General features: G+C 40.6%; 3 protein-coding genes across 5 annotated transcripts; 1 reads left to right on the forward strand and 2 right to left on the reverse strand.

Annotated features, from left to right (window-relative positions):
- Positions 1–1,932: 1,932 nt before the first annotated feature.
- npy8br (neuropeptide Y receptor Y8b) lies at positions 1,933–36,284 on the reverse strand. 2 transcript variants are annotated; one of them, XM_064347398.1, is made up of 2 exons: positions 36,146–36,284; positions 1,933–3,942 (listed from the first exon to the last, which is right to left on the reverse strand). In XM_064347398.1, the coding sequence occupies exon 2, from the start codon at positions 3,785–3,787 to the stop codon at positions 2,681–2,683; it is 1,107 nt and encodes a 368-aa protein (XP_064203468.1). In that variant the 5' UTR covers positions 3,788–3,942; positions 36,146–36,284; the 3' UTR covers positions 1,933–2,680. The 2 variants fall into 2 exon arrangements, with proteins under 2 accessions (XP_064203468.1, XP_064203469.1); XM_064347399.1 differs by lacking the exon at positions 36,146–36,284 and adding an exon at positions 13,918–14,065.
- On the forward strand, positions 35,365–38,182 carry LOC135261274 (cytochrome c oxidase subunit 5B, mitochondrial-like). Of its 2 annotated transcripts, XM_064347406.1 has the most exons (5): positions 35,763–35,786; positions 36,222–36,306; positions 37,044–37,114; positions 37,510–37,609; positions 37,884–38,182. In XM_064347406.1, exons 1-5 carry the CDS (start codon positions 35,778–35,780, stop codon positions 37,994–37,996), a joined length of 378 nt encoding a protein of 125 aa, XP_064203476.1. In that variant the 5' UTR covers positions 35,763–35,777; the 3' UTR covers positions 37,997–38,182. The 2 variants fall into 2 exon arrangements, with proteins under 2 accessions (XP_064203475.1, XP_064203476.1); XM_064347405.1 differs by lacking the exons at positions 35,763–35,786; positions 36,222–36,306 and adding an exon at positions 35,365–35,552.
- Positions 38,183–40,262: 2,080 nt separating this feature from the next.
- arid5a (AT-rich interactive domain 5A) lies at positions 40,263–55,632 on the reverse strand. Its single transcript, XM_064347407.1, is given in 8 exon segments — positions 40,263–41,140; positions 41,143–42,501; positions 42,936–43,101; positions 43,199–43,296; positions 45,058–45,110; positions 45,380–45,545; positions 52,540–52,634; positions 55,484–55,632. Coding segments are annotated over 8 exon segments (2,463 nt in total). The 5' UTR covers positions 55,488–55,632; the 3' UTR covers positions 40,263–40,618.
- Between the last annotated feature and the right edge of the window lie 12,486 nt (positions 55,633–68,118).

A 68,118-nucleotide genomic window follows, 5' to 3' on the forward strand; every position in this document is an offset into this window, starting at 1 on the left:
TTTATTAATTTCTTCTTTTACTTCATTGAATTCATTGTAAATAGTGTTATATACAGCCCTGCTTATTAGTTTTTAATGCCTTGACACCATCAAGGGGCTTTAGACTTAATCCTCCAAACAGTTATTTGTGAAGCTGTAACACAGAAGAAAATCTGATTTGAAAGTATAATTAGTATTTGAATATATTTCCCAGAATACTGGGAATGCCATTAATTTGATTAACCCTGCAGAGCAGCTGACCATCATGATGCCGTGGTTTGTGTAATAATCGGGCTATACTCATTAAATAAGCGATGGCAGTAAATAAGACAACATACAGGACACAAGCAACAGCACACATCTCCACAGAATTTGAAATGCATCACAACACAGTGACTCTCAACAAAGGACAAAACAAAAGCAAAAAAATTTCATGTTAATAGTAATAAAACACACACATACACGGTTTCTCTCTCTCTCCCTCTCTCTCTCTCTCTTGCTCTCTCTCACACACACACACACACATAGATGCACACACAAACAATTGCATACATTTACTCTTAACCACTTGGTGACATTTCATAATTGATTCATAATGGAAATTAAGGCAAGTTACTGGAGTGCAGACACTTGCTGACCATTGCATTCACAAGTCATAAGTTCACAAATTATCGCTAGAATCTATGTCAAAGTGTCTTTAGCTTCAGAGTTAAAATAAATGACATTGACTCATAACTGTTTCAACAAGGAAGAAAAACACAAATAAGAACCATACAAAGAGTATGATATAGAAATTAAAGTGGATGATAACTAAACCAAAATTAAACTGAGTGACCGTGCGGCTATACTGTATGTGCACACTGAACATGTTCATATACGTAAAAATAAGGATGGTATTCATTCTCCTCCAGTCTATATGCCACCGGGCCAAGAGGTAAAACCAAAAGGCATTTGACTTGCATGCATATTTCAATCAACGGGATGAACAGTCAATAAGGCCTCTGGGAGAAGACAGGGCCATAAGCTTCTCTGATGTATTTATACTGTGTAATCACCTCAGTCGGCTCCTTTGGATTTGTTTTCAACGTCTTTTTTTATCTGTGCCAGGTGAGATCCCTTCCGGTTTGTTAAATTCATCCGTACTTCTCTCGACCGTACAAAAGAAAAAAGTGACAAGCCTCCATGTAATGTGATTTCTGGGAAGCGCAGAACTAAAAACATGCCTTGAAGCAAATTCTAAGCGCAAAATATATAATAAACATCCAGCAGTGTTTGGAAAAAGCTGACATCTCTTTAAAAAAACTCTCTTCAGAATTTTGGATATTTGTAAATGCTTTAAAAAAAATGGCTGGCAACCTTGACAATGGGTATAATTATAATAAATATTATCATAATTCAGGTGTGAAGTCAGATTTGCAGCTTGATGGCAGGAATGATTGAACAATTAACTACTGGTAATGATAATGGTTATTTTCAGACACGGTTGAAGATGAAAGAAATATATCATTTCAGAGTCTATATTTTCTCTCTGTGTTATGGAAAATTTTAAATGACCTTCAAGTATTAGAAATAATGGGTCTTTGGCTAAAGTGCCATTTTCTAAGGTGTACAAGAATTATACCATTATCTTTGGCTGTTTGAGAGAAAAGCAAGGCTCTCATTGGAATTACAATTCCATATTCTGTACCAGACGGCAAACCTAAAAGACATGCATATTAAAAATATTTTCAATACAAAGTGGCACATTGGAGATAACATATACATGTAACACTGCAAAATGGCACATTCTCTGGTTATTGTTAACATAATTTGATTGTTAATATCTAAGGGTCATTAGTACAATGTTGCTGATAAAAATAATAAGAAAGATGGTCTGTAATGGAATCATATCAAATAACAAAACTTTGAGATTAATAATACAGATGTAGTCTGTTCACCTTGAAAGTACCAGCGTGTTTTTTAAATTTCTTTTATTGAATGCATCACACATATTATACAAGCATTTCTCGCGTACAGCAGTGCTATACAAATCAACAGTGAGTGAAGATGTTTGTCAATAAATCAAGCATTTCACCAGGGCCAAACACAAGAAATGAAACAGCAATATCTCATGGATCATGATGTAATGTAACGGAGACAATTTCCAGAGGCAGTTAATCCATCAAAGGGGTGGCGCAACAAATCAATTGTCCAACCTTCTTCCTTGCACACAGTAGTTACAAAGTCAGTTAGTTTCGACTGAACTGAGAGGCTCATCAACGTGATCAAGAATTCCCCAAAGAAACAATGTATCACAACAGTCCTCAGCTACCAGCCTAGATTTTCTTCAAATGAGCTACGGAAGATGGCCACTGATTGGGGAAATAGCAAAGACTAAGAGCGCACAGCCAAGTAGAATTCAGCACCCAGAAAGCCCTGCAGGGTGGGTGTGGTCTAATCTGCGGATGAGCACGTGACAGCTGTGGTTGTGCTGTGCCTTTTGGCGACGCTGCTTTTATTTTATGAAGGCCAGTCTCTTCATTGGTTGGTCTCTGAATCAACATTGGTGAGCGGTGGATGCATCAAGATGACACCATATCAGCGCCTAATAAGTGTCACAGCACAAAGCTGTTCAGTGCATGATGGTGCCGCATTGCCATAACGTTACCACTTTTCTCTCTCGCTCTTTCTCTTTCTCTCTCTCTATTTCTCTCTCTCTTAATTAGGTGTTGACACTGAAAGACCCATTGCTCAGTGATGACACCTTGGTGACCTCGGTGCTGACAACGGAGAGAGGGAAGCTTTCATAGCTCTCTGGCGCCCCCCAGCAGCGGCAGCGCTGCAGGGTGGCCTTCAGCTCCTTCTGGAAGTTGCTGTTGAGGAAGCCGTAGATAATGGGGTTGACGCAGGTGGAGGCCATGGCCGTGAGGTGGCAGGAGGAGAAGATGACGTCGTGCTGGCAGGTGGAGATGGCCTCGTGGTTCCAGTCGAACACCGTGTTGAAGACGTACAGCGGTAGCCAGCAGAGGGTAAAGACCACCACGATGGAGACTAGCATGGTGTTGACCCTCTGGGAGCCCTTGGCTCTCCTTCTGGCCTCTCGTGCCCGGTCCACCATGTCCCTCCGCCGGCGCAGTCGCAGGAAGATGCGCAGGTAGCAGAGGACGATGAGGATGACGGGCAGGCAGTACTGGAAGACCAGGAGGGAGGTGGTGTAGGCTAGTCGGTTTTCATTGGAGGGCCACCCCTCCATGCAGATTAAATGGTCGGTGAAGGGGTTGAAAGGAATGCTGAGGTTTTGGTAGGGGGCATTGGTGAGCACTTGGAAGGAGAGGAAGGGCAGGGAGATGAAGCAGGCCACCACCCAAATGACAGCCACCGCCAGGTAGGAGTGTCCCACCATGGGCTTCCAGCCTGTTGGGTGGAGAATGAGCTGGTGGCGCTCCAGGGCGATGAGCACCAGGGAGAAGATGGACACGGTAACGGACATGCACTGGACGAAGGGCGTGACCTTGCACAGAGCCTCGCCCAGGATCCATCGGTCCATAAGGGTGTAGATGATGGTGACGGGCAGGCACACGATGCCCATGAGGATGTCGGAACAGGAGAGGTTGGCGATGAAGATGTTGGTGACGTTCCTCATCTCCTTCTGTCGCGAGATGACGAAGACCAGGCAGGTGTTGCCGATGAGGCCCACGGCAATCACAGCGCTGTAGGCGATGATCAGGAAGGTGGTGCCACTCACGGAGGTTGGACACACGTCTAGACCCGCCCACGGCATCTCGCCCGACAAAGCACTGCTGCTGTTGTTCACGTAGGATGCATCCATGATGCCAGACTGATGTCAGAAGGTCGCTGACTTGTCTCTGAATGTAGTGAACACAGTTGTCTTGGAAAGTGTTTTTTTCTTCTTTGTTAGACGTACTAAGCAGAAAGTCTCATTGTTCCTTCGGTGCACAGACTGAAGATTTCAGGTTTTTCTTCCTATAAAAAATGAAAAACAAGAAAAGATTAGGCTACAATGAGGAAAAATGCAAACCATCCATGGATTATAGAAAATTATAGAAAAGTGAGACATTTGACGGACTTAATTTACATGTGACAAAGGAAATGTGAATCTGTCAATCAATTAATGTGACAAGACATGACAAGAATTACAATTTACTCCTCATTGGAATACAGTTCCAAATGATCCTGAGCCCATGATTGCTTTCCCTCTTTACCTACCTTTCAAAATGCACTACCAATCTCTTGAAGATCGCTCCTATCTGCTCAATTTCCATCTATTCTTAGGCCCTATTTTTAAATAATTCCCCAAAGGGAAAATCTATAAAGTAATCTTTCAACTTTTCTCAAGGACTGTGTGTCTTAAATATCTCAAATGATTCTTCCATCAGAAAGTTAAGAAATAGCCGAGAAACTAACAGTATGTGATTTTTGCTGAAATTACTGAACAAATGCCTCTTTCTGCAGATGTAGTGATGAATTGTTCGTTAAATAATTAATTTTATATTATTAGAACTTGATAGCATAACCTTGAGTGAATTCACCTTTTAAATGCTATAGGGATAAAAAGAAGTGATATAAAACAATCCTAGTAATAACAAAGACATCATATTACATAAAATTTCTTTAATGATCCCAAATAATTTTCAGATTTTTTAGTACTTTTATCATTTGTATGGTATATACATCTGGACAGTGATTGGACACATTGTCATAGAAAAGTATGCCAAGTCAATTTAGACACAGTCATTCACAGAAACCGATAAAAGCAGAAATTAATAAAACTGATACTATATTACTGATATTATGTCAACAAAGCAGCATTGATGGGAAGATATAAAATGTTAAAGCCATTGGGATTATAAATCATGATTAAATCCAATGAAATGGTAGACAGAGCGAGATTGAGAACACACTGCAAAGCTAAAAAACTTAATACAAATATATTATCACAAGCATTCCATCACATTTTCAAAGAAAGCACACTTGAATAATATTAAATAATAATGGCTTGCATTCGTGTAATGCCTTTCATGACCTCAAAGTGCTTATTGATGACTCCCCTCAGCCACCACTAATGTGCAGTATCATTTTGCCAAAAGATACTGAACACACAGCTGACTCAGAGAAGGATGTATCTGTTAACTCATTTATATGCAATGGGATCAATTAATAATGACAGTGAGTCAGGAACTCACTTTAATTATTAACAGATTTAACAGAATTAAGGAATAATTATGCATACTTTCGGGTCTTAAATCAAATTAGTTACATGTATTACAGAATCAACAAAAATGGACCATATGACCCAATAGAAAAAGGTGGTGGTGGCTCTAAAAATGCCATATAAAAGACAGCACTGCTATCTTCTTTGCCACTGTAGTAGGAAACCCCTCCGACACACCAAACAGCGGAAGTATCTGAGTGGCGAAGGAAATACGTGTAGTCTTACCCGATGCTACTGCAACGAGATTCATTTAATATTTTCTGACTCCAAAATAGCATTTTAACCTTTCCTCTGTGCTAACTGCTGTGCATAGAAGGAGACTGCAAGTGATCCACCAGTAGTGTGGCTTCATACATATCGCTATCTATCGTATTAGATGCGGATGTGTCTCTGGCGTGTGTAGGCTGCGTAGATACAATTGTGTATTTTGCTACTGCACTAGTGCATTGGCGAGTGACTACAGACTACAGATGTGCAGATATCCTGAGTATGTACTCAAAGATCAAAACAAAACACCAAGTCATCAATTGAAGACACAAACATAAAAAATAGTTCATTAATGATTCAGCCTTTGCCATCTCTGTAAGCATATCACACTGGGTTAACCTTTGTATCTGGCTGGGCGTTGACCCATAGGTATCAAGATCTTTAGTCAGCACCCCACCACCAAAGACACCAACTTGTTTCCCATGACATCGGCTTGACCTGATCACACCGTATTTTGGAGAACCCAAGTTTTACATAATGCTGATCCAGTAGGATGTTCTGCAACTAAGCACACCCTGCTGACTCCCAGTCAGCACAGTACACAGTCTGTTCTCCTTTGGGGGTCTGATAAGGAGCACACTTCTGTAAACCGCCCTACACTGTAATAAGACAGAGCGATATGTACTGTAAATATATACTGTTCAATTACAAATCGCAGTCCTGCGTTTTATAAGCATGTCTGCTTACTAGGGGACAGAGAAGGCTTATGTCGCAGGACTCTGTATCATCTCGAGATTAATCATTTATCTTGCTACATTGCATGCTTTGCATTGCAAAACTGAATAAAACAGCAATGAATGTGAGGGTAGGCATGAAAACAGCCTTCCTTCAAGCATAACTAAGCCATCATCAGCCATATTTCTCAAAGGAGAAATGAAAATTGAGCACAGATAGTGGAGAACAAAATGAGCCTGTTGGGCAATTTATAATTTAAAGACCTGAAATATTTGGTGGAATGCTGCTCTACTTTTGAACAACAAATCATGGCCAAAATATGAAAGAATTTATGAACAGTGCAGCATTTCATGATTTATAGAGCTATTGGCTATGCCTCTTTCAGGTGAGTCAAGCCTCTTTGTCACTCTTAAGCCATCATTCACTCTACTATAGATTATCTGAAATGTCACAGGAAAAGCAGTCGATATTCTCCCTCAAGCTTTGCTTGTTTTCTGTCCTCCCTGAGTATTAAAAATAATTTCCTCTGTGGTGTGAATGAGCTTCTTCATTTAAACAATGGTTAATCTACATTGCTTCTTCCTCTGCTTTTAGCGCCTGACTTTTAAAAGGCATTATCAGTCATACTTGTCAAAGTCTAATGCATGTCATCTTGTCTTTGAAAACTAATGCATTTTGCTGAAATGAGATCTTGGCTGTTGAGTGATTTGGGCAGATTTGTTTCCAAGAACAGATGCAACACTTATGCAATACCTGTGGTACAACACGCTGTGTACCTGTGGGCTGACCACAATAAGTAAAGACAATACATATTTTTTATGATATCATATGACCACAGTATAGTGCAGCTGTATAACAGCAGTACTGTGCCACTTTATTATTTTATGATTAATCATAGGGAAAGACTGAAAATGATTCGCTGAGGGGTCAATCTATGAAGTATATGCATGAATATATTGCATGAAGTTGGAACTAAAATGGGGTCAGCCTCTAAATATCCATGCTAGAAACATAAGGCAATTTAAGACAAGATGTAAAAATGTGACATACAAGATTTTTCTATTCCATTTCCCCCATAAAATTGCTGTTATTAGCCCCACAATGCAATTCTCAGATATCAGATGTCAGATAGACAGAAAGGCCAACAGGTATAACATTTGCAATCTGTATTCTGTGAGAAAATGTCTGTAGCTGCACTAATAAAAAACCAACTACTGTAATAGAGAAAGAGGCCCACATTTTTCATGGGCCCACATGTAGTAATGATTCCCCTTACAGACTCACACATGTGCACAGACACATTCTCTATCTGTCTCATATATGTGTATATATATATATATATATATATATATATATATATATACACACATTCTCTCTCTCTGCATGTGTGTGTGTGCACATGTAGCTGTCTGTATTTCTACACTGTATTAGTGCTACCTATCACTAAAAACCCTTCCTCATTTCGACATTCCTGGCAGTTGAAAAATAACCAACCATCCCTCAAAATATACTGAAGTAATTGGAAATGCAAATGCAAAGTATTGACCAAGGGTAGTCTTGTTTAACAGGATGCATTATAAAGCGATGAAGTATTTTTTTGTTTCTTTTTTGTGTGCATACAGCATGCCTATTTTACTGATGGACACATCTCTCAAGCTGTAGAATCACCAAAAGATGACATATTATTCTACTTTCGACAGCAGCATTTCCTTTTTGAAATTCAGCTAATAAAAAACTTTTTTTTAAATGTCATATTTCTCACTGCATTTGTTTTGGTTAGAAAATATATTGACGTCTGTCCTTATTTCTCTCCATGTAGAGCTGATAAAGCCAAACCATTATCCAAACCATTTCTCTTAAAAGGACTTTTTTCCCTTTTAAAATGTATGTGGAATGACCTACAGCTGCAATTAAACCTTGCTGAAACTGTACCAACTATTCATCCTAGTCTTGAGCAACCAGAGATTTATTCAAATTGAGAGCAACAGATTCAACAATAGTGAAAATAGCCTTTTCATTGCTTTGCAGGTAAAAATCTTTTTTCCCCCCGTTTGGATGGAGCTACAGCTGTCTACCATAATTATGGAAGAAAAACAAACATAAAACACAATGCACTAAGCGCCTCTAAAAGAGCAACATATGTGTATTAGCTGACTGATTCAAGGTCTGTAGGAGACAGATATTGATTAAACCATTTGAAATTTTCATTTAATGGACGAAAACGACCATAGAAAAAAAATGAAGACAATATACGGTATGAGGCCGTCTTAAAATCTTTCACCTGGAAAACATTTCTTCTCTTTCACTAGTGTTGCTTCATTAGTTTTATGATTTATTGTTGGAGTCTATGTCAGACCATTATGAAACCTGATAACATAAAGATCTTGTATTTTCTCATTAGCGTTGAGTCCACACATTCTTTTAAGAATCGGTCTCCCAGCAGGAGGCTGGCTGGTTGCTGTAGCTGATTAAAATAGACGGCTTTGTCTTTTTTAGATTTCAATTTTGAAAGCAGCAAGCTGAATTTGTACACCTTAAATGTGAAGAGATAATATCCGGCACATAGACCTCTAATGGGAAATACGACAACAGTTTTACATTGCTTGTGATGCAGAATAGCAGGATGTTAAAGAAGGTGACAATGTTAAAGAACAGAACACTAGATGACACTGAAATACACCATTTTGATAAATAGAGCAAATTAAAATTGTTTATTAAATTATCATTTGCATGGAACTTCTGGGCAATATTATGTATAACATTCTATAAAAAAGCTAATATTTATCTGAATTCTACACATTAATTCATGAATGTTGATTCTCAGACATCCACCCATGCTTTTTCATGTGGAGAGGTATTAGGTAGAGGGACTGAATGATCACAATGTTTCCCTGTTTGGAAGGCTAGACATAACCCATTACCATCTTTGATTTCCAATGCTTGTGTATCTGCAATACACAAGCATGCCTGTAAATTATACATCCCAAGATGCAATTGCACTAAATGCTTTAACTGCATAATGAGAGTTTTAGATAAAGGACATATTACATCAATACCCATTGGCTTACATTCTGATTATTGGTACACATTATTCCTTATTGCCCCTGTAAAGCATTATGGGACAAATTAAATGAAAACCAAGTTAAATTAAAATCAAGGTGTGGGGCAAGGCCATTCAAGAATGGTTTTGCATCTGAGATGCAATAAATGAACCTCCACAAGGTATTCTTTAAAGGTTTAGTGCATAGATTGCAAACCTATTACATCACAGACCCTGTCGATTTATCCTTTATTTTGAGAATTTAGCATACTCTCTTTTTCTGTGAGCTATGAAAATAAAAGCAAACAACTTTCCAATGGAAATGTAAACCCTGGTCTTCGCGAAGTCTGGAAGAGACTGCCAAGTGACTTCAGAGCTCATTCCCAGGGTCATAAGCACCAGATCAATTGGAATCTACTTTGTGGGACTGCTGTGGTTTGTGGTGTCAAAGACACTTCAATCTTCGGACCAAAAGTGGTTAACACAACTCACTGCATGTAGTTTGTATTCTGATGGAAAAGGACCTTGACCCTTCGAGAGAAGGATGTAATCACCGCATACATTTGATGATAAAAGCTGGATGCCTTCAGAAGCTGTTGGTAGCATTGTGGGAATGCAAAAACAGATGCCTTGTCCACTTCCACATGAACGTGTGACAATTCCTTTGAGCCCTTTGCGTGTACTGTAAAACATCTACAAAATATGCGTACCCTGATGGAACAGGGAGTAGTCAGTCTAAGACAATGAAACCACCAGGGAGTCGACTGGTATGTCGGCTTCATCGCATCACAAAGAATGGTACTACTGTGGGCTTAGTGAACAGGACCCGAGGGCAGGAAGCTTCTCTGATTAACCCTGATGTTTTTCCAAACCCTTGAAACCTCTGTTTTTATTGCTGTCCCATTCTGGAATGCCAGATGCCTATTTTGTAGACCCATTCCATTGCTGCAATGTCCGCCATCAATTTCTGAAAGTGCTGGCTTGCATGTTTCTCCCCTCGCAGTGCTAGTGCCATCAGGCATTGGTGTTAGGAGCTCTATGCTTTTGGGGCCAGGGAGATTATAAACACCTGATGAGCGAGGGGAGGCAGGGATAACCATAGAAACTGAAAACCTTCCCTGGGAGGAGCGGAGACCAATTGCACATCAGCCCACAGGACTTCTGGCCACAGCCAACACTAGTAGGGTCAGGATTCGAGTCCAGCTTGAGAGACACTGCCCCAAGGACTGGTTCATTTTTTTGTTTTTGCCAGTCAACTGTATAAAAAACAACAAGCCATAAAAATGTAAAAAAAAATCTCTTCAGAATTAGAATATTAAATATGTGTGCAGAATTATGTCAAAAATTGTACGGACACACTTAAAAATTACATACTATATTACATTAATTTTGCAGATGTTAAGTACATACAACAGTTATGTGAGAAACGGTGTCAAATCGGGATAAAAATACTCCCAGACTAACAAGCACAACTGCATCATCAATCAATACAGCACTACACTAAATGTAAGCTACCCTGTATACAAAAACAAAACCATAATACATGGTGGAGTGCAAAATAATCACATAACATATAAAATACACTGTTCAAATGGTGGTACTTTAGTCCTCCTTTGAGGGACTCCATGAAATAAACTTCCTTGTCTTAGTCTGACTGAGTTTCCAGAGTCTAGTCTGAGTCTTACACTATGGAATTCAAACACCCAAAGATTTCTTCAACTTGTGTAACCTACTGCTACCGATGACTCTACAATCATATAAAACTGTGACACCTTCACTCTCATGCACTCTGCTTCTACCTGCCAGCGTTCGGTATGCATATGAATTTTTGAGCAAAAAGCCTCAGGCATTCATATTTTAGTGAGGCAACACTTTGACATCTACCATATCCAGCACTGAACAGACTGAAATGTAGACAGCTGTTACATACTATCCACATAAGTCCAGAGTCAGCAGCCAGGTGGCTCATTTGGAGCCACTGCCTCAGATCGCATCCAGACCGTTCCCTGCCAGTGCCAACTGTGGCCAGAAGCTCCATAGGACGACATGCGAACGGCCACCGCATCGCCCAGGGCATGGGAAGGTTCAGCTGGTTCCGTGTTTCATCGCTCTCTAGCTACCCCTGCTGGTCCATCAAGCGCCAGTGGGCTACATTTCATAGCCAAATCTGATAGGTCCGACTCCACTCTATGCGAGCTTGGCTGTAGTCAGTGATGTGACGGGAAAGCAGCTGGTGAAACCACATGCTTCGGAGGGGACCCGCGGAGGTCTACACTCTCCTGAATTGGCAGAGGGGTTTGCACATGAACACAGGTGCCCCAAATTACTTTTTTTTTTAGTTATAAAGAAAAAAGTCCAGGGTCAGTTTGGTTTATACTTAATCATCAAGGTCCAGTAGCAGACTGGAAAAAGGCCTGTAGTCCTTTTTGGTACATACAGTCTTACAAATATTGTAGAGTTTTCCCCGTTCATTCTCAGATCTTCCAAGCTAAATTTCAGACACATTCCATCCACGTATAAGCAACTGAGCAAGCATGACATTTGACTCTCTTATTACCAGCATAATGTACCTGATGATTCGTTTAAAAAAATGTAACATTTCGGAAGTGTGAATGAGAAAATACGTACTGGTACACTTCAGGCAGTGAAAAGAGATAGATAGTCTTTCCTGGTTATCTAATACTGAAAACCTGTTTTTTAATCAAATCCTTCACACGCTCTGTAATCATCTCCAGCTAAATTTCAAGGACAGTGTGTCGAGTTCAAGTGGAAACTGAAACGCAATAAAACTTTGTTCTTCGCTCCCACAATGCAGTATTATCTAGAGTTTTCTGGTCAACAGGCACCTATTATTTTCATTTAGTGTGAAAAATTAAAGTGACAATTCTTCATATCCTTGAATTTGGTGTGAAAGTGCCGGACAACCACAATGTGTTTTCTTTTTTTTATCGATTTCCCCCGATGTGCTAAGTATATAGATTCTTTTAGGGCATATAAGGCTGGTAGCAATTATAACAAATGGTCAATAGCACAATGTGAACAACCTATACATCTCTCTACAGGCCCACTGCATGGCTCCCAGGGAAAACTGCTTAAATGGAGTGTCCTGTCTTCGGTGGATTAATGGTCTTCCTGTGAAAAATAACTTTTCCCCTTGCTATCTTATACTGCACACTGTATGGCCTGCTATTGATCAGGATCTCTGTTTCTTTCTGCCTGTCAGAGGTCTACTCTTTTATAGAAACAGCTAAAGCCCTGAAATAAGAAATCCATCACAACCCTGACCTGTTGACAGAATCAAGAATTCTCATTTTTATGAGAATTGTGGAGTTATTATGAGGTAGAATGAGCAGCAGTGCCAACCACACTTTTTAAAAAAAGGATGGACAGAAAATCAATGAGAAATGTATTTATTACTATAGTTGCTTGCTATACAGTATCTTAATAATGTGCCTCTGTATTTTTCTCCTTGGCGCTCTTGTGCAGTGCTTATTGCCAATTTTAGTTAATGGCATTCTGCCTACCATGGACAAACATGTCCCTGGGAACACATCTGCTTTACCATGGGTCCATCCTTTAAAATTTCCCACAGTACAATAACCATAGCAACAGTACCTCTGTATCCTGCTAAAATGTTGTGACAATTTTTTTGATGGACATGTCGTCTGTGATTCATAAACAGTGTTCCTTCAAAATGTTAAACAATATCTCTCACTTTTTTCATTTTAAATGATCATTTTCGACGGTTTAACCTCATCAAGGAAAGGCATTGACCATGCGCTGTGGGGGTAAGGGGTGATATAGCTTTGCAAAAGCTTGGAACCTTTTCATTAAATCAGTAGTTATCGTGCGTTAATAATGGATATATATGATGTATGCTGTAAAAATCACAACCACCATTCTTTCTGAGTATTTTAATAAATAATTATTAATTGTTGGTTAATTTTTAACAGCAAAACAGTTGCTCTAATTTATTGTCAAATAAAGTGCCACCACAGCAGATTAAAACAACCGTCAAGTCAAACGCGAATACAAACATCAGATACAATTAGAAGTGCCATTATCCCATCACTAGCTGATGTACCGCTGGATTAATATTTCATACTGACTTTAATCTTTTTCATTGTGCAATCGAGATCGATTAACATTATTAGCTTACAGTGCCGCATTTCCAATTAAACAGAGCCACAGGTTGTATATGTAACTGTATTACTTTTCAGACAGATTGTTAAAAAAAAAAAAGTTATTATACTGTACAGCTTGAAAACAAGGTGTTCGATAAGTTTATCAAACAAACCATGCTAAATATATAAACCCTACAAGAATCAGAGAAGCCAGGGGATCCGATGGAAAACTGTCAATCGCATTATTTTCTGATCATATGCCTGTAATCTGTTCAGAAATATTATTTTTTTATAGATTTGAAGTTAATATAATCTCATAAGCACCTGCTATCTTTGCGACAGACTCGAAACATCAGAACTGTATCTGAAACAGCTTTGAAGTATAAGATTGAGGAGAAACAATTTTTCTTGTTTCTACGTTGCACCCTTCATACCAAACATCAAGCTTTTTGTTTAGTTAATATAGCTACGTACTGTAATTGCAGACGTTTAGCCTGTGGGCTGCCTATGACATAAAACTAATTATTACTGGTTGCAAGCAAATAATAATAAAAACAAACATCGCCGCGCATCCCCCCCAAACACTGGGGATTTGATATAGAGTGTCAGCTGTAACTTACCTTTCACAAGATGTTTCCCCCAAAAAATGTGTCCGGGTACTGTTGAGTGCGTGTTCACACAGTCGTATCGGCAGACAGGGGCTCGTGTAACACGGCTGACAGGGGATCGTAGAATGAATGTTTTGAGCTTCGTGAATGTAAACGCGTCTTTTCAAGCAAGCCTTGCTTGAAACGCAGGTAGGTAGGGGGTGGCTTAGCGGCATGAAAAGCAGCGGTTGATTTCTCTTAAAGAGACACAGAGCCGTAACAATTCGATCATTTGTTCATTTCAGAAAGCAACAGATCCGTGCCTACCTAAAGTAACAGACGTGTTTCTTTCTTTCATCTTTCCATACTTCCTCTTAAAACCCCTTATGATTTCTCTTACAGTTGTTCCTTGCAAGCCATCAAAAACTGTAAACACTAAAAAAAAAAAAAATTCAAAGAACTTGTTTCAAAAGTGTTAATATTCCCTTGATCAACATACAAATATTTTATTGGTTTACTGTCTATTCTATGTAATCTGTTCTTAAGTGGCGTCTTTATTGTCTTTATGTAATGTTGTGTGCACTATAATACAAGCTCATCTTGTCATGCCAAATTGGAGAAAAATGATGAAGCGGCAACCCTTCCAAAACAGTTCTTTGATACAGAGGTGGCGTTTTATGGTTGCTTTTGAGACTTGGTGACCTCACAAGGCACCCAAACGCCTTGGTTCTTATGCTGTGATCCTTGGGTCCTTCTTTGCCTCCCTCACTACCTTCTTCCCTGTGTGTGGGGACAACATGTGCTTTCCAGTTCTTCCTGGCAAGTTTGCAACTGTTCCAGATGTTTGAAACATTATGTATATTATTATTGATTATCGCCTTAATACTGCTTAGTGGTATTTTTAACCATTTATGTTTTTTTTGTTACACATTACCGGATGTGTGTAGGACAACCATCTTGTCTGATTCTCATTTGATTAGACTGTTATTTGGCTTTACCTATGGTGATAGGTGACCAAGGCATTTTACATGTTACCTGGAAGGCCACAATACTTGAGAAAGAGATTGTCTTAAATAAGAAAAATTATTACAGATTTAAATTGAACAGATTTTATTTTAAAGAATCTTTTGGGGGTGGTAGTAATTTTGACTCATGTTTTTGAGATAAAATAGTATTACTCAAGAAAATTAGTTTTTAATGTAAGAATTGTATTAGAATAAAAGTATATGGTTTTTCCATATGTTTGTACCTAAAGTATAACTCATTATCTGCATTTTTTATTTTTCCTCATTTTCATCACGTGTGCCAAAAATATGGACTTGACTGTATACTCGTATGTCTAAAGTGCTAGTCAGTTATCACATAATTATATTAGCTTTCCCCACAATAAAAACAACTTCTCTTAATGATTGAAAATAATTATTTAATGCATTTGCATGTTTTTATGAACAACTCCCTCTGTTGAGCAGAACAGTTTAAACAAATATGAATACTACTACAGCAAATACTTTCACTTATTTGAAGGCATTGACATTAATGCAAGATGGTTAAGATGGTAGACCTAACTTGTGATTCAACCAAGGTCTCCAAGGTTACTGGCATTTATATAGAGATTAAAAAGACACGTAATAAGTGTAATAATTTATTGGTGTTCATTAAACATCAGGCACTAATTTTCTGATGTAGTGGCTTGACCTTTAAAAAACATCAAAGGATAAAGATTATTAATTACACAATGAAAGAGCAGACATTCTTTGAATTTGTAGTCAAGTGTCTAATTTACATTCCTTGGGCATTTTACAGTCATCCAGAATGAACATATTGGGCCCTAATGTTTACGGTGCAATAATGATGGTGCTTTTGTTTGTAGTCTTGATGTTTGTGAGGGCTGGTAATTTTAGAATTTCCAATTGTGCCTTTTAGGTTTTTAGTTATGCTACTTACACCTCAAGTGAATACGTTCTACAGTGTACAACAGGAGAGAGAATGCTGATTTGAGAAAAGGCACACCAATCACAGACGACAGTGAGTAATCTGTGGCCTCCTGGTCCTCAGGATGCCTATGACTAATACAGTTTTGAACCATAAGAACAGAATTCTATGAAAAATAAGGTGCAATATATGGGGCATGGAGTTTGTTCATTGGCTATGTAGAACTGCAATGTAGCCTCTCCACATTTCTGCAGTACACTATCCATGTGCCATCATGCCAGCACAAATGGAATCCAGTTTGGTCATTGACTAACATTGTGTTATTCTGCATTTGGTCAGTCTCTGTCATCATGCCATTTTGCTCTGGCATGTAGTTTTGGTCAGTGCTGATTACTTTGCAAATGTAGTTAATGTGCAAATTAGGTGGGACCCTTCATCTTTTAGCCAAGGTCTTACTGTATGTACTGTTTACATGCAGATATCTATGGCAGTTTGGAATAGAGACTGAAGAGGGACAACCCTCATATGGACATGCCTGGTACAGCTGCCATTTGTGGCATAAGTTGAACCCATGACCTTCGGTGTGAATCAGTGCAGGGTGTAATGTTTATATCGATGTCCTGTCCTCAGAACTCCAACAGCTTCTTCCATTCTAAGATTTGAGGTTTACCTATAAAAAGTTATGGCTTCCAGGACAGTCATATTTCTGACTGACAGTCACCAGTTCTGAAATGAGTAAAAATCAGGAAGATTACATCCACACTTATGCATCTGCAAATCAGTTAACAGTACCATCCAGGGGAATAGTGGATCCACAATCATTTCAGTATGTAATAAATATTGACTTTGCTTTTTGATTTAGATTTTTCAAAATCAAATTTTAAAAAGCGAAGGCCGTGCAGAGAATACATCTGACATCACTGTGCCTCTAAGAAGCTCTAACTGTCAACATCGTGATGGGTTATTGTACTCTTTGATGTACAAGTCTCAGCTTTGAGGTTAGGATTTAATTCTGACTGATCTGTGCTCAAGTGTTCTGTGGTACAGTGTGTTGATTATAGTGTGAAAAATAGTTATTAGCATGATGGCTAGTTTATCAGAGAAAAGGTAGCTCACTGAGTTTGATGAATGTCTGGTTTTGATATTTAAAAAACTTAAAAGCCAATAGCCAATGAACTACAATGACTATAACAGCAGGTTGCATTAAATAATGCTAAGTTATTATTCTTGGTCTTTCTTTCATTAAATTTCCTTTCAGCTAATCTCTTGGGTATAGTTGTGTAAAGATATATTACAAATTGTTTATACATTACACTTATTGAATATAAATGGACCTCTGTACCTTCTTGCCAATACCGTATTTTTGAGAGTAACCCTGATGTTCTGCACTACTGTTTGACGCTCTGGATAAGAGTGTCTGCCTGGTGACTGCAATGCAATATCATGCTGGTAAGCCACAGAAGAATTATCTGAAAGGACGAAACCTGCCAGTGTTTAACAAAGACAACAATTGCTCGCCGTTAGGCGGAGAGAATCAATTTCGGAATGCTAACTCGGTGCACCTCCATTACAGCAGATATGATGGCAGAACACACATGATGAATGAGCTTTTAATGGAGACCAGAAAAAGCAGCCCAGCTATGCTCCCTGGCTACCCTTTCTCTGTATCCTGTAATGTGATGGGAGTCATCGCTTTCCTGCCAACGAGGAGAACAGCGTCAGCGGAGGAAGAAAAGCATCTATTACGACGGCCACTTCTCATTCTCTGTCTGTGCCGCATCTGTGGCACTATTCAGAGTCTTGTGCGGCATTCCTAAAGAACTCTGTTCAATCTCACTCTCCAGAAATGTCATATCCCATCACTGGGCAATGTTCCTCCTCCCCCACCACCTCCCCCCCCCAACCCCCCCGCCCCCGCCCCCATCTGGACTTTTGATGTCGGTCTTGATGGGCTCAAAAAGTATAAAAAAATCCCCTGGTGTTCTGCCATTTGAATCTTCATCCGTCTGTGATTCTACTGTGAAAGCAGCACAGCCTATTATCTTCAGCTCCCTGTTGTTTTTTTTTTTTTGTGTGCGTTTTTTTTGTCATTTTGTCTGAGCCTATGGGGCCTGGGGTCATGCTGACATTTATGCTTCTGAGGAATAATAATTTCTTCCTGGCCATAATATCAGACAGCAGATATCATTCTTGGTACTCATTTATAATTTGTGAGAAACTGGTGGAGATGCAGAGATGAATCTTGTGCAGAGAGCAAACGGAAGCTCACCAGGGGTGACGATCTAAGGCGATTTGCTTTCAGGGCATGCCCACTGAGCAGCATATTCTGAGCAGTGCTACAGTATGCTCTCTGCGCAGGGCAGGAAGCTACCTGGCCTGGCCCACCGAACTGTCCGTTTAATCCGGGTACTTGCGAACCACATTGCTAACAACCCCTGGTGAGAAAATCTTGCCTCCACACATTAATTTGGCCAGACTGAGATGATCTATTGAAGCAGGATCTGCTTAAACTAAATGTCACAGCAGAATGCGGCTCCCATCTCATCCCACTTCTGCCCTTCTGGTGACTTCACACCATCGATGGTGAGTCCCACGTCACAGCTGATGCGGAGTCACAGGGACTGGTTTCCAAGGCAAAATAAATAAATAAAGAACTCATGATGCGAGACTGATCCCACAGCATGCGGAGGCTTTTGCCGGCTGCGTTATGAAACGCGACGAACGCGCCGCTCCGCCAGATTTGCACAAAAGCCCCGCGAGGAAACGACTTTCCGAGTGCACCCTCCGCGGGAGTCTCCCTCAGAAACGGTGAGACAGAGGCGAAGAGTGCGAAGAGGTGGAGTACAGACAAGTGGGCGCCGACCTTTGGGAAACTCCCGCGCCTCATTTAAACGCCGCGTGGCGTCTGGAGGAGCAGGAAAGTCTGCCATCTCAAGCGAGGGACTTGCATATTTTGCAATAACATTACAATGTCTTCATAACTTCTCATGAAAAGTTTATGGAAGAATATTGTCTGTTAAATGGGCCTGAATTTCAAATAGGAAATAAGAAGTCCTTCACTCTGCTGTAAAATATTGAGATGAAAATGGCAAGAATACCGATTTTACTTTCAAAAATGCAATTTTGCCAACATATTTTATTTAATACTTCCCAAAAATATCACCGTTGGCAAAGAAGCCTTTTAGAATACTTTTTTAAAAGACTGCTTTCAACACTGAATTGCATGTGGAAATGCACCCACAAATACATGTGCATGTGTATGTGCATGCACAAAGGGAGGATGATTGATTTTCAATGTCGATGACTTTGTTCAGCCATTAGGATGAAACTGTAGTACTAAAGGTGAAGAAAAAATTTAAAAAAGGGTAAAAAAACTCAATGTAGAAAAATACTTCCTGCTATCTTATGAACATTGACCATCAAAATTTACTTCAACATTGCAATAATGTTCTTAGCAAATAATGGAACTTCCAATGAAAACATGGTCAAAAATGTTTAAAGGGGTCAATAGTTAATAAATTGCTCTAAAGAACATAGAGCATGTCAAAAGACTAATGGGAAAAACATTGAGACCTGCATGCAACACTGCCTTTGCTAAACAATCTCAAAGTATAAAGAATGTCAACTAAAGCGAGCGAGGTCGAATTAGGCAATGACTGATCACTACTTATTATCTGATCATGGGAAATTACATTCTGCATTCCACCGGGAAAAGCACTGCACCCATCAATCTCATTAGACCATAAAATGGAAATGACTGGGCCAAGAATTAATGGTTCTAGGATCCCCACCACTCCACCCCTCAGGACAAGTACCGCAGAATATTTAGACTTTTTACTTGATGCAAATGAAATTACACCACCAACTGTGTCAGTGCCTCGAATGCACAGAAGAAATATGAAAGCTTTCGGGCCTGTGAAACACACTGTGATTCTCTGTTTGTGGTGAAAGACGTTAGATGAAGAAATCGTCATTAGAGAGAAAGCAAGGGTACTTTGACACACAAGGGCAGGACAGACAAACGTCAGAAGACATGCACTGCTTATCATAAGAAAACGTGTGTGTGTATGATAAATATATTTTATTCTTCTTCTGATTTGTGTACTCACAGAACCCACAGAAACAAAGGTGGACCAATCATAGTGAAGCCAGAGCGTATTTATCTTAAGATGGGACATTATCACAGACAAGCTGTTTTTGGTGTCTTTCCCCAGGCTAAATAATGTCCACCAAAAAGGAGAAAGTGGGATTTACGCCTCCCAGTAGATCTAACTGCAGAAGTCTGGAATTAGATGGAAACATTTGTCCAATTGCCAAGTACAAAATTGGCTGTTCTCTTTCATATAAATGTATCCTTGTCCCCAGATGAGGGACACTGATGAAACTAAAGGTCACAGATTTAAACTGACCACAGTGCTTTCATGATGCTTGTTCGCTTTCTGATCAAAAGGTAGTAACATTTTATTTATGTATTTATTTATTTATATATTTACGTATTTATTTATTTGGCATTAGTATTAAATGCAGTACGATAAAACATGCATGCTAGACTAGGATAAAAACAGCGGGAGGGATGGCAGAGACAGAAATGAATGCCAACCACTTCAGTCAAGATCTTCCAAAATGGACCCAGTGGGGGGTGTTTGGAATGAAGGATTTGATTCAGCGGTATAAGTGATGGGCACTTCACAGTTCAAAATCAACTACAAAAAAGAAAACATCACAAAAAAATATACTCTCAAATTTTACAACCTATATAGTTTTATGTGCTGCCATATTAGGATAGAATAAAATGAAAATATTTTCCATGTTGACATACTGTGGTCCCGTTTCAATAGTTTTTTTTCCGATAACCCTTATTGTTAGGCATCGATGAGATCATACAGATCTGCCCCAAATGTAACATGCATGGTACCTACAACACCGTCAATACCAAAACACACATGCATGCAAACACACACAAATGTGTACACACACTAGAATACACACATACAACCATGGAAAACCACCCAATTTTATTTTTATTTTTTTTAAGAAGAAGGGGTTACTCCACTAAATATTGTTTGCTGAGCCCTTCCTAAGCATCCATACGCACTCACGCACGCACGCACGCACACACATCCAAACATATGCTCAAACATGCGCAGAAGTATGTAGCAGCTGCAGTTCTCACAAGGGAGATATTTGCCTTCTGATTGCTGTGTAGCATGTGAGCATTTATAGTCAGCCTGCGTCTCGTCATGTTTCTCACAGACCACTAATCGCAGGGCAGGAGGGAGACCCTAAGCTTTTTCCCTGATGACTTATGGGGGCTGAGGATTTTCTGATAGGCATGAGCTGGTGCAAGTTAATTTTACACTGGCTGATTTTACTTCAGTGGGAGACCACCCTCAGGGACTTTAAAATGTTTCTACTGCTATTAGATCTGTTTAAACTGCTTGTCTTCATCACACGTGTACTTGTCTGCTTTTCAATTTTCAATTTCCAATTTTAATGATATGGTAACATCAACAAAATTAACCTATTGCATGTACTGTATGAGCTAAATACTTCAACAACTTTATATTTGTTGATTGCATCAACAGTTGTGATCTCTGGACCATGATAGGAATGAACTGAACCAGGCCCCATAATCAAGGTCTATAAAAAAGATAATATATTAACAAATACATCACCAGGTTATGCTTTTCTTTTGGTTTGCTGCCCTTTACTCCCTGCTATGCAAAGCATAAAGGCCAAAGTTCTGGTTCCCAGTGACATATCTTCATCACTTATCATTTACATATTTTCTAGTAAATTAATTGATGGGCAGATCCATCCCACAGGGATGCTGTTTTATTCTTGGGTTGACAGTGTGCCCTCATCAAGTGAGCAGGCCATTGCATGGTTCTTCCCACCCAAAGATCACCCGAGAGCAAACAGGCAAGTTTGAGAACCCAAAAAGGCAGTGAAAGAACAAAAAAAATATTTAAAAAAAGATTCAGATGCAAGATGGATTTTGTGTCTCTGCTGGAGACAGCAAGACTGCTGGAAATGCTTTTCACTTGGTTCTCACAAAGCAGTTGAAACCGGCTGCAATGGCCGGATCTCAGAGGGAACTCAGAAAACACCTGCTGCAGACGCGTGAAGAGCCAGAGAGATGGAGGACTCCTCAGCATGCGCTCCATCTAAGCCTCTGTAAATAAACGCAGTCAATATTTTGCTGTGAAACCCAATTGTTCCGGTGCCACAGGGCAAGGCAGGACAGCTTGTGTGTGTGTGTGTGTGAGAGAGAGAGAGAGAGATAGAGTGAGTGTGTGCGTGTGTGTGTCCTTTGAGGTGATGGGACCAGTGTGCACAGACAGTAGGAACTGTCCTTTTGGTCTCTGTGAGCAGGCAATCAATACTTCTCTAATGATGAAGTGCAGAGGCCTGGCAGTGCTCTGGCACCTCACCCCCACACCCTCTCCTCACACATCTCTCAGCCCACCCACTCTCTCACTGAACTATTTATAACCGGCCTTGCCAGGCAGGGAGAGGATGAATGAGAGTCACCTTTTCTTCTCGGAGTGAAAGATGGAATAAAGAACGAGGAAATATCCAAGCCTTTCAATTTTATGAAGGCCATTTTCTGATAGGGAGAGGGCTGTAGCCTATAATGTTTCATTCTTTCCAGGAGACAGACGCTTTGAGAAAAAAGACAAAAGACTGGCAGTGTAGCTTGCTGGTACCGTCATTGCAACACAAAGTGAAAGCAGACTGAAAAGGGGTGTGCCGTGTCTTGGTGAGGAACCGTCTTTTCAGGATGTTGGCCTTGTTCACAGATTCAGTCCTGTGATGATGTCAGGAACAGAGTGCAGCTGCAGAGTGTGCGCTCCTCGACTACCTGGACTATATTATGCTGATCAAAGTAATGAGGTCAATGGATTAAGTGATAATCCATCTTCATCAGGATCTCAATTTTGACTTGAGTTACATGACACTGACACAGTATTACACTTAAAACCAGGTGGTTTCAAGACTGAACACTCAGCTAGATCTTGACAATTGAAACATAGGGTGCATCCCAATCACTTATTTTATCTTGTTGCTTACTTTCCGTGCATCCTTTCCTTGTATGGAAGAACAAAGGGATCAAAAATACATGACTGACATCTGGGACTCATTCCAAATACTTATTTTTTATGTCCTTGTCTCCTAGGTCCTTGAAGAGTGCCCTCTGAATTACACCAGCTGAGGTTTCACAGTTAATGCCCCACAGTACTGCACCAAATGTGAAGGCAGATCATAGTCTTCCGACTGACCAGAGGAGGCACTGTTGAGTAACAAGGTGGGAACACCCTGTGGATTTGAACCCTTCCTCCCTGTGTGACGTACTGCGCCTCAGGATTCAGCATGGCTGTGTGGGTCGCAGTGGGATCACATTTCTGAGAAGAGCAGTAGAAACCTTGAGAATCTCATTTCAGGACCCGGCCTATTCTTTAAGAGCTCTCTAGCCTTGATGGGCTCAGCAGGCTACTGTAAAATTCATTTTCTCATTTTCTCACCAAAGCCTCTGATGCCATAGAGATAACTCTCTCACGATGCTTTACTCACAAGGAGCCATTACAGGCCATCACTCAGCCGAGAAGGGAGAAATGAGCTGAAGCAATTGGCAGAATTATTCCTTCACATAGCCTATCCCGAAAGAGATATGTCATACTATACGCATGCAAAAACTGCTCTTATTCCAATCAGTCAAAGTCACTTAGTCCATTTATCCACTGCTTTGAAATGCTTATTCTACGATCTATTCTCAATAACTGGCTCAGCATCTAACACAGAAGCTGTATGAAGGATTATCTTGACATGAGGGAGGCTGTTACTGTGGTAGACCTGCGATAACAGAAGTTACATTCGGTCATCTTTTCTCAGCCGTGCATTCACAGGAAATGGCAGAACGTTTGCCAATTAAAAATGCGTCATTTATTAATGGATAAAGTTCTTATGATGAAGATCAACCATCAGTTCAAGCTGTGTATAGGTCTTCTAATTCCTGTTCTTTTTGTGTCACACAAATCGCTGCGACCAGAGATTACTTTTAATGTAACATGGCAAAGGGCTGGCCTCAAAATGGGGATTAAGCAAATTGAGTATTACCCAGAAGAGGGATAGATCTTCCCAGCTTGCATCCCCAGTGATATTCCTTTTGGTATGTGGTGAAATTTGAGGGAGTTTCCCATTACATAAGCTGGTCCCTGGTCATTGCTATTCGGTGGGAAAATTGTTGGGGCTCATGAAGTGTCAGTAGCTTTGTAAATCAATACATATCATGACCCTCCGGACTGCGAATTGCTTTCTTCTTGTAGTGCAGGATGCCATGATTTACACTTCTTGGTGAGGGACCCTGTGCACGGCAGTAATTTGTGCAGCCTGCCACTTTTTATCCCCGTCAGGTCTGTAAGACCATTTTGATCACCTCCTTGTGGTTTCACTGCGTTCAGTGTGCTGGCCCATGGGGTCTGTAATAATAAATAATAAAAAAACTCCCATTCCCTCAGCCACGTGGTCTGGCTCTGTAAAAAAATACTGCCCTTATAGGTCATTGGCCTGGACAAAGTCAGCATTTTAACTCAGAATTAAATGCAAATGTTGTGTTTTTCTTCATAAGTGCTAGCCATTTGGCAACTGGATTCGAGGAGAAAAATACTAACACCTTTTCTGTGTTAAAATTGGGGGCAAATGTTGATTGAACCCAGACCATTCTTTCCTTGCCTCCCCCCATGCAGTTTTGATTTGTGAGAAACTAAGAGAAGAAGCCATTTTGGCTGGCAGGCCCAATTACACAGTCTAAATTCAGAGACATGGCCAAATTCACTCTGTGGAATTGTGTGTTGTCTGCTAAACAAACACTTGAATATGTCTGATTCCTTGACGATGACGGTGAAACGAGGGAGTTTTAAACAACAAAGTAAACACTTAGGACAAAGCTTCAGGGCAAATTAAATGAAAAGTCAGGTTCCTTGAAAGAATTACTGCGCTGATTATTTTCTTCGGCTCTCCGGGACTCTTATAAAGATAAGTAGGCCAGCAGTATGGAAAAAAACCCATGGGATGAAAAAAGGTGAGTTGTATATAACAGACATGTATACAATGATATTCAGGGCACAAACACCTTCCAATTCCCAGACGGAAGACCAGGAGGGGGGTGTAAACCACTTGACACTCACCATAATACCACCTACGCAGACTGCGTGAGAGGTTGATCCCACTCATCTATACAACAAGACATCAGAGCCACTCACACACCCCTGGAAACAATTTCCCACATAGTATGGGAAAACCACCGCCCCCCCCCCCCGCCCCCACTTCCGACAATGTCAGCTTCACACAGAAGAGGAGTGGTTCTTGGTATTATCAGCCTTTCCGGATCCTTCCCATGAATCCCACAAGGATCTTGGTCACTCTTCAATCTCAGAAACAGGGCTGGAATGCATTTGGAATTAGGGGTGGCAGATGTCCCCCCCTCTCATAACCTCAAAGCTCAGCGATAATCTTCTGTCTTTCTACTCTGATGTACAGCAGCTGTACAATCAGACCTTCAAGCACTTCACATGGCTAAAAAGTTTGTCATGCGAAGAAATAGCAAGACCTCCAACCTAGGACCTAGCGTCTAAGCGCTTGGTTAAAATGCTGCAGTGGTACAGGCAAATGACACCATACATAGCTCTCACTGGATATTGCTAGCATTTTTGTACACATTTTAAAATATTTTAGGACAGCGGTGTCCAAACTTGTCCATCAAGGGCAGATGTGAGTGCAGGTTTTTGTTCTAACCCAACAGTAATACACCTGAACTAATTAACTAAACATGGTCTTCAAACCAGACCTTGATAAGTAGAATCAGGTGAGTTAGTGCTGGCCAAAATCTACACCCACACCGGCCCTTTTCAGATAAGATTTTACACCCCTGACTCTGAATACTGCTTTATCCCGGGCCCCACATTCCGCAATTTTGATGTAACTAGCTAACATAGCGTAGCACAAAAATTCAGTAATAAAAGACAAAACAAACCCGTGGACATCCTGAGGCAACCAAAATGGCATTCTGTTGATGTTCTCTATCCTATGAGCGTGAATTTATGGCGTTGTTTTTCCATTCGTAGCCGTAATGAAGGGAGCTGTGCTGAGCCACTTAGGACATAGCCGCACTGCAGAGAGCACTTTGCACTAGGGCATTATTAGCCTTTAATTATATTAGGGGAACAAACCAAAGAATCCATCGACAATGCATTAGAGCAGCTATTTTTTCCGTCAGTAATTTGGATTAATTTTGCGCATCTCCTTCCTCCTTGTCTCGCTCTCGTTAAGTTGTCCCTGTATAATACCAGTGCACACACGGAAGTGCCACCCGTTCCAGATGGATTCATTCAATATGCAAGCAATCACATTATTTCAAGGAACTGACTGCGCAGTAGACTTGGAGAAAATGGCAATACATTTGCATTTTAATATAAACAGATGCAAAGCATATGAAGCATGTGGTATTTGTTCTGAAATAAATGCATAACTGCAGTGGCAGCCTGTATTCATATGTCATTTTGAAAAATGTGCGCATTTGAATAATTTCATCATTTGACACAATTCTATTAACATTTAATTTGCTTGTTCTGTATCAGTGGTCCTATAGGCATGTTTGTGTGTGTGTGTGTGCGCGCGTGTGGGTCCCTCTCTCTGTCTGTCTGTCTTATGTGCATATAGATATTTGTAATCTCAACCACCGCAAGGGTCATTGTGTTTTAAAAACATTTTTCTGTCCTTCCATCATAGGTGTTTCTCTGGCCAGTGTCAGGAGGCTCGGGTTTTTCTGCTTTCCTTTCTTCAGGTTGCAAAGTCAAAGATCAAGGATCACAAAAGTCACATTCGTCAGAGACAAATAAATATTTATCAGGTCATGAGATCAAAGGACAAGGGTACACGCCCATGCCAGTCAATAAAAAAATCATGAAGTTCATTTGCAACAGGTAACCATATTATGCTATGCACTCTCTCAGTGCCCATATTAATGTAGGCATTGTATTTACACTGCCCATTTCTAAGTTCTACATCAAAATAATATTAATTTGACTAGTGAAATTATGTGAGCCACTTCTTTGAGGATTTTGTTGATATTAATAGTCATAGACCTTTAACTATACATCTACAGGATTATATGTGATCACACATTCGGCAAAAGTTAAAGGAGTCTTTCACAGCTAAAGCAAAAGTAACATTAGGAGCAGTTACTGAAGTGATCGAATCTGTGGGCCAGATGGCAGTCGATTATAGACGGGGTGAGGAGAGGGAGTTAACATGGGTCTCCTGCCGCCCCGGACCAATTAGAGCGCAGTCTCACTGAGACTTAGCACGTCTCAGCAGCTGTGTTGGGATGCGATGCCCCTCTCTGTAACTGTGTTGTAAAGGCTAAATTGAATGCTTATTGAATTTTCACAGTCACAGCCCTACAATGCAACTCATCAAAATAGTCTCCCAATTTCCCTTTCTACAACAGGTGCCAGCATGAATTACACAATTGAAAGAACTTGATTGTAACTGAGCAATCATTATAATTATGCCTTAATGCCAGAAACATTTAAATAAATTGCTGGTGTCAATTAGTCTTTCACAATTCGTTATGCCCATTTTCTTGCCTCATTAATTCAAAACTAGATGCCCATCATATCAGACAATGTAATGTCTATCTCCAGAACCGTCTTTGTGGAATTATTAGCCCAAACACAAGCCGAGGTCCAACCACAGGCCCATCCGTTTCTCTTTTAAATATGGCTCATTTCCATTTGTGCCTCCTCCTGGAGCGAGATGCACCCCTTTCTCCACCATCCGCCCCCTGTGCCTGCTGCGTATCCGCAGTGACGCAGCCGCCTTGTAATTCACAACTCCAGCCTCCGCAGGGAACCTTCTGCTCCCTGTGGATGACTCAACATCTCTGGACCAGCTCTGTGCTGCACCGCCATATTCCACCAGTACAGCATAGAACCGAACCTGGGCAGGTCTGATGAAAACTTTGGGGGTTGAGGAGTAATTAAGACACACATTCAGTCCACTGCTGAAATAAAATTATGAACTGTGCCATGCCTATTCCTTCATAAGGGTGTTTCAGAACATTGTTCTGATGTCAGTGGGTTTCAATATGCAGACCACAGTGTCAGCTTCCCACAACTCAGAGTTGGGCAAAAAAATGAGTGTTTCTTTCGTTATTAAAAAAAAAAAAAAAAAAAAAAAACCACACTTAAAAACAAGCTAACAATGAAAGCACCTCAAACATAGTCCGGAAAATATAATACTTAACCGGTGTGTCAGTGAGAGAGTGGTGGTAAAAAAAAAAAAATTATTCAGCTCCTGGCTGAAGAATTATACCAATTAGCAAATCCAGATCAGTGTAACAAAATACTGGGGAGGAATTTTATTTTCCTGGAACCTGGATTTTCCACCATTGGAATGTAATGAATGATATAAAGAATAATATAATGAATTGTTAACCAGCATTGCTTGCTTGGTATGCAAGCGGTATGTTTATGCTTGCTGGAAGGCAGTAACTTATACACTTCAAATGCTTCATCTCAAAGAACCCGCTGTGCATTTTATTTCTAATACAGAATCTGACCAATCCTGGGGCCCCCTTCCCTTCTGCTTTTCCTGAGGCAGACACAGCCTCATTGCTCTTTCCACAAACTTTAAACTCACTAAAAAATGAAACATGTGCTTGAAGTCGTTAAATGTCAAATGTGTGGTTTTTACCATAAAGGTGTTCATTTGTTTTTTGATTAAAACCCACGATTGAAAACTGTAATTATTTTGTGTGAATCACATGCCACTGTACTTCATTTAGCAAAGAGCACCGGCATGCTCAGCTGCAGAAATTGATTATGGTGGATACTTGAACGAGCGCAACTGGTGATTTTTAAATGATTGATGATTATGATGCAGGTGCACCAGCATCTGTCCAGAACATGACTCATGCAGCACCGCAAAAAATATAAAATCTGGAAGCTTCCATTTGTCACAGTGTGGGAGAGAGTTATGAAGTGCTATGAAAATGCCGTACAAGACTGAAGGCTGGGCTTTATCAAACCGCAACCCTCCAAGTCGTTACTTTGGAGACTTTTTGGTCTAGAGTAGAATTGATCGTGCCATTGCAATCAGCTAGCCGGCCAGGCACAAATTGTGCTTGCCAGGGTCATACTTCAATCACAGCCAAACATTACCCATGATTTATTTACTGTGGTGCAGGCGGTATACCCACAGAGAAGAGCGGGGAGCGCATTAATGACATTCATGGCCTCATAATAATTCTCAAATGAACAAGCAAGTCAAATGCAAAGGCTACCTTCTGTATGTTACTCATGCTTACATCTCAGCTGTCAATGCAAGGAGACATCAGTGACAGTGCATTTGAATTATGCAGATCTGGATTCCAGTGCAATGTTAGCCAGACTTGTGCTTGCAGATGGAAATGAACAGATTAACCCCTATGAATCAAAAATGATATTTAGAGGAAGTAACCAAGTAACCTGAAATTACTAAATATGCCATAGAAGTGATTGCTACATTAAAACGCAATGATTTACATCATGTTTTTTGGATTTACCATGGACTTTCTTCATTCACCAGGTAGGATTTGAAAGCAAGACCATGAAAACTACAAACACCACATTGACATAAGCTAATTTATTTGTAGATCCAAATGAAATACTTAATAAACCACAGACAAGCAAAAGCAATCCTGGGCAAGCGTTGCTTTTTAGTATTTAATAGACAGGGTATTGGGATCGTGTGGAGTAAGATCTGTAAAAAAAGTTGACTGTACTGAGAGGTAGGTGTATTTCAGAGGGGCCAAAAATGGCTTTAGCACAGCACACTAGGCACACTAGTTGGCATGGAAACCATCTTCCCCCAGCAGGCAGTGATTAGCCTGGCGGCAGGAGCACACCTGCTCTGTTTTAATTACCCAGTATTGTCCACAAATTTACAGTGGCATATTCCACCTAATATTGTGGAAGACTGTTAGTTCACCTGCTAGGATCAATCTGCTCTCCACCAAAGCCCTCTATTTCCATTCACTATCTATTTTCTATTGTTATGCCAGCTGAGGAGAAGGAGCAATATCCAAATGAAACATATTGTTTAAGTGTTCCTGTATGGGCATATTTTAGACATTTTGAATGGCACATGCAGAAACAATTCGGTATCAAAGGTGCTATATGGCCTGTTTTTTTGTTTTATTGTTGCTGTTGCTTAATTTATAATACAAAGACCGAAATAACTGATGCATGAACTGCACTTTAATTTTTTTTTTTTATTTCAACTTTATTTACTTCCAAAAGCAAATTTGTTTATCAAAAGCAGCAGCTACAAAGCTGAAGTTAGCTAGGACAGCTGACCGTGTTACAGTATATTCTAAGCTATGAATTGTCACACATGTAAACTATATTCCAAAGAGGAGAATTCATTTGGACTTCTGAACATCTCACCTTTTGTATTGAAGAGGCACATTTTGACTATTACTGCAACCACAGCTGGGAATACATACTTCCAATACAATTTAATTCCATTCAGGCATTGTGGGCAGTAGTGGGCAATAGTCTACAAGTATCTGGTGAGTCATGGTAAGAAACGCATTAAGAACAATATGGGTGACCAACTGTCCGTGTATCGGCTATTTAAATTCTTTTTTTTTTTTTGCATCTTCAGTTCAATACATAGCCGAGCCTGCAACTCATGAATTCAGATAAAACTGAACTGAAACTGATTTTTTTTTAAAAAATCAAAAGCTTGGATATCATGCTTGTGAATGATTACTCTGAGGGAAAGATGAATGAATATTCTCCCATCTCCTAATACATGGAGATTTTCATAACTTCAGAAAACACTTCAAAAACCCTAACAAGACTGTTAAATATTTTGAAAATGGTATTTGTAATTAGTTTCCAAAGAATAATTTAATTCCAGTGGAACTCCAGATGGAACCCCAGAAAGATTTCAGTCAACATAACGCATAAATCGTACAAAACAAAGAAAGTACACACTATTTCTGTCACGTTGCCATTTTAGCCCTTTGCCACTAGAGCACAACTATATTGCATTTTGTAGACTACAATCCCTGCAGTACCCCCAAAAACCTTCGCAAAGTGCCATTATGTAACATGTGAGCCATTTGATGTTCTGTTATCACAGACTACGTACCTCTGATCTACCTCCAATAAGGAATCAAGCACAAAAAGGAAACAGCCTAACAGAAAGACTTGCTCACCGAGGCATTAATGGTTGAGGAGCTTTCTGACAAATCCACTGTTCAGCAATTCTCCAGACGGTTCCGGTCTGGCAGCCAAAATGAGAAAGATGAACACCAATGAGGCCAATTTCATTGGAACACGTATAGCGCCCCTCATAAGTCGTGTAGCCGTGTTTGGCCATGCCGCTAGACCAGGCGCACTGACCTCAGCTTGGCAAACGAGAATGACCCCTGTGACCATGCCACGGGGCCTTTTGGATGCGATCTGGACTGATGGGAGAGGCTGAGCTTTTTCGTCACCTCTGACTCCTCGTCCTGCAACACCAGACAGAGAGTGACGCACAGTCCCTTGCTGAACGCCAGGAGACGACAGAAGACTGGAGGAGGCAGGGAGAGGGGAAGGGGGAGACAGACGGCGCTCCTCGCTGATCTTAACTGATGCAAATGAGACGGAGCAGTCTCGTGCGGTTTATGAACATGAAAGCTAATGCAGCTTTAAAAATGTGTGCGATAAAAGCATCATTTGGGGAAATGGCCAGTGACCATAAATGGTGGTCTCGTCTGAAATTATATCCTTGGCATGTTGTAGTATGAGATTTTGATGTGGGTACAGTATGCTAATATGGGCAATGGAAAACTACATCTCAGATGGCAAAAACAAAGCATTTGGATGTTAAAATTTAATACAATTCTGCTCAAATCAGGCGATATAAAAATAGTTTTTTTCCCCCCCAGTCTCACAGGAATGAATATTTGTGGGAAGCATTCTTGGTAGATAAACTGAATGGAAAATTCCTGCTCACCACAATACGTTTAAGGCATGGTTCCCCATGAAGCTATCATGAATGCGTGCAAATATGGTCAACCTCCATGGAAAAGTGCCCTATGAACATAGCATGAATGTATATCACACTACGTTGTAGCAAGGCCATCACACTAGCAAATCAAAGAAAGAACAGAAGTAGTAAGAAGAACAGAGCTGGTGATGATTATTTTCAGCCTGGTTCTGAAACATCTGAGAGCCTGTGCATATATTCCCCTGAAGTACACTCATTGACATTAAGCTTCATTGTGTGCAGTACACAAATGAATTTGGTCCATAATCATAATGTTCTCACTGGGACTGTATAAGATTGCAATAATCATTTTCCCATGGTGCACTTAATTGGAGCTCCTACGTTCAGCTTACGATCATTCCCAGCTGTAGAATTACCCATTAAGAGATGACGGTGCTGATTAAAGACACCGAAAACCTAAATGAAAAACAAAAATTTCCATCATAGGGCTATGAGTTCTCACTGTTCATTAACTAATGCAAATGTCTGTACTTTAATTGTTCCCAACATTAACCAGAGGACTTGTATTTCATACACATTAGAGGCATATTTTGATATATGTACAAGCAAGCATACACTTTTTCCCCTAATTTTAATCAACAGATCTGAAAAATGCATTACTATTCTACAGATACAGCACTGTGGACCAACTGCGTGTTTCTCTATCATTTCTGTTCTGCAGTTAAGTTCTCCCCTTGGTGATGGTTCAGTGTGCAAGGTTTTTCTTATGCCAAATAAGGAAGCACCGCCCCCCCCCCCCCCCCCCCCTTTAAGGAGAGACACAAGAAACCATTGGGAAAACAGGTATAATTTCTGATCGTCACAACTTTAGCTATTTTCAGGCTTTTAGGGCCCCAGATGGCTTATTAGAAAGGTTTTGATTAGCCATTTTGATGAGTGCACCTGGCAGCTGAGGACTTGGGGGTGGGGGTGTTATGGGGTTATCAACCAACCATAAAAGCAGCTCAGCACCAGCAGATACCACCAATGTTCCCTTCCTGACAAAACCTCCTTGTCTGCGGCATCACTGACCCATATCACTACACAGGTGGCAGGACACCGAAATGGAGATAATGTGCAAATTAAAATATAAAAGCGCTGCAGCTGCAGCTGCGGTCCAAATTGTGACAAGGTTAGTGTGCTTTTGATGGATTTATCTGATCTTGCGTATCTGTGTTCCTCTCCTATTTGCAATGGCTCACATCAATCTGTTTATTTAGGGCCTGTTCTCAGGACGCAACACATGTCTGGTAAAAATCAATGCCATGGGTCTAAAGAAGCGATTAAGGACACGGCGTCCTGATAAATATGGGGTGCATAAATTACAGAGAGGGAGAAAAAGGAGATAAAACCGGATAATCGCTTATCGAAGATGTACACTGGGCTGTAATGGAGCCAAGGACGGGACCAAGGGCAGCCAAAGGACACCTAAAGATCCTTTGTCTACTCCTCTCACTGGCTCTGCGTGGAATGATAACAAAACAGTTAAGGAAAATGAAAACAAGTGACCCTTCCGAAAGATGATGGAATCAGATTGTCAGGTAAAAAAATAATTTATAATGTGACAAATATTCTACATTGCCTTTCCTATAATGTGCTTGAGGCATCCGATTTGCTCTTCGCATTTGCGATCACAGCTAGTATAACTTTCCCCAGGTTCTTTGAACAGATTTCACAACATATTTTCAATGTCTCAGAAGTTTCCAAAGCTGCCATATAACTGCCAAAATAAAACCATATATAGCCCATTTTAATGTACATCGGTCGGTGTAAATTTACATGTCAGTATGTCCTAGACTGATACAAAGACGAGACTGGTACGAATAAGTTTTTACTATTCATATTCCGAGATAAAAGGGCACACATTTGTAAGTGTCTAGCAGAGCAAAGTTGAGGCTAGAAATTTGAATGTCTATTGCCATTAAAGTACAAAACTTTTGAAATTCTAAAGCTCCCCTCCTAGACCGAATTCGTTTCCAAGTCAGTCACACACTGTAACAGTGCCCTCTTTTGGTAATAATGAATATAGCCACTTTCTGGAAATCATTCCACAAGAAATGAACTGCAGGGGCCTGCTATGGCCTAATTTGACAAAATTGTGGTATGAATTGTGGGGGTAGTATAAATATAGCCAAAACTTTCAGGCTATCTCCTGTAATGTCATTTTCACACGAGGTGGCTTCAACAGGGAAGTGTACATCAAAGTGCCAATTCATTCTGAGCAGGACAGTGTCTATCAATACCTAACTCAGTGAATTGTCATCAAGCTTTTTCACAAAGTAGGTTTAAACCTCTATTGGACGACTTTTCACAACGTTGACACATGTATAACATTGCAGACAACTTATTTTAGAAGTAGGCAAATACTAACTAAATTATGCATTTTGTATGGCAAACCTAGCACCATTACTACCGATTGTCATTTTTTTCTTAATTTTTAAAACTGTCTTCAAGATCCTATATGCAGACACCTGTTACAAAGACTTTCTTTCACCCTGTATTAACTTAGGACATGTAGATGCGAAGTGAGTGGCAGCTGACCTTTGATTTAACTGGAAGGAATTCAAGCTGAGGGACAACGCAATAAATGCTAGAAGATCTCTTACAGGCAAATTACACTTGAATGCAGCTGGCCAGAACATAAAACTGAAACAGAAAATGCACTTAATCTCTATGACACGCGTCTCAAACGTCTTCCCAGTAAGTCCACACATTCGCAAACTTGCTTCTTTTCTTGAATGTCCCCGGGGTGGAACCAGACAGCTTCATTAGAGGACGGAGTGTAGCACAGTGGTAAGGGAAATGACTTTAACAGAAAGGTCAGCAGGTTTGATTCAGGTAAGGACACGCCGTTGTACCTTGAGCAAGGTACTTAACCGAAATTGCTTCAGTATATATCCAGCTGTATAAATGGATACAATGTAAAATGCTATGTAAAAAAGTTGTGTAAGTCGCTCTGGATAAGAGCGTCTGCTAAATGCCTGTAATGTAATGTAATGTAATTAGAGCTGCAGGAACGAACACCATCTTCCAGCACTGACTCAACTCAGCAATACGTACGTCAGCACCCGGATTGTCAAGTAGCATAATGAATCAGGTGTATGTTCAATGCACATGGTAAAAGCGTTTGGCATTGCTATACTTGTGGGCATAAACGTTTGATTCCCAATGCAATGTTTTAGTTTGGTGCTTTATCCATTTCTATGTTAAACATTTTATCACTTTTCAATGCCTTCGTATGACCCACCGTTCTCATAATATACGGCAAGAAATTAAATAAACTGAGAACATCTTTCACACTGATCGTTCTGTCCTACACATCCAAGTAATCAGATTGCGTTAAAAAATATGGTTTATACCAGAGACTGTATAAAAAGGTTTATACTCATTTTAATAATTTAAAAACCCGTGTTGGTTGCAGCCGTAGACGAGCTCTATGATCACGTGAATGATAGTCGTTACGTCACATACGTGCGACTCCGTCGAACAACCTCAGTCGACTCCACTGAACTCTGCTCACCGGTTTCCCATTTTGTGATCGAAATTAAGAAGAATGGCCGCAAGGTTACTCATCAGATCGTCCATTCGTGCTGTTCTGACTCGCCGGGCAGCGCCGGTGGCAGCTATGTCTCGCGGAATGGCGGCTGGAGGTCAGTTAGTTTCAATGTTAGCTAATTTTCTGTAATATGGATAGCGGCGTCTCAGTAAATCTACATTTGTTTCCTTGTCAAGGACAGGATGCAAACGCATGGCTAGCTAGCTTGTAGTCTCAGTATTTTGTATCACAGCATATAGCTAACGTTTCCGGTATCGCCTTCAGCTTGTTACTTAGCGTATTAAACGGGCGAGCTACGCACATTCGGATTTAAATTTACATGAGCCTGGTAATTAACTACACTGGGCAGATTACTGTTAGCTATTAGCGGACGCTTGTTTTCACAACTTCGAGTGAATGTATGTACGTTCGACATCAAATACGTGGCTTGCTTATTGCTAACTGTACCCAGGACAGGCTAGCAAACCAGTCGGGTGTTCCTTCCGGACAGAAGAAATTAGGATGTGGTTGTGGGCAATTGCCGATATTTTGCATACAAATTGTAATTTGCTTTCGGTTTTGTTTGGATTCGTAAACGGTCGGTTACATAGTATTATGAAAAACAAGTCAATTTCAGCACCCTTACATAGCCTATAACTTATATTATAAGGTGTAGCTACGTTTACTTATTTTGGTAGAACGTCTTACCAATACGTAGTTATTGTCAAGTGCCCCAACTTCAACTTTGTTCTTTTTCTTCATCTTCTCGAATGATTACACCAAGTGGTTCTTATCCTCGCACGCTGGGGCTCCTCTGTGTATGCTGGTTTTCGTTCTAAGCACAGTTGAAATCCCAGAATTATTTCAAGGTGGTCAGTGTCTTAATTATGTGCTCTTCATGTTTAGAGTGATTATTTACCCTCTTAAACGACATTGTCCAAAGTGGCTATACATGTCATGAAGAAAAACGTTTACACTGCTTGTTGTGCTATATTGAAAACAGTTGTATAAGAGGTAACGAGGTTATTTAACTGATTCAATTAAAGACTGAGGTGAATCAAATTGGTTAAGTGTGGGCCACTTAAACTAACCATTTGGTTAATGATGAAGAAAGCAAAGCAAATGATAGCAAGCCAAACATGCATCATATTAATAAGTTTAAGGATCCTTACCTAATTGTTGAAGAACTAGTTGGTGCACAGGTGTTTTTTCCCCATTTTTCTTCAACACATTGCAGGTTTGGCTCGTTATGTGCTTTGTCTTGAATTATTCATTATCTACCACATGGTTAGTTTTAGTGGCCATGTGTCCACGCTTAACCAATTAGGAGCCGATTGATTAGTCTCAGTCTTTAATTCGATTGGCTAAATAATGCTGTTACCTCTTTATTCAGTTGTATGCAATATAATGGCACAATGTTTTTGGAATAGCAAAATGTTTTTTTTTTTTTTTTAAGTATTGATACTCCATTTATGAGCCTATCGACCAAGGGCTCACATTCTGTAGCTAATATTTTGATTTACTTTTATACTGTTAAATTATTTAATTGGAATTTTGGGTTGTAAAAACCTATTCACCAAATGTAACTTTTGCTGTTGTTTTGCAGGCATTCCAACTGATGAGGAACAAGCCACTGGGATGGAAAAGACCGTTATGCATGCGTTGAGAAAGGGCGATGTGTGTATTTTTATGGCATATTGTATTATTACACTGTTATTGTTTATTTCCAGTGTGAGCTGTTTTTTTGGCAAGCTCTATTTAGCTACCTATGTCTGGACATTGATATTTTGGTTAACTGTAGCGCAATGCTGTAACTGTCTAGCTAGGAGCATTGGACAAGTTTGAATTGGCAAATGTAATATTGATATTTTCGGGCAGTTATAACTGCCCACCAAATTAGGTATTTAACTTCATGAATCAACTGACAACCTGATTTTGACATGCACCTACTATATAGAGGTAGCAGTTTGTGCTAAACACTAATCAATGAAAATGAAGACCATTTATGATCGACAATTGCTTGGTTGGGATGATTGTTTTGTAGTGTGCTAAAATGCATTTTTGTCACGCAGGACCCTTATAGCATGCTCAAACCCAAAGATTACGCTGGGTCCAAGGAAGATCCACACATTGTACCCTCCATCACCAACAAGAGGATTGTGGGTTGTGTCTGTAAGTTATTTATTTTATTTTTTTAAATTGCTTTAAAAGTTAAGACGGCAAAAGGGTTTCTTGGCTCCTTTTTGATTTTGCCAGCGTTGTCGCACAGATTGTGAAAGCATTCATTACTTTTAACGGTCTACATGATGCTCAGCACATCTTGACCGCAGATCTTCAGAACTGCATGGTCAGTAGCTCCATTTGTGGAAGCATGCTTGTTGACCGTTTACTGACCTTAACGGTGTTGGTGATGTTCTGCCTGTCTGACCTCACTCTGCCTCTCTAGGCGAGGAAGACAACACCGTGGTGGTGTGGTTCTGGCTGCATTCCGGGGAGCCCCAGAGATGCCCCTCCTGCGGGGCCCATTACAAACTGGTCCCCCACGAGCTGCCCCACTGAGCTGTTTACAGAGAAAGTTATTTATTTCAAACCATTTAACCTCCTGTCTGTTGTTACATGCACGTCAAATGCAAGCGTTACACTCCTTGTGGTTCGGGACACAAGACTTCAAAAATTCCAGTTCTCTGTTCATCTGTACTGTTATAATTTGGGCCAAACCTCTTAATAAAATGTATGGTACTCCTTTTTGAAGTGTCTTTTTGACTTTGTCTGCCAGGCTGTTTTCTTTTTAATAAGTAGATGCTCTGCCCACAGATCCAGGTTAAATCCCTTGAATTGATTCAATGCTGTTAAAGAGTAGCAAGAGCAAACCCAGGTGTACTGATGACTTAAAATGGTGAAATGCAAACTGGTAGATACAGACCTGAGGGCCAACTTCTCATTCTGTTTTGGTGACAAATGCTAACTTGGGACCTCCATCAGGTTTCCCATTCTTCCACTAACTAACATTGAGCAGGGTTTTACCAAACACTCAAAAATGGTACCTGTAATCTGACCTTCAAATTTTGTACTTAGTTCCCAAAGCTTGTCTGCTAACATTGGGCTGCAAGATACTCGTATTGGTGAATCAAAGCTGTATGAGTGCGGAAGGTTCTTTTTGTTTTTTGCATGATGGAATTTGAGGGCGCATCATTGCAGCACACACCACATTGATTCACCCCGGCTCAAATTATACACTTACATTTGTGATATATTACAAGAGAAACTCAAATGGTCACAGAAGGCATATAGATACAGTGGGCCTTCTTCTGGTACTTACCACTGATTCTAGTATCCCACTAACTAAACTATGGTCACTCTTGATGGAGTACGCCCTTTGCAAATTAATAATGTGCTAGGTGAATCTCTATGATGAATAGCTTTTAAATCATTTGGCATTTATCATGATTGGCCACAGAGATAACGCTAACATAATACACTTCTTTTGTTTACAAGAAAAAATAGTAAAACAAAAGTAGAAGAATCTTGCATGGTAAACTGATTAACAATTAACATGAGTGAGCTTATCAATTGAATTGAGTGAATTCAAGATGGCATTTTAAAGGATCATCTGGCACAAGAGAGTACTAAAAATTTTTTTTTGAAGATCATACACATGAACTGTTGAAGCTTGCCAAACATTCTTTAGATCCCAGACTGCACCCTTTGGGACTACTGAAATAAGACAATGTGTATGTTTTGCATGACTGACAAAGGGAACCAAGTATTAAACATTTTGGGTTTACTTTTCCAGAGAAGATACATTTTAAATCCCACACCAATCGCATAGGAACACTTACACTTTGTATGAGTGTTCATACAGGTATCTGTGCAGCTCCAGTAGAACATTAAAAACCATAACACGCAGGTGTAGAATTTTACAGACATTTGTGACTAATGGTTGATGCAACTGGAACGACTGATTCAATATTTATAATTAGCAAATGAGTAAAAAGCAAAGCCTTTTTTAATGCATAACTTTGAAAGAGGTTGTTTCATTCATTGAGGCCAGAGTAGTTCAGATTGCCAATCTCGCGACCTTTTTGTTCTGTTAATAAATATCTAAAAAACAATTGACAAATATAGCATATAACAATATGTAAAAAAATTACTGACAATATACATTACTGACGGAAATTATGGAAATGCGATGCTTGAAGTAGTTTAGTTCGCTTAAAACTTTTACCTGTGCCTTTTCTTCCGTTGTTTTTTCTGAGCCATTTTCGTATGTGAAAATGTATTTAAAATAGTTATCTTCTTGGCCACGAGTGGTAAGGACATCAGTAATTTGAAATAAAATTATAAAAGCCAAAAAGTGTTTTCATTTCATAATTATTATAATTTTATATAGAAAAATGTTCAACAAAGAAATACTATTGGAAATTGTATGATCAGCTGGAATATGTAAGATACATTAGACTGCTCAGTGTAATACGTATTACTTGTTTAACACAAATGCTAATTATTTATTCATTTTTGTTTAATGTTGATATTAGATTTATTACATATTACATTTATTATGCCAAAAAGAGAAACAGTTGCAAAATATTGCATGAATCATCAAGATCTGTTTATAAATGCGGTGTTTCCATAATTTGTGCCAGTACCGTATACATATTGCAAAGGAGAGGTGTGTGTTGGAAAAAACCATGCTGTTTGTGTTTAGAGATGAGTGGATGGTGGATATGATTGTGCATATGACAGAAATAAAAGGGTTATGTTAATTAAATTCAGCCATGTTTGTGTGGCCTAAATGCAACAACAAAAATAGTGTATTTGGGCAAGGTTCAAGGAAATATCAGTAGTTTTATTGCTTTTCTGAAACTACAGTTGTCAATTTTACTTGAGCACTTTTTGGTCTAACATTATATGGTCCACGATAGACAGCCCTTTCATTTCAAGTTTATACTGGCCATTTCAATCCATTCAAGTCTCAAAGTCTCACAACAAAGACTTCACCAATCAGAGAACAATACTGCCCTTTTCTGTGTAGAGAAAAAACTCAATGCTCTACGGAACACTCGCATGGAAGGCATTTCCACCACAAAATGGTTGAAAAATGTATTGGGCCCGATTCCAGTCACATAAATTATCCTCACATCAATGTATTTCACATTTGAGCTTCAACTTGTAATATGGGGGTCACAGTTTAGTGTTGGGATAATGTGGGTTGAGGCCCGCTATGGCGTATCCGGCTTGGGGGTGCCAGAACGGGATCTGATAAGGACGGGGACGGGGCAAAGTCTCGTAGGGGAAGGCGTAAGGAGTCCCCGTCATGACGTGGCGGTACATGGAGCCGGGCTGGGAAGGAACAGCCAGGTGGGCGGGGAGAAGCGGATGCAGGGACAGTCCTTTGAGCTGGTGGGCCGAGACCAATCTGGTCCTCTCATAAGCCGGGAGCAAGTAGGATATGGGAAGGCTGGCCTGAGGGTGGAGCAGAGAATGCTGGGTGGGCAGCGGCTTGGGCAAGCCCAGCTTGGATCTCTCCTTGGCTTCTCTGTGGTGCAGAGGGGGAACCATTTGCAGTTTCTTTGCGTACACCGACGCGTCCTCCGGCAGCAGCCTCTTATGGCTCTGGTGGTGTTTGTGGCCCGGCTGAAAGGAGCCATGTCCCAGATGCTCCCCGGATTTGGGCAGCACCTTGGTGAAGCTGGACTGAGGAGGTACCCAGCATGCTTTGGGGCCCATTTCGGCTGAGGTAGAGGAGGTGGGCGGGAGAGTTTTGAGCGCGGGGGGCACGTTCTCCCCTCTGCAGCCCGGGCTCCAGTCGGGGGTTTGTCCTTTACCCCCCACAAGTTCGGCGGAGGACGAGCCGAGCTGTCGGCTGTCTCTGTGGTGTTGGAGGTGGGCGGTAGAGTCCTTGACGCTGGTGGAACAGCTCTCTGGCTTGTAGACTTCACCATAGTAGGCGGCGGAGGTGAAATCATCCTGGTAAGGTGCCACTTTCTCCGGGCCTGGGGCGGGGGGGCAGTCTTCAGCGGAGGACGAGCCGAGCTGTCGGCTGTCTCTGTGGTGTTGGAGGTGGGCGGTAGAGTCCTTGACGCTGGTGGAACAGCTCTCTGGCTTGCAGACTTCACCATAGTAGGCGGCGGAGGTGAAATCATCCTGGTAAGGTGCCACTTTCTCCGGGCCTGGGGCGGGGGGCAGTCTTCAGCGGAGGACAAGCCGAGCTGTCGGCTGTCTCTGTGGTGTTGGAGGTGGGCGGTAGAGTCCTTGACGCTGGTGGAACAGCTCTCTGGCTTGCAGACTTCACCATAGTAGGCGGCGGAGGTGAAATCATCCTGGTAAGGTGCCACTTTCTCCGGGCCTGGGGCGGGGGGGCAGTCTTCAGCGGAGGACAAGCCGAGCTGTTGGCTGTCTCTGTGGTGTTGGAGGTGGGCGGTAGAGTCCTTGACGCTGGTGGAACAGCTCTCTGGCTTGTAGACTTCACCATAGTAGGCGGCGGAGGTGAAATCATCCTGGTAAGGTGCCACTTTCTCCGGGCCTGGGGCGGGGGGGCAGTCTTCAGCGGAGGACAAGCCGAGCTGTTGGCTGTCTCTGTGGTGTTGGAGGTGGGCGGTAGAGTCCTTGACGCTGATGGAACAGTTGTTTGGCATGTAGATACCATAGTAGGCGGCGCAGCTGTAATCATCCTCGTAAGTTTCGTAAGGTGGCCTTTTCTCCGGGCAGTCTTCGGAGGAGACAGAGCAGGGGGAGGGGCTACGCGAGGAGGATGAGGAGTGAGGTATAGTGGAGCCTTCAGAAGACTCTCGGGACCTGCCAGAGCGGGGCAGCCCAGGGGACTGGGCACAGTGAATGACGGACGGCCTCCCTCTGCTGTCCTGGTCAGGGCTGGAGCCGGCCTGGGAGAGGGAGAGGCTGGCCTGGGCCACGCGCTTCTTCTTCTCCAGAGGGGAGATGACCTCCCCGCCCGAGGAATGGAGGCCGGCGAAGAGGCTCTTGGTCGGCTGGGAAACGGTGCAGGCCGAGGCGGGCTGGTCCTTCGCCTCGCAGGGGCTGGCCTCCCCCGGCTTCCCCTGGGCCTGCTGAAGAGACCAAACAGCAGCGCTTTACAAGCCAGGCATAGCTAGGCTTAGGTACCGAAACCCCATACCGCTATGGCACCAACTCCCATGTAACCAGTACCTACCAGGCTTTATTGCAACGCCAAAAAACATGGACAAATATAGCATTTAACAATATGTTAAGACTTCAGAGCCACACAACTTCACTGGCTAACATTACACTCGCTGTCAACTCAGTACTTTAATGTCGTCATTTGGTCTTTATTTTAAAGTTACGGGGTCAGGCACCATTTAGACATCGGTACCCTTTTAAGTATCGTTTTAGCATCTTTAGCTGAAAAATCAAAACGATACCCATCCCCAGTCACAGCTGTGGAGTTAGGGTTAGCTTTGGGCCAGGCTGTGTTCCTGCTGTGCCTTCCCCACAGAACAGGGGAGAACAGACTGTGCCGTACCTCAGAGCGCCCCTCGCCATCCCCCTCCAGCTGGCTCCTCTTCCTCTTGCCCTCGGTCTTCCCGCTCTTGCCCTCCATGCTCTTCTTATACTGCTTCCGGGGCTTGGCGGGAGGCAGGGGCTTGTCCTCCTCTCCTCTAATCTGCCTCTCAAAGGGCAGCACAAGCCTAGGGGAGCAGAGGAAAGAAATTAGCGGTCAGGAGAGAGAGAGAGAAAGACAGGACAGCTCAGGGAAGAACAGCAATGGGAGTGGTGCTCTCTCACCTCTCGTAATGCCTGCGGGTGCAGGTGGCAGCGCTGGTACTGCCCGGGCTGCCACCCAGCTCATCATACACGTTCTTCCACAGCCGCTGAGCTGTCACCTAGGAGCAGGAGAAGCCATTATTAATTCACAGGGGCACACATATGGACACAAGCATGAAATCAGGGCATGCGCACACACACACACACACACGCACACAGACACACAAAAGTGTAGTCACAGAAATTACACAGTAAAGCAGTTGCGCCAAGAGACCCCATCGTCTCCCCACAGTCAACTGGCCAAGCTGGTCCCCACAGGCACAAACATTAACATACCCCCACCTCGTATATCTGCGGCGTCAGCCAATCCCCCACTCACATGACTGCGCACCATTACTCTTACTGCACTGAGGCAACCTACATCTGCTACAAAGTACTGGGATTACTGCATGCCTCCAGAGCTGGTCCTAAGTCCGCTGCATCAAACAGCAGCGTCCCCTGGGCCTTCTCTGGGCACACGCTGTACTCTACTGTCTCTACATCTGCATTTGAGGTATTTAAAGAACTATCTTTACTACGGTGAAATGAACTCGTTTCTCTTTCTGCCACCAACAATACACAGCATACGCTTAAGTGGAAATTGTGCAATAACTAGATATTCAACAAAATCAGCCCTAAAGAATGAAGTTTAAAAAGAGAAGTTGTAGAAGTGGAAAATTAAATTGTGGCCGTAGGTGGTTGTGTTTGAAACCCCTTACACAGGTTTGCAAGTGCGGTGGACCCCATTTTTAAGGTCACCTGAGCTATGCTGCAAACAGGCTGTCTACAAAGCAGAATGGAAACTTTACACGTGCTCAGAGAACAAAGCCGAAAGGCCTGGTTTCACGTAGGCAGCCAAAAGTGGACGTTGCTCTGACTGTTGTGGTGTGCGGCCAACGGTCACCGTCTTCCTGACTGCACCGTGCGGATGCCGTGCCAACGATAGTTTCCACTGACAAGGGATGGTGCAGCGAGCTCTCTGTCTGCAGAGACAAGCCGCTAAAACACCTACCGCCCCCCAGCCCCCACCCCTCCACTCCCCGCCCAGTGTCTTTGTACATGTTAAGGCAGGTCACACCTTTCACATGTGGCCCTGGCCCATATAAAGAGTTTCTTCGCTCATATAGTCTCACCTACACAGGTCATACTGCCATGCACTCGATTTTCCATTCAAGTGCATCGGTATATTTAGAAACTGCCTTTCCTCTGTTGTAACAGCACAGTCCAGCAAGATATTTCTAACAAATCTCACTTTGAGCCTTCACATGCTCTAAAGAACTTAAAAATAGAAAGGTTTTTTGTTTGCTATAATTGCTGAATGTGTATTTGCTGCTAAAGTTATGACAAGTATCCATTTGACTAGCATATACTCCTATCTAGGCCAACCTGCAACTTTGCATTTTCCTTCACTATCTGCAACCAATTTATACAGCCAGATTTATTGCAGTTCAAGCCTTATGTGAAGTACATCGCTGAAGCAGATTTGCCTCTCTCGGGATTCAAACCGCATACTCTTATGTTCCAAGTTCAATGTTCTGACCATCCCACTGCATGCAGAATGTGTTTAAGCCATTTATGTAAGAATCTAGCCCAAAAAACTGCCCAAAAACCCAAAGGCATGAACATTGATTTAAAAATGATGTACGGGCCAACACTTGCATACATACAGCACGCACAATAGGGGACTAGTTTCAAATGTGCAATCATGTCATCCATTTGATGGGAAAACACACTGGAATATTGTACTTGCAGAGATATCTGAAGTGGTAGTGGGGCCACAGTGTTGATTTTTCCTTTATTCATTGATACAATAAATGTAGGAGTGTAACATGGATACTTACAGAGTCATATCCACCTAGTTTCTCCACGGCTTTGAAGATTCTCCAGAGGTTAACTGCAGAGGAGAACCATGTCCATGTGAGCTACATGGCATCATCACCAGAAATGGGTGTGGAATTTCATACAATTTGTTCAACCATACTATGACAAATCTATCTATAAACACCACATTTTTAAAAATGATTTAGTGGTGCATTTAATTACAGCAGATATTTACAAAGAAACTAAAAATTAATTTAGAAAATTTAAACTATTTGGCTAGCAGTCAGTGTGACCAATGTTGAGCAAGAAACGGGTAACTATTTTATCAGTCCTTGGACTCACTCTGCTTGAAGCCCAGGTGTGGTATCCTCTCAATGGGTGTACCCCTATCCTTCATGAAACTGTACAGGCTGGCCACAAAGCTCTTCTCCTCTTCCTCTGGTTGGCCAACCCTGCTTCCTTCTTCTCCAGCATTGGTGGAGTGGGAGAGCTCTATCTCATGGGTTTGCTGCAAGAAAAAAAAAAAAAAACGCAGGTGTCAAACTGCCGCTTTTACAAAGCTGTGTCAAATGCCTCAGGAGATGACACACAGAGCAAGTTAGAGCAAGACACTAGTTTTTAATATCAACAGCAACACATCGCTTGTCAGCATTTCATTTTTGAAAAATTCTGTGATGCTGCGCCATGTCACAAAAAATAATTTTCATTCAAATGGACAATGAATGGTTATCTTCTCAAATTCAACCTCAGAAATGTCTGGGTTTTTTCGTTAAACTTACAAATGCAAAACCCACATCAACAAGTGACCAGAAGTTACATGTACTGTTGTCTTAATTGTATTATTTTAACTTCCTATTGTTTCTGTGGGGAGCTCTGAGCACCAGCCAAGCTCTGCCAGCTTGTATAGCTCACAGGGTGAATTCCACCTCTGAGCAGAAATATCGACAGAAAATATAGGCTAGTGTAACTCATAGCAACCATGATGGCTGCTGAAATTTGTCATCGAAACCTCAATTTTAGTTTCACATCCAAATGAAATAGGAAAAAAATACACCCTCAGTTCACACCAAATCATTTTTCAACACGCACGCACACCCTACTCTCTTCCGGGCAATTCAGACTCATTCAAAGCACAACTGAACTGGCTTTCACCGCCACTTTCAATAAGTAACCATGCATCCTGTATAAAGGGAAACCAACAAACAAATGAGTTTTTTTTTTCGGAGTAGGATTGATCATCTTCTATTCTGCGCAAAGACGAACAACGCACACAAACACTATCACTTGGACTTTTTACATGAGAAAATGTCTATCAGGCTTAGGCACATAGATAACATGTAATTACTTAGCTTTTTATGACCTAAATAATAGGTCGTTTTATTTTAAAGGTCATTGTATGACCACTGTGGCCTTGGTACTAATAACACATTGATTCTGAATATTTAATGAATACCATATAACAGAAACACTTTTTTATTTATTTATGTTTCTTCCTAGTTTGGAATCAGCAATTTTGCCTCGTGTTAATCCTATGCTACCTGCAGCTGAACCTTTCCAATGGACTTGCATGCGAGCCAGTGAGTTTTTTTACACCAAACTTTCCACACATCAGGACAAGGCTAACGCCAATATCTGCCACTCATGACTAATAATGATAGTGCACTGTGACGCTGGCGTTATGGTTCACCGTTTATGTCCTGCCCCACTAAAGACAGAAAAACGGACCTTTGCACTGATTTAGTCACCCAATACATAATTCTTATACTAAATTATAAAGCACAAGCTAATTTCTTAGCACAAAATATTATGGCATGACATCATCACATAACCACTGAACTGATTTTCCTTTGTTTCCCATCAATAAAAAAAAAGAATACAAATTTTTTATTGTTGCTGGCACTTCATCATCAATATTATATTTTCATCTGACAGCAGACAAGTGCATCCTCCACTATAATATTTGAGTACTGAAATAGGAGTGCTAAATAAACTAATGGTTTAAATTCTGATGTCCTGTAATAGTGCACTATATTCTGTTTGATTTATATATCTGTATATTTCAAGAAAGTTTAGTTGATGTGTGTTTTCATGTTGGATATTTTAAAGCGTAATTTCCAGAAAGTTGCTGTCCATATTAATTTAATCTCATATTTACTCTAAAGTTCAAATTCGAGTTCAAGTTTTTGCCATTTGTCTGTATTTGGTAAAATACGTACACTGGAAATTAAGTACAGAGCTCCTAAAATGTAATTATGATCACATGATTAAAAAGGTGGATTAATCAGTATCGGTTGACTTGACTTAGTAAGTTTTGCTCCACCGTCCACAGAACAGCATGTAGGTTGTTTTAGGAATTAATTCTGCGGAACTGCATGTTTATTGTGAAAACAGCCGTGTAAGCAGAAACAATAGCGAGAGAGTGCTGCACGGGACGCAGGCACACAATAGGGCACAGTAAAAAAAAGACAGAAATGAAACAGAGAAGGAACGCAGAACAAAGCACCAGTCTTCTTAATACAGACCGCAAACCTATGGGAGAAATACTTCAGGGTGCACAACACAAACCATAATTAACACAACTGTCACTAAAAAACTAGCCCCACAGGCACCTGAGGGTTTCTACATGCGATGAATCAAGAATCAGCCCTCAATGTAGATGTGTGAACGACTAGCATGTCCAGACATAATCTATGAAACTGATTCCCACTGACAAACGCAGGAAACTGATAGTGTTAAAGTAGCTAACATAAAATGACAAGGCGTATAAACTACGCAGCTCCAAAACATAGACCACCCACTTATAACGGCTTGTGTACAGAGAGACATTCCCAACAACTATGGAGGAGCACAAATGATAAATGTGATGGCCTTCTGAAAGGCTTCAACTTCCCTCGAAAATTGTCAATGCATACAATTTTGTTTGATACCGTGACTTCACCGCAAATGAGAATATGAAAAATGACACGCAAGTCAAGTAGGGAAACCGATGTGAGAAAATGAGCAACGCCGAAGCAGAAGGAGCAGCGAGGCTCGTCTCACGAAGCCCTGCGCTCTGCATGTTTTTTTTGGTTTTTTTTGCGGCCGGGGCGCTATTCCGTTAGCACGTCTGGCTGCCGCGAGTGCGTCTGTCCGCATGCGCTCTCTCGCCGGCGCAGTTTCGCACTGAATGGCGTTCCTCTCCGCGGCTGCGGTTCCGAGAAACGGGCGCCTCCGCTGAATCATAACGAAGCCGGCGGCCTCTATCTGGGATAGCCCTGACTGAGTCACGGCCGAGCGCGCTGGCCCGGTGACCTTCCTCAGCGCCGCGCGGCTCCGCCCGAGTCTGCATCTCCACCGGCCAGCTGCCAAACTGCGCCCGCACCGTCCACGCTCGCTTCCTGCCCCCTTCCTCCTGCCTCTCCTCACGCTCTCTCTCCCCCTTCGTTTCCCCCCCCCCCCCCTTTCTCTCAGCATAACTCAGAACACGGTGAACATCGCAGAAGTTCAGGCCGTAGGCCTCTACTGGGCCCAGGATTTCAAATTTTCTTGGGGTCCAGACCTTGGGGCTGGATTGAGCCACACAACTGTCCAATTTTTAGCCACAGACGTTGCAGATGTGGCAACTGCTGGCAGGCTAGGTCACTCTCGCTAAAAATAGGCTCAGAGGAAAATAAGGGCTGTCTGCAAATAGGCTTTCAGAATTATGTAGGCAGGGAAAAAATATATACTGTACATTGTGGACACAAAAGAGGTGATTAGGGACACGAATAGACAATAGAATGCTAGACAGCCTGAATTTATCTCTCCTCCCACAATGCATATATAGATGTTAATGACATATTTTATACATGCCTTGCCATTGCATATTTTCTCACAGGATTAAAAAGTTCACTTGCGGTCCATCATTTCCAAGAGTTTCTGCAACAACCGACTATGCCGTCGCAGACTCATTTCCAAACCTGATGTGACTTGCGTGGCGTCATTAGGTGACCTTCGGCCCTAGACAGTGAAATCCATCAGTAGCCTTGCCATCTATGAATCTGCATGCTCTATACGATTCCTGTAAGGAAGCAACAATCGCAGCTACCATAAATGCCAATGCTGCTCTTGCAATAATTTACAATTGTCAGTTGCTTTTCAAAATTTAAATAATGATGAGAGAATACATTGATTTTTCTACTCTCTTTTCATTGAATGAGCTATGATTTTTGATTCCTCTCTTTTGTATTTGCAACAAAAGCAAAACTTAGGGTCTTATTTTTATATTTGCCCTCCAGAAAAAAGTATGTTCCTTTCTGATACCTTTGATACCTATCTTTCAACATAGAGTTCCTTTTTTATCATGGCCATCTTCGTGGGTGTAGAATTCAGCCTATTGAGGTGAGCAATGTCTAGAAACTGAGGACACAAGAGACGTGTTGAGTATGTGTGTTCAGCGAGTGCGTGGGTGGGGGGGAGGGGGTCTGACTACAGATATGATTCTGAGAATGAGACGTGGCAACACCGCAGGCTGATTTCAACAGTGTGACCAAAAATAAACTCCCAATTAACTAATACATCTCATCTGAGCAGTGGACTCAGACTCTTTTGTGCAACGGAAACAGACAGAGCTAACCAACAGCACAGTGCAGACAGTGACCTCAGTGCAGTGTTTGCAGTCAATAAGACGCTTAGACAAAAACTGATCATGAAAAACTTGTTTTGTTTGTAAAAACAGAAAAAAATGGCTGCCACTAAAAACAGCGCTCAAGTGCTAAAGAATTTAAAACACACCATTTCATTGGAATCCTGGAAATGCTGACTTCCGTATTTCATATCCTGCATTCTTTCGTTTAAAAAAATGTGATGACAGCACGGTCTCAGCAAATGTGAAAGTGTAATCAGAATTTTTGGCGATGATATAAATATGGATATCTTCGAAGAAAAAACTTGTTATAAAAAATAAACGAGTTACTTGTTACAATAAGTACAACAAACTCTAATTATTCTTTAATTAGTCTTTTGAGACAAAATTGGGCAAGAGTACTAATCACATAAAGATGCTGGCTTGCTGGCATGCTTTCCCAGCCACGCTCTGAAAAAAAAGTGCACAAACTCTGTTGTGACACACTCGCAGTAAACACCCTGTGTAAATTTCCACCGCAGGCAAATTTCGGAAAAGTGCGTAGGAGCCGTTGATGTCAACATGTTGATAGAAGCGGGTGCAATATGATTGTCGGTGGCGGGCTGGGCTGATGCTATCGCCTGGCCAGCTCCCACCGCAGAAACCACCGGGCTTTCATCTCGCAACCTGGTCTTGGAAATTTGATGCGTCTTTTCTTCGCTATTCTTTCTTTTTCTCGACTTGAGTTACCAGAAGTACGCGAGGCCCTGGAACTCTGAGTTTCTATTTGTGTGAATGGTGCTAAGAGAGACTCTCTCTCACAGACAAGCAGGACGGGCCACCTACAGCTCTCGCATCAAATCATTACACCTATTTCCTCTGCTAGTCATTTTAATAATAAAACTGAGACTGACAATTCTTGTTGGTAAACTTAGTAATATTGCAAAACACATGCAGGCATACGTTTGTTGACTGATCAGATAAATAGATAACCAAAAAAAAAACAGCAAAGCGGCTTACAGTAATACAAAAAGCAAAACTAAGTGTGTTTGCTTTTAACCTTTTCGTCTCACAACCGTTTTCCCTTCACAACGCAGGACGACAAATAAGTGTAAAATTTACAACTTTCTTACGTTAATGGCCTATTATTATAACTATCCACATCATTAACCTTGTAGGTATAAATTTTACCAGATTCTATGTCTTACGTTATACAACAGAGGTGGTGTCCCACTAAAACGCACCATTTGGTTGCCTGAGACTAATATCAGAGTATGTAGTAAAAATATCTACGTAAAATGACTTTTGCAATTTTCTTTATTTTGTGATTTCACACCAAATTTGGTTTGTGCTGGAGGCTGAAGTAAGCACTCTTTGACGCATCTCTTAGTCTGGATTTGAATCGAGACTTAGTCATGCGGCGCACTGTCCATAGTGTTCACCTGAAAGAAATGGTGTCAGTTTGCAGGGTATTTCCTGCTTTTGCTTTGCGTGCACTACAGGTTTTTAGTCACAATTTTGCACTTCAGAAGATCTTAAGAAAATCCCCAGTCTTGGCGTGATCGCTGCACGTACCTGCCTCTGATGGCCGTTTAATTTGAGACGGTCAGAGACTCAATCACAGCTGTCACAACCCACTCTTAAGCTAGTCAGGGACTCTTCGGAGAATATTAAACTGATTTATCACAGGCCTTTAGGCATGGCTTGTGTAGTGTGTGACACCCTGTGACCGTGGCCTGTGACTATGCATGCGGTGTGAGTGTTCCTAGGATGGAAATACCATCATTTTTTTATAAAAGACGGTCATTAAATGCGAGACGCTCGCCTCTGTTAGGATTTTGAAAGGCGTACATAAGGGGCAAGTCGCAGAAGCTTACGATGACTCCTTCAGTCAATCAGTGATTGCAACTCAGCTGAAGGAACTGAAGTCACAACTGGCTACATGCATTCCGCGGGGCACACAGACTACTGTACACTCTCCGAAACCCATGGTGTTTGCTACAGTATGAACGCTACACTGAACACTAACCAAATTCTACCTGCCTGCAACTACAACTTGGCATTCCACGTTTGGAGAAAACGAAAACTAGTGGGATAAATAGATGATTAAATAGAACAGGCATCTGTTCAAAAAAGAGGTGTTCCTAGGCCGATTTACAGTACAACCATACCATTAATACTATAGCCATAAAACCTAAGGACCATACTGAATACCATTATCATTCAAGCATTTTTCTAATCTGTCAGAATAGATAAAAAAGATACTAAGATAATATTCTTTGATTAATTCTTAAACCTTTCCTATATCATAGTTAAGTTGTGTAAACTTCACGCGCACATCTAAACTTGTACATACGCGTAAACAAGAACACAGAATTCATAATACGGCAGCCTACATACATACAGTACATACATTCATACATACATACATACACACATTCACACATACAGGGTTCACAAGTTTCACCTGGACAGGAACAGAATCATTCTTTACAACAGTGGCTTCCGCTTCTGCGCAGGATTACCCGTTTAGCCTCTGCGCATTACTACTATTTAATAGCTGGAAACGGAACGGCAACAAACTGGACTATAGAAAAGGCGTCTGGGAAATCCCTTTAAACAGAATAAGAGGAATGATGACCAACCGACAGCTACTGTAAAACTCGACCATAAATGCAGAACTGAAAGTGCTGGTACACAAAACAGTCACAAGAAACAATGTATCCATTCCACTGCTAACCTTGTTACTGGAAGTAGTTTATTTTTATTTTTTTGCATAAGCATTATATTAAACCGTTCTCCATTTTTGCCTCTCATTTAAGAAGAACATGTGACTTGCAGAAGCTGAAATGACTCAAGCCGCCCCGCAGTGGAAGCCTGCCAGGGGCTGGTGACGTGCAGGAGACACGGCTGGTCTAACCTGGTTCAGTAACGGTTCGCTGTCCGCCACCCTGCCCGCCTCGCCGGCTCCCCACTGCTCCATCGTCTTCTTCTGCCCGCTCTTGGGCTGTGACACTGGAAAGGGAAATGGCAACGCACGCGTTATTACCACCAGGAGCGCGGCTGCGCTTCTTCTAGGATCCAGCTCCAAACCAAAAGAAACGCTCAGTCCGCAGGTCTACCTGTAGCCTTTCCCATCCCACAGACCTTTACTTAATCAGTCAGTCAGTCAGTTAAATGCACACCCAAATCATTTTAGATTTAGGATGGCGGATGAAAACATTTGCGGTAAAATCAAATGTTATGCCGTGATTCTCATCATCGCCTAATTTAACCTCCATGTCGCACGGAGTAGTGAGAATATATAGAAAAGGAACGTCTGTATGACAAGATTTCCATGTAGCTCCTCCCACATAATTTGCATGGACACACCCACAGGGTAAAAATGCCTTTTTTGATGACGATAATAAAGAATTTACTGCAGTCATTTACCGTAGATAAACGCTGATGGATGCTTCCTATCTGAACATGAGATGAAGGGGGTATTTTCTTTTTGCCATTTCTGCTTGTTGCTTTTTATGTACACTGATAGCCAGAAACAACCCCTCCATTTAATTAAGCCAAATCTTCCTTGGAAACACAAGAACAAGAATGAGATTACGTGAAATATCGTGTCACAACCCCATGTGAAAGATATAATTCTAATATAAAACCACACGGTTGCAACACAACATCCTGTCTGCCATCCAAACCGCAGTTACGTGGTGACCTTCTCAGAAATGAGCAATAACAGGATTACAGTAAATTTGAGATGTGACTGCAAAGCACTGAAAAAGAAAAATTGCAATCTGCTCAATGTCTAGGTAGAGCGTTCAGCACAGAGTAGCCTGCTCCTTGATGTCATCATGTTGCTGAATTACACTTCCCCTTATAAACAGGTTTCCTGTCTAAGAGGATGTCATATGAATGGGTCACACAAGTCATGTACCTATGCATGCAGGGATCTCAGATCCAGTGCTTATTATGCCAAAGAAGTGCTCATTTCTAATCGGGTACACAACACACACACTATCTTTACAACAAGTGAGGCATGTGTTATTACCACACTCTAACAGTCATCCTCTAACGACTGCAGATATCCACATGTTTTTCGCTGTTTATAAACATGTGACATCGGAAACCACATCTGCTTTGACACATAGCTCTGCCACTCCAACTGCGTAAAACAATGCTCTTCCCCTTATAGCCCTCTCACACCAAACTCATATCACAAGCAATGAGGTCACTTGACAATGAACCCAGGCTGCTCTGGTTTTGCAATGACCCATTTCCTGTAACGTGGTGGGCCTCTTTCCACACAAGTTCATTTTTAAACTCATTATTCCACGAGTGTAGTTTTCAATTAATTCTCTAACCTGGCCTTTTTTAATTAACAATTAGTTCCCCAGGGTTGTATAATGTCTGACTTAACTAGTGGGAGGTGAGACAAAATGTGTTGCAGGTCATGATTTCATTCAGTTACATATGCAAATAAATGAAAATGATTTTGGGTGAACAGTTTTGGCCTACGTGTCTGAGAAAGACATGAGGCGTTTGATGCAAGTGTCATTGAACCATAGATCAACCATGCCATAGATCATTATGTTTACATTTTAATGTATGGGTAAGAATACTATTTTTACCCACTGCTGTATATTTTGTTTTAAAAATGTAATCTGGGTAACGTGTCAGCATAAATCAATTTGAATGTCAGCTACTGCATGCCTGCAGGCAATACAATTGCTAAATCGCATAACTGTCTGTTATCACCGAACAACAAACCTACCCTTCGAGTTCTACTACTCCGTATTTTACGTATTCATTTTTGACACATATTTTGAACATATTTTATTCTGATAATAGACCTTTATTTTCCACTAGCTAATGTTATTTTGAAATAGGTATGTTCTAATCCTCTGACGCACAAATGGTAAAAACTAGTACTACTACTGCTAATAGTAGTATAATAATAATAATAATAATAATAATAATAATAATAATAATAATAATAATAAATTATAATATACATTTATCCCAATAAATGTATGCACTGATGTATACTAAATGCAATCGTTTTATATTATTTGCAAACTTTTACCTTCACGGTTATTGCCTTATCTGTTTCGTTGCCCTGCACAAGCTTTATCTGTGGCAGCTGCAATAATGTTACTCCTCAACTGCGACCGATGCGGTGACAATCCCTGCCGTTACAAATGTTCTTAACTCAAGGAATATCTAACCGAACACAATGTACAGCACCGCTCTCACCATCACCACTTCCTCTCAGCTTTGCACGACAACAGAAGTCCCACCGCAATATCACTTCTGATGAAAAATACGTTGTTTCCCACATGCAATTTCGTTTTTTCCCCCAAGTAAAACACATTTGGTTCAGTAACAGAGCCACCTAGCACATGGTAAATTCTCAAACAATTTCTAAGTTGCGAAAACAATTAAAGACGTAATTTGCGTTATATTACAGCGGCAAATTAACTATTTTCATCGACACAAAATAATAATTGAAAGCTCCTTGTCTTTTAGCTCTATCAGGATCATTGCAGATGTTAATAGGTTATCTTATTGTGTATAGATTAAAGGATGCGTACAATCGTAAATACTGTACAAGAAAGCTATTATTCTGTGAACATGAACTCCTTATCCATTTGGGGGAATGTATAATGTATTTAAATTTGTATTCATACATGCGCTAAAATAGTCGCAATTATGAACAAACAAACAAACGAAGGACATTGCATGGTGTACGGTAAATCCTATTAAGAAGATATTTGTCTACATTAGCATGACTCACATTCCAACAACAGACTCATTTTCATCATCAACATGCACTTAATAGTGAGTTATTGTACAAAGGAATTTGAACTCACCCATTACAAGTAAAGCTCTCAAAACCGTAGCTGTTATTATTTGTGTGTTATTATCTTGCTGCCTCCATAACTTCAGAACCCGCGTTTACTCCGTTCGAACGTCTGTTATCAAAGCTGTGAAGTGTCATTTTCGAAATCATAAGGCTTAGAAAAACTATAGTAGACAAAGTGCTTGTAATTGGCCCACAGACTTTATTATCCTGCCTCTTTGTGGCAGTGCATTCTGGGAGCTTGAGTTCTTTTTTTGAATAGCGTACTCCTGTCTGGCAAATAGTCCGTGCGTTTCCGCACCATTCATTTTTGAAAGTCGAAATTTAAGAATTAAATTTGACTTCCCTGACACCAACACGTGCGCACTACGAACCCAAAACAAAATGAGCCATGCAGTTATCCCGAGTAATCCCTACGGATAAATTTGGCTGTAGAGTTTAATTAGCCTACTCAAGGCTACTACTGCTTTGAAATGAATTACCTCTGAAGCTAGGCCAGTTACAAGGTTTATTTCAAAGTAAACAAGTTAAAATAGCATAACATGAGCAAATGAGGAAATAAGTCAGTGCCATATGAATTATTAGCCTTCGTATGGACAATATATTGGATCGAGGCCAGTAGTGATTCTTTTACATACATATAAGTTATGGTTCAAGTCGTTGTGAAAGAAAAGTAAAGGAGTTTTGGTTAAAATCCGATTGTCATTTGTAAATTAATTGAGAAGTACAGATTTATTTACAACTATTTTAATTTGTATTTGTGTCCTTATTTTAAATTACTTGTATATTTTAAATCAATCACTGACATTATCGTTAACGCTACTTCTCGCATCTGGAGGGAGAGGCCACCTGAATGTGACGTTGTTTTGTGCACATTATCACAAATATGTTTTGACCACTCAGGACATTGTCAGAAAAAATGATTTTTAAAACTCTAAATAAATATGCATATCATATCAAAATAAATAATGAAACAAAAATAAAATAAAGCGCATAGACATAAAGGTAACATGCATACAAACACATATATAATGCGCATATTGCATACTTTCGTTTGTATTAATACCACACACACTATGTCCTGACATGCTGCTGTGAAAAGTGCTATATGTGCTATAAAAATAACTATAAAACAGAGATACATATTCATCCTTATTGTTTTTTTGTACTCCCATTTTTGTACTTGCATAAACTTTGCTGAATTAACTTCAAGCATGTTAATGGCCACCCAGGGTTTTAAAAGAGATGGAAATTAAAAATAACAAAGCAATGAATTTCAATGAATTTGGAAAAAAAAACTGTGAATAACAACATGGTGATGAGAGATAAGAAGCCCCTGTAATGTTGGGGATGTGGGGAATTACCCCAAACCTATAAAACAGCGTTCATGTTTCGGCAATGACAGCCTGTTTTGCAATGGCTGGGAATTCCCAGGACCGTCAAGCCTATTAGAACATGTTTGTGATCTGAAGGTAATTCAAATATATGTGAGTCAACAAGCCCACACAATTGATGTAAATGGGTGAAATCATTACATTTTAAACATACATAGTTTCCTGTCCAACAGCTCTGGTGCGCTTAATTTTTCAAGATTAACATTGGCTGACTTAGTAATGACAACGAAATGGTAATGGCCTTTCTCACTCACCAAAAAAATAAAATAGAATAAAATTTAAAAGTAGTGACTGGACGCAGCAACCATTCACTGTATGCCAGCCAAAATATAGGTTGCTAAAATTATTTAAACAATGTTATACCATGTTCTGAGTTATGGTCTTTAAAACATGAAAAATGAATCGATGAATGTCGTAATTTTTTTTCAGTCCTGGGGCCTCATTTATAAAAACAGACTTACGATCAATTTTGATCTTAAGTATGATTTACGCAGAAAACCACATATAAGTAGTTATTTATAAAACCTTACTTTGACATAGAAATGATCTTATCTCTACGCAAAGACTAGACTTGACCCAAGTGATCTTCCTGCTGGTTATGTAGGGGTATTGCAGTTTGGGACGCATATGCGTCCAAGCCTGTGGTGAACTTTGCATTAGCTTTTTGCTGCCCCACCTCGTTCACTGCAGCGGCGACGCACTACCAAGCTACCTTTTTGGCTTTGTTTGTCAACCCACTATTTAGTCCACCGAATAATACATGTTACCTGTCTTGTATCTCCTCTACCATCGCCGTGATCTCGTCTTCCAAAAAGTCTGCTTTTCTCTTTTGGTTCATGGTTATTCCTGACTAAACATTTGTGCTAGCATTATATAAGGGGAAATCGCTGATTGTAAGGCACGTTCATGTGTTGTCAATTTAAAGTGAATTTGAGATTTGTAGATCACAGGAGCGTAAGTTGCAAATGGGCTTCTTAGAACGTGCGTAAGCAAGGTTTTTTATGCTCAGTATCTTTTATGAATCGAACGTAAGCACACCGTCAGAAATGATCTTAAGACTAAGTTCAAGTATAAATCTAAGAACATTTTCATAAATGAGGCCCCTGAGAATAGGAACTCAGCATTTACTTAATTTATATTTTCCATTTATATTAGTTAGTTAGTTAGTTAGTTGCCATCAAGTGGTTTATGACTCATGGTGACCCTATGTGTAACACAGCAAAATGTTGCCCAGTCTTGCGCCATATGCCTGACCATTCCACTTATATTAACTGTAGTTAATTAACAGTTTCACATGTGCAGTTTCATCGTGTTTTGTTAAATTACATGATGATATTCCAGTTGCTGTCACTAGTGTTGTTTAATTACATTACATTACATTATAGGCATTTAGCAGACGCTCTTATCCAGAGCGACGTACAACAAGTGCATAGGTTCATGATGTAGAGGTGCAAAAGAAACACTAGAGTGAAGTAAGGATCGTAGTGCCAGAAGTGGCCACATCGATCAGGACTCCAACCCTGTAGAGTAAGCTTGTTCAGCAAGCAAGAATCCTACCAAGTACGAACTAGCACTGGAATCACACCTAATCATACAAAAACAATCCTGCCAGATACACTAACAATCAAATTATCCTAGCTAGGTACAGTGAGCTGAACTATAGGCTAGGGAGGGGTGGGGAGAGGTGCAGCCTGAAGAGATGAGTCTTCAGTCTGCGTTTGAAAGTGGTGAGATTCTCTGCTGTTCTGACCATCACGGGGAGGTCATTCCACCAGCGAGGGGCCAGGACAGACAGCAGGCGGGAGCGGGAAGTGCAGACGCGAAGAGGGGGAGGTGCCAAGCGTCCAGAGGTGGCAGAACGGAGAGGTCTGGCTGGTGTGTAGGGTCTGATGATCCTCTGAATGTACCCTGGTGCTGACCCCTTAGCTGCCTGATATGCAAGCACCAAGAACTTAAATTTGATGCAAGCCATAACAGGCAGCCAGTGGAGGTCAGTGAGCAGGGGGGTGACATGGGAATGTCTGGGGAGGTTGTAGACCAGACGCGCTGCAGCATTCTGGATGAGCTGCAGGGGTCTGATGGCGGATGCTGGCAGACCAGCCAGTAGCGAGTTGCAGTAGTCCAGGCGGGACAGGACCATCGCTTGAACCAGGAGCTGGGTTGCGTAGGTGGTGAGGAAGGGGCGGATTCTCCGGATGTTGTACAGGAAGAACCTGCACGTTCGACTCACCGCCGTGATGTTCTGGGATAATTAGCATATCTCTATGCTCAGATAGCCAATAAATCATGTCTTGAGACCAAAGAAAAAGATGTTTAAAAAATACGAACCTAAAAATCCAATCCTTTTTTTAAACTGCTTTGTTTAATAATCTCCCTGGAGTTTAGATTCATTCATTAGTTATGGTAAAATCTAAACGCGCTCTTGTTCACCTTGGGGGTGGCCGTGCATGGACTCTTCCCACTTCACCTTTCCCTGAGGGTCTCAGGAGTACTCTGGAAGGTGCAAAAACGGGGCAGCGGATTTACCAGAGGACATTCATGATTGGGGATGTTAGTGCCCTCGCAAATGAACTGATTGTGTCACTTCTTCAGTACCTCACACTCAATAACAGCAGTGTGTGGCACAGTCACAGGGGACTCCTTTTACAATTCAGCACATAGTTGTGGCTCTGCAGTGGAACACTTTCCAGAACAGAACAAAGATGTGTTTGCAGAGGGCACCACTTAGATGAAGGGAAGGGGGTGTTCATAAAATTAAGGTTACAGTTTGAGGAAGCTGACAGTCGGGAACCAGACCTCTTTGCATGTAGGAGGTAGGTGCGTATATCATGGCAACGGGTAAAGGTGGAAAACTGGAAATGCTCTTCTGTCTCCTTTTGACACATGTTCTTATGACTAAGAATGAAAAGCGCAGTCGAGTACAAACTGGCACCCGCAGAAGTGGGTCGAAAATATTCAGCTCTGGTTTCAGACATTGCTTTGGTGGACATAACTCTTATCTAAAACTACAGAAATCCTGTTTTTCCCCCCATGCCATCATCATTCCACAAATTATATTTAAAAAATTTCATTTTGGACTTTTAGTTGCATCAGTGGTATGGTTTCACACAGATTTCTTGCTTTCACATGATATTTTCTCTCAGATTCAGCTTCTGTTAATACTTGGTCACTGCAATATTTATATTTAAGCAAAGTGGTGTGCCATGTAGATATTCTCTAATTGTCATGGCAAAAGTCCTTTTTGTGGCTTGTGGTAAAGTGATCGGCCTCTGAAACCTTGTGGGTCATGTTACTGGCAATAGGAGGGGCCTTGAGCCATCGTGCGTCACCAGAGCACACATACTTTCAGTATGCAAAAGTGACAAATTAGGATCCCAACACTGAAATACTGTGAACCGCACATGAATCACTCTGCCTAAGAGCTTTCAGGAAATGTTCGCTGAGGTTTTTTTTTTTTCATCTATCCTATTTCCTTTTATTCAATTGCATGGGACCATCAGGAGAAAGCTGTGTACGTGCATAAAATAATCAATCAATCAATAAATCAATCAATCAACCAACCAACCAACCAACTAACCAACCAACCTCTCTATCTATCTATCTACCCATCTATCTGTCTATCTGCCTGTTTGTCTGTTTATCTATCTATATATCTGAAAGAGTAAAGTGAATAAGTAAAGGTTCAACTGTGTTCCAGGCAGAGAAAACCTGACTGATATTCTCTTGATGTTGACACGGGGATTCCCCTTACAGTCAGAGCGAACTCTTGGTTTGAGAGTGCAGTAGTGAAAGTTCTCTAGGCTTGCCAGCGGGCCAAAAGCCCACACATTACTGTCACAAACGAACACTTTCCAATCTTTTTGGAAACTCATGGGCTAGTAGCTCTGCTAGAGGAAGCCAATACCTATGCTTTAAAAAAAAAAAAACATCTCAAGAATGGTTAGATCCAAAGATATTTCTCTTTTTTAAAAAAAGGCCATACCTGTGATATTGTGTCTTTAATTTTTTTTACATGAAGCAGCGTGTTGACAGGATTGGAAAATTTACTATCCATTTAATTTCATTTCAATATTTGGCATTCATTCCATTTGAGCCAAGATCATTTTAATCTAGTGCACTTAAAAAGTAGTCATGTGATGATATACATGGGAACTAATGTGACTGCACTATGGTATATTTTTACGGTAAATCATTTAATTGTCTATTGTTTGCAGCAACTACATAAAGGTTCTAAAAAATTAACTTGTGGTTTTTAAAACATATTTGGATGGCAGCAGCGCAAATGGACATGTGGATAAACACATATAGATCCCTTCTAAAACTTCGAATATATGTCTGTTTCACATCATTGAACGTTAGTTTTTGCTGTAGTGGTCTGATGTTAACACCATTGCCATACTCATATCCCATGTAGAAACCTATCCGAGTTTCAGAATTAATAAGCTGAAGGTGTGTGGTGCAGTGGATGTAGTTCAATATAAAATATGCTTGTGTGTGATGAAGTTCAAAGCATTGTGACCTGTGAAGAACTAAAAACATACTTTTAAACATACTTTGAATATCCAGTAATATTTTAATGAGCAGTTAAGAATCAATATTTAGAGACTAGGCGTGAGAAAAATAAACTATGTACTTCATTAGGACTTTTTTTGTCACAAAACATTCATCATACTAATGGAAAAATCATTAACAAATGGATTTAACAAAAAAGGAATGTTTTGTTAAAGTTTGGAATTTTCCAAAAAAGATTTAAAACATTTGACAAGATAATGTACGTGCATGTGTGCATGATTGAAATCATGTCTATCTTGGTCTGGTCATCATTCCAAAGCAGTAAACATGGAAAATATTATGATATAAATTATTTAGTATAAAAATGGGTGTTACATTTACTAATATTATAAAATTCCTTAATAAACCACATTTAGAGTTCTGTATCTGATTCTGGCAACCGTACAATTTTAAAATTAAAAGTACAAACTCTTTAAAAAAAGGACAGAACGGCAACAGAACTAGACCCAGAAAAAAATTACAAAGAATTATATACAATGAATGAGTTTCCAGAGAACAAACATAATGCCAATATCTTAACTACATGCTATGGCAACTGGTTTAATATATTAAAATGTCAAACAATTTAATTAGAAACAAAGAAAATAAGGAACAAAAAGTATTCTAAATACATTAAGAATTAATGTCAGCATTTGAGATTAACTCTGTTTCAATCAAAGCCATTCATTTCTGTGTCCATGCGTGTGTGAGTGTGTGTGTGTGTGTCAAAAAGAGAGAGAGAGAGAGAGAGAGAGAAAGAGTGGTACAAAGATTAGGAGGGTGCAACTGGGTAATAGCTTGTTCTGAAACTATACATGCTTAATTCCTGGAACATGCCCTGTCTCAGAATTTGGTACAGATGAGTTGCGAACTCTTCAAAGCACCATTTAAGAACTTAAAAAACTGGCATATAAGTAAGTGGTGTAGAAACTCTGATTGCATTTGAGTAAATCCATTTAAAATGCAACATAGTTAAAAACCAAAAAAGGACCTCTTTTTTCAGTGCCTCCTCTCCTAAGATACTGCTCCATTATAATGAATTCTACCTCAAATCATTGTTCTAGCAAAGTTGATGGCAGCTAATATGCTCTTTGTATCCTGCCTTTCAAAATTTTCTCGGAAACTGTTTGCAATTCTGACAACAAAGCTACTCTTGCAGTGCTATAATGCTGCAGTTTTTTTGTACAAGCAGCCACATGGTACAGTAACTGAACTGGAAACCCAGCACAGCACAGCACTTGAGAAACATAATAACTGTGGGTTGGTGATGTAAAAACGTAGTATCTTCTTACAAAAGAACAATCATACACATAGCTTTTTATTAAGATGTTTTGGTTTTCAATTTTTTTTTTACCGTATAAAACAATTGAGATAAGCATTATGGATTCTAAAATCAGGATAAAATCATGTATCCAGCCAGTATTGACACATTGATAATAATTCAATAAAAAATAACAGTGCAAATAAATATTGGTATTAATGAATGTCCCTCTCCCAGGTTGAGACAGCCCTATTCAATCACACTGTAGCTTGCATTTATCATATTTGTGCACTCTCAGAAAAATTCGCATGAAAAAAGCCATTTTTCCACCACATGGTACTGGCTCAACTCAACTCAATGCTACTCGCTGTAGGTACCAGGTACTTCGTTTTCCACTGCAGATAGTACCCCTGTCAATGTAGCTGGTCGTCATAGCGACGCTGCATGAAACTGCAGTGACATCATCTTCAACGCGACACACACAGGAACAATGGAGGATATCGAAGGGATGGTGTTCTTGATTCTCTGTATGTGGCTGTTTGTCACAGCAAGGAGACAAATTTTGTTTCAGAAGAGGCTGAAGGCAGCAAGACAAAAGACTGCTGAAAAAAACAGGTGAGTTTGGGAAATCCTACATCAGAGCTCAGACGACGAGACGACTCTGGTGGCTCAAAGGCCACAATTCTAGTGACGATTCTCTCTGACCAATCAGTGGTCTGCAGTGTTTTCACGTCACCTTTTGGTATCGCCTCAGCTCGCTTAGAACCTCGATGGAGGTGATACCAAAAAAAGTACCAGGTACCAGGTACTATCCTCAACTTTTGCCTGATGGAAAACCAAAAAAGTCGAGTAGAGTCGAGTCGAAAAAGCGGCTAAAGTGTCTAAAAAGGTACATGCTTATCACTGGGGTGGTATCCTATATAGATACATAAAATTGTACCACTAGCCATGGGTTTAATAATTCATTTGTTCCATTTTTCTGCTCGTAAAGTTACTTATTAATATCCACTTAGAACATTATTGTACCTGTCTGGGTACATTTGGTAAATTTGTTCCTCTAAGAACAAAAATGTACCTCCAATGTACCTTTGTTTCTGAGAGTCTATAATCATGCAGAAATCCCCAATAGTCAAATCAGGCAAATACTCGACACTCAAATGTGTTTACAGGTAGAGAAATGTCTGGACTGGATGTGCTATAACTACTTTGCCATTTTTAAAAGTATTTTGTACGGCTTTGCTGTAGAAGTTTCGGATCACTGTGATATGGAGGAGCTGGATGTTGTTGCTTGAAGCGGATAGTGACTGACATTTAAGTACAGTTAACCTTTAAATGTCAAAATAACGAACTGTCTGCTGGCCGCCCATCTTTCAGAGGTACTTTTTAAAGGTAAATTTCGACAAAACATTCACTTCCTCTCATTGGGGTTAATATTGTCCTGCCGCAAAAGAAGGTGGTTCTTGGAGGAGTTATCTTTAAAGCAGGTTAGATTGCAAATAGTGTGAAATCGTATATGTGTATGTAAAAATAGGGTAAGGGTTATGAAGTGGACAAAATTCCAGGTCATGGTGTGATCCCAATTATACCGATATTCATTTTGTGATTGAAGTGTTTTCAATTAAAGCATCATTCAATTGAAATGATGTATGCTACATTAAAAACCCACTATTTTTAAAATGGTCATTTATCATTCCACTATCCGCCTGTAAGGAAATTATTCCTTGCATGTCAGCAATTTTAAGACCATTATTCCAGTGCTGTAGATTTGTGATGATGGGTAACTCTTTAAAATGAAACTTGATGTCAACTGTAATTAACCCAGGCAGCAAACAAAATTAGCACAACTGTGAAAATGCTTAGGCTTCAACAGAAGTTCTTACTTCGACTTGTTCAAGGCAGGACATAGCTTCCAGACCTGAGACATCTCACCCTGAACCTGTGTACCAACTGAATGAGTCAATGTGTGTCTTTGCGGTTTGTCAAAAGATTCCACATACCACAGAACAAGAGTACAATATAGCAGCAGAGACCAGAGCCTCTTGTACTTGTGAAATGATCTGTTCATTTACTGAGAAAAAAAGGCAAGACAATATATAACAATAACTATAAAAACCACTTTTATACAATATAATATATGATCAGTGAAATTGGTTTCTTTTGTCTTAGTAATCATTTACATTTATCAAATAATATTTAATTTGTGTTTCTGTATGAGTACTTTCGCAAAGTCAATAAATATTTTCTCTGCAAAAGACCACAGGTTCGCTACAGAGGTGTCGATATACACATCCCTGTTTTCTCATTTTTGTCAACGGTACTGGATAAATTATTAGGTGAAACGGTCATGATTCTCCTGTATTATGTAACCAAGTTCTCATCATACTGTACCTTACTTGGGGGAGGGTCATTGTAAAACACTACTCTGACAAACAGAACAATGGGATTATTTCCAGATGTGTCACCGTAGTGACGTGACTGAGTGACGTGACATTGGAATGTGTGAACAGACCAGGAGCTTGCTTTGCCTACGTTCTGGCTCTTCTGCTTCAAGCAGCTATTAGCCAGGGCAGCACCTCAGCCTCCAGTAATATCCCTCCATGCATCTGTGTGGGCAGAACGGCAGAGTGTCAGTATTAGTTTCTATAAAAATATTGATACTGTACATTCATTTCCACTGCTCTGTCCACACTCGGGGTGTCAAATGAAATACAGACATCGGTTTTGTGATATTATTGATAAATGCGTGTGTGGTGACATTAGAGAGGAGAGAAAAAAATCTATTTCCCAGCTATTCTTTACATGACCAGTAATTGTTATGTATTGCCATCTTAACAGTGAGTCACTTCCATTATTCATGAAGTCGTTACTCATCATGGTTTTATATATTTATTTAGGAAATCCCTTCGCTACAGTAACTGACAGAACATTAGAATAAATAGGTGAATTCGACTACTGTGAATTTCAGAGGACACCAAAGAAAAATTCATAAATGTTAAGTAACATTATCAATTTGTTAAGGGGAATGAAAGTAATTAATTAAGAAATTAATTAACATTTATTTTAACATTGAGTAACAAATGCATTTTCTTCTGTTTTTTCGGCTATTTCTAATAGCATTGGCAAACTATTGTTCTTCTTAAACGAGAACAGGCAGTCCACCCTAATACATTTTCTACACGTTTTATCAAGATATAATGGAGTACAAAATTATAATCAAACATTGAATACAGACAAAAATAAATGCAAAAGCATCCTGACTAATTGCATGCTTTAAAAAAATTATTTTCTAATAACTTTTCAAGCAATAGATTTATGTTTATAAAGATATGTATTCTACCAGTGGGACACCTGGGTGAAAAGGAAAATGTAATCTGAGAATAATCTCTAATATTAGTCACATGGCTGAACATGAAGAAATTGAATAATTTACTACTTTCACATCTGTAAAGGAAATACAACGTTTGTGGTGTCGTGCAAGAGACTGACGGTGAGTCACTGCACTTGGGAAACCATAAGACAGGTGAAAGTCAGACGAGAAGCCTTTGAAATGGTGAGCAAGAAGGAGAGAGGAGTTGAAAGCAGAGATAGAGAGAAAAAATTCCCAGCTATTCATTTCACGCTTGCACTGAAGGGGGGCTGGTGAGTGTGCTTACAGACGTGAAAGAGTTAACCAGAAATGATGATTGCGTGTCATTCCGGCCAAACGGTTGCCTCTAGATTTGAGTCAGAGGCCTGGGAGCTGATCTGCTGTCGATTGGCACCTGTGTGGCATCCAGTAGTGTTCCTCACTGGTCACTGTGGGTGTGGTTTTTATTGCGCTTTATTACGTTTGTCGAGACTTACGTTAGAAAGTCTATTTCTGCCCCACCGTCCTCACTGCTCTAGTGTTCAATACAGATGGCAGGCCTGAAAAGTAGACCGAAGACAGCCAGCCAGCCACCGAACTGCTTCTTTTCCACTCCGCAGGCATACCAGCTAAACTGCAGTAGGCACTGAGCCAGAGAGCTATACAGCAAATGGAGGTGTACTGCTACTGTCCAATTCACCAGGGTAGTCAGTATTCCGCAAAAAAAAAAGGGGGGGGGGGGTTTGGAAGGGGAACCCCTACTAAAACTCTCTATGGTCCATCTTACAGTCAATGCGGCCTTGCCCAGTCAGCCTATGCCAGTGTGGTTCAGATTTGATAAAGGTCCACACTGCTTTGTGCCAGCCTGTTCCCACAGTGACTTTAAGTAACTTTTGGCTGTAACGTCATAAAATGACTGGAAACAAAACATAATATGTGCACATGTTTGCTTGAGTCATTTCAGACTCTGCTTGGGCATTGGTACATTCAGCCAGCTCACCACTTCATCTAACCCTTTGGATTTATGCATTTTCATTCTTTGTACAATGATGACAATTAATCATTGTGTTTTTGACCCATCATATAGAACTCCTTTGCACTTTAGCTGTCCAGTGCTTTATTCTGATATTATAACTTTTTAATCGCATACAATTAAAAAAAACTAGTTTTGTTATCCAGTATTACTTCATATTTTGAGATAAAAATTACAAATGTCACTCTCTGCTTCCAACTTGAAAGTTTGTTTCTGCATTCATGTGATAATCGGATTACTTTAGCATGCATTTTCAGTACAAGTAATATAAAAATTAGACATGGGGGGGGGGGGTGGAATAGATAAAAAAAAAAAAAAAGCTAGTTTTGTCATGACTCAGTCCAAGGTCTTGCTTACCAGGAAAGAAGAACCTTTTCCTGTGGCATTCATCATCATTGTACAAAATTTCCATGACGTGGGAAATCTGCCATTGGTTAACAGAAGACCCTACCCCCTTTCTCAGCACTCATAAACAAACTCTTCTTATAATCAATTAATCACCTTCAATCTGTAATTTCCAGGTATGTGAGTAAGTGGTCTAAGTAAGCAGTTGGGCTTGTATTTGAAAGCGCTCATTAATTATCGTGCCAAGGCAAATCCAGTGACCATATCAGACAATGGACAGCTTTAAAAAATGTTTCCACATTTTAGTTCCCTCTTCTGATTTTAATTCTGTGCAAATTGAAAAATTTGCTTTCATTTAGACTTTTTTAAAGTTCTGTAGCGAAGCGTTTGCCATAGAAGTTGCTTGGCTAATGATATCATAAACACATGGTCTTACGATACAACTTAGCAAGCAGAGCTGCAGTTCACTGTAGCATCAATAAAATGCAGTCACTGCAATATGTACGATAAACAAGAAGTCTCACTGTTCCACCACCCACTTTTGCAGAACTGAAATAGCAATATATTCCGTCATCAATATAAACTTGGTTCTTCTTTCAAAATAACCCCCAATCTTGGTTACCAAATTGAAATTTCAGTGTCAACAATAGTGCGCCTCTTGCAACACTTTCAAGAAGTTCCCTTCATAGTTCCAGAGAATAACCAGAGGAAATTG

This window comes from Anguilla rostrata, chromosome 8 (genome assembly GCF_018555375.3).
Source record: "Anguilla rostrata isolate EN2019 chromosome 8, ASM1855537v3, whole genome shotgun sequence".
NCBI lineage: Eukaryota > Metazoa > Chordata > Actinopteri > Anguilliformes > Anguillidae > Anguilla > Anguilla rostrata.

Bases quoted from the DNA above. Each gene is read 5' to 3' on its own strand.
- npy8br (XM_064347398.1), bottom strand. From the start codon at position 3,787: ATGGATGCATCCTACGTGAACAACAGCAGCAGTGCTTTGTCGGGCGAG.
- LOC135261274 (XM_064347405.1), top strand. From the start codon at position 35,456: ATGGCCGCAAGGTTACTCATCAGATCGTCCATTCGTGCTGTTCTGACT. The intron at 35,553-37,043 runs GTCAGTTAGTTT...GTTGTTTTGCAG, and splicing joins TCGCGGAATGGCGGCTGGAG to GCATTCCAACTGATGAGGAA. The intron at 37,115-37,509 runs GTGTGTATTTTT...TTTGTCACGCAG, and splicing joins ATGCGTTGAGAAAGGGCGAT to GACCCTTATAGCATGCTCAA.